General features: G+C 32.3%; 5 protein-coding genes and 1 pseudogene across 6 annotated transcripts in view; 5 read left to right on the top strand and 1 right to left on the bottom strand.

Annotated features, from left to right (window-relative positions):
* The window catches only part of LOC124826926 (disease resistance protein RPV1-like), a 4,692-nt gene extending 534 nt beyond the window's left edge, over positions 1–4,158 (top strand). For both annotated transcript variants that reach the window (XM_047299895.2, XM_088093245.1), the window contains exons 2-5: positions 356–928; positions 1,374–2,463; positions 2,568–2,870; positions 2,954–4,158. In XM_047299895.2, coding sequence (XP_047155851.1) covers positions 429–928; positions 1,374–2,463; positions 2,568–2,870; positions 2,954–3,979 — 2,919 coding nt within the window. In that variant the 5' untranslated portion in view covers positions 356–428 and the 3' untranslated portion in view covers positions 3,980–4,158. The remainder of the gene's footprint in view (positions 1–355; positions 929–1,373; positions 2,464–2,567; positions 2,871–2,953) is intronic.
* A 14,330-nt stretch (positions 4,159–18,488) lies between these two features.
* Positions 18,489–19,760, top strand: LOC148197156 (uncharacterized; annotated as a pseudogene).
* Positions 19,761–23,782: 4,022 nt separating this feature from the next.
* On the bottom strand, positions 23,783–24,335 carry LOC124836931 (uncharacterized). Its single transcript, XM_047312180.2, has one exon. It carries the CDS (start codon positions 24,316–24,318, stop codon positions 23,911–23,913), a length of 408 nt encoding a protein of 135 aa, XP_047168136.1. The 5' UTR covers positions 24,319–24,335; the 3' UTR covers positions 23,783–23,910.
* An 8,683-nt stretch (positions 24,336–33,018) lies between these two features.
* LOC124836929 (putative GPI-anchored protein At1g61900) lies at positions 33,019–40,887 on the top strand. Its single transcript, XM_047312176.2, has 8 exons — positions 33,019–33,348; positions 33,868–34,020; positions 35,244–35,843; positions 35,968–36,213; positions 36,335–36,346; positions 36,482–36,625; positions 39,938–39,982; positions 40,512–40,887. Exons 1-8 carry the CDS (start codon positions 33,282–33,284, stop codon positions 40,580–40,582), a joined length of 1,338 nt encoding a protein of 445 aa, XP_047168132.1. The 5' UTR covers positions 33,019–33,281; the 3' UTR covers positions 40,583–40,887.
* A 13,152-nt stretch (positions 40,888–54,039) lies between these two features.
* Positions 54,040–58,569, top strand: LOC124836928 (protein DETOXIFICATION 40-like). Its single transcript, XM_047312175.2, has 7 exons — positions 54,040–54,471; positions 54,561–55,192; positions 57,342–57,398; positions 57,522–57,760; positions 57,856–57,974; positions 58,060–58,146; positions 58,235–58,569. Exons 1-7 carry the CDS (start codon positions 54,118–54,120, stop codon positions 58,301–58,303), a joined length of 1,557 nt encoding a protein of 518 aa, XP_047168131.2. The 5' UTR covers positions 54,040–54,117; the 3' UTR covers positions 58,304–58,569.
* A 13,263-nt stretch (positions 58,570–71,832) lies between these two features.
* LOC148197155 (uncharacterized) overlaps positions 71,833–72,089 on the top strand; it is a 1,114-nt gene continuing 857 nt past the window's right edge. The window contains exon 1 of the mRNA XM_088092697.1: positions 71,833–72,089. This exon is cut by the window's right edge and continues 101 nt beyond it. Coding sequence (XP_087948823.1) covers positions 71,833–72,089 — 257 coding nt within the window.

Raw genomic sequence — 72,089 nt, 5'->3', positions numbered from 1 at the left:
TTGTTCGCTGAAATGCGTAAATATATTCGCCTATTTTCTTTGTATTATTGGTCAAGCTCATTTTGGATGTTGTTTTTCTTTGAATTAAGCTGACAATAGTCCTAAGGGCACAGCCAGAACAGATTGGTCTTCTACAATTGTCTTTTACTTTAAACCTAATTTCAGTTATCTGATTAGATTTTGAGTTGTAATTGATATGCTTGTCCATCTCTTAATTTAAGTGTTAAACATGTTTTAAATGGTTAGAAAGTAGAAAATAAGAATATGTCTTGGTGCCATCTGCATGACTGCGTATGCTGTGATGAACTTATTTTGAATATTCATGTTCTTCTCTATTTGATGTGAATTTTGTCAGGTTAACCACATGTTATGTTTGAAAGAATGGAGCATAAGTTTTCCCAAGTGATAAGCAATACTTGAAATTCATAATGGTTGAGCAGAAAGTTATCGGTGTTGTTGCTTCATCCTCTTACTCTCCTTCAGTGTTATCTTCTAAAAGATATGATGTGTTTCTAAGCTTTCGAGGTGAGGACACCCGCAAAAAATTCACAAGCCATCTTTATGATGCTTTGAAGCAAAAGAAGGTTGAAACCTTTATCGACAATCGTCTTGAAAAGGGAGAGGAGATCTCAACAACACTAATCCAAGTAATTGAAGATTCTCATATATCTATTGTCATCTTCTCAGAGAACTATGCTTCCTCAAAGTGGTGCTTGGGTGAACTCAGCAAGATTATGGAATGTAAGAAAGAAAGAGGACAGATTGTGATACCAGTGTTCTATGACATAGATCCATCCCATGTAAGGAAGCAGACAGGAAGCTATGAGAAATTATTTGTAACACATAAGGGAGAACCCATGTGCAACAAATGGAAAGCTGCTCTCACTGAAGCAGCCAATTTAACTGCATGGGACTCTCGGACATACAGGTAAACTAATTTGAGAGTGAGTGAAGTTGAGTTGTCCAAATTTGGTTTTAAATTATGCCAAATTTGATTTTAAATTAAGAATTCATACAATTGTCTATCACAGCTTGAGAAGCTTTCATACTAGTTCTAACCAAGCATAAACACCTTTCATACAATCTGTTTTCAGAATCCAAATTTGATCTTAAATTAAGCATGCATAAACACCTTTCATACTAGTTTGCTTGAGAAGCTTGCTGCATAGAAAAAACAAAGGCTTTTATTTGGGTTTAGTTCAAACTTTAATTTGGTCATATCACCATGATCTTCAACACATTTTGGTTACTCATCTGCACTACCATTGTTGGTCATGGATTATGTGTAGTACTTTCATAGTTGCTTGTTTTAGTTTTGAATTTGTTAGACTATCTACACATCATTTATTTATGTTTCTCTTTTCACATGCAAGGGTTGAATCTGAACTCCTTAAGGATATTGTTGAAGATGTTTTGCAAAAATTGGCTCCTATATACCCAAACTGGCACAAAGGATTGGTTGGAATTGAGGAAAACTATGAAAAGATTGAGTCATTGCTAAAAGTAGGGTCAAATGAAGTTAAAATCTTGGGAATATGGGGCATGGGTGGAATAGGTAAAACCACCCTTGCTTGTGCTCTATATGACAAACTATCTCACGAGTTTGAAGGTCACTGCTTCCTTGAAAATGTAAGGGAAGAATCAGACAAGCATGGAGTCAAAGCCTTACGTAATAAGCTTTTTTCTGAGTTGTTAGGGAATAAAAATCATTGTTTTGATGTAGCCTTTTCAGTAACCAAGTTTGTTTTGAGTAGGCTAGGACGCAAAAAAGTTTTCATAGTCTTGGATGATGTGGCTACCTCTGAGCAATTAGAAAATCTAATTGAATATTTTGATTTCATGGGACTCGGAAGTAGAGTCGTTGTTACAAGTAGAAACAAGCAAATATTTAGCCAAGTTGATAAAATATATGAAGTCAAGGAATTGAGCTTTCATCACTCCCTTCAACTTTTCAGTTTGACTGTTTTTAGAGAAAAACAACCTAAATATGGATACGAAGATCTATCAAGAAGTGCAACCTCCTATTGCAAAGGTGTTCCTTTGGCTTTGAAAGTTCTTGGTGCAAGTCTTCGTTCAAGAAGTAAGGGAGCATGGGAATGTGAATTGAGAAAACTCCAAAAGTTTCCAAATATGAAAATTCACACTGTCTTAAAATTAAGTTATGATGACTTAGATCACTCTCAGAAGGACATATTTCTAGACATTGCATGCTTCTTTAGAGGGAACCAGAGAGATCATGTGACAAACATGTTGGAAGCTTTTGATTTTTCTGCAATATCTGGGATAGAAGTGCTTCTGGATAGAGCTCTGATAACAATTTCAGGGGGCAATCGACTAGAAATGCATGACTTGATACAAGAAATGGGTTGGGAAATTGTTCATCAAGAATGTGTCAAAGACCCTGGAAGACGAAGTCGGTTGTGGAAACATGAGGAAGTGCATGAAGTCTTCAAATACAACAAGGTAAATTAAAAACATTTTTGCTTCTATATGTTAATTTAAGTATACTTTAAGAATTTAGCTAGTACCTGCTAATGACTATTCCATGTTTGTTTTGTTTGGTTTAGGGAACTGATATTGTTGAAGGCATAATTTTAGATTTGTCCAAATTAATTGAGGATATCTATTTGAGTTCTGATTTCCTTGCAAAGATGACTAACGTGAGATTTTTCAAAATCCATAGTTGGAGCAAGTTTAACATATTTAATGTGTATCTTCCTAATGGTCTTAATACTGTGTCTCATAAAATGAGGTACCTTCATTGGGATGGATTCTGTCTTGAGTCTTTGCCAGCTAACTTCTCTGCTGAAAAACTTGTGGAGCTTTGCATGCGTTGTAGCAAGCTTAAAAAGCTTTGGGATGGTGTTCAGGTATATGTACTACATTTATGATCTCAGTCAAATTTTTCTTATGCTTGAGGCTCATCATTTTGAATTTAACAACTTTTTAACAGAACCTTGTGAATTTGAAGACTATTGACCTGTGGGGATCCCGAGACTTGATTGAGATTCCAGACTTATCCTTGGCAGAAAAACTTGAAAATGTTTCTCTTTGCTATTGTGAAAGCTTGCATGAGGTCCATGTCCATTCAAAATCTCTTCGTGTACTGAACCTCTATGGTTGTTCATCACTAAGAAAATTTTCAGTGACATCAGAGGAATTGACAAGATTGAGCTTAGCTTTCACTTCTATATGTTCAATACCATCATCAATTTGGCACAAAAGGAAGCTCAAAGCTCTTTATCTAACGGGTTGTCGCAATCTCGGCGAGTTAACTGATGAACCAATAATTCATGGCTCTCACAAGCACTCCCTCACAGAATTGGCATCTAATGCTGAGAGATTTTCCATGAAGAACATCAAAAGCCTTTCAACATTGAGAATGCTTTGGTTAGATGATTGTAAGAAACTTGTGTCTTTGCCTAAGCTTCCACCATCCCTTGAGAAGTTGAGTGCTTGTAACTGCACTTCTCTAGACTCATACATGACTCAACGTCTAGTGTTGCAACACATGTTGCAGAGTCGCATACCCTACTTACGCAAGAACGATCTAAGATGTTATGAGGAAGAGTATTTATTTCCAGGAAACCATGTGATTGATGAATGTGTGTTTAACAGAACAGGGACTTCAATAACTATTCCTTATCTTTGGAAAACTGAATTGTATGGTTTCATTTATTTCATCATTCTCTCTAAGGGATCACTCTTGCAGTCTGGTGTTTCGTGTTCTGTTTATCAAGATGGCATAAGGGTTGGTTGGCTCCAGAGATTGTTGGAATACGAAAGTTTAACTTCGAATCACGTGCTATGTATGTATCATGACATTACTGAATTTGATGCAATAACTGAAGACGGGCATGGCCATTTCTTCAGCAACGTAACATTTATTTTTGAAAATAGTGAAGCAAGCATACAAGAGTTTGGCATCTTTCCCATATATGGCTCAGAATCAGGGTTGAAGCTGGTTGGGAGCAGATAAATTTGAGTCGAAATTCATTGATTCTGAAGTATATATTTACCAAAATTCTACTTTGAGTAATATGAAGAAGGAAAATGTTGAAAACTACTGTAGAAATAATGAAGAATGGATAGTTGTTCAATAAACCTCTTATATGTTGTTGTGTGCTATGAATGAATTTGCAATTTTCGTCACAAAAATTGTATGAAGGACTGTAAATTTTGACAATATTGTTTGTAATTTTGTCCGAAGAGTTGAAAAACAAGTTTGCAGTTATTATGAGAAAAACTATATGAGTTCGATCTCAAAGTTAAATTTATTGTCTACTTTTTTCCAGTAAAGAGGTTAAATGTAATGTATAATTTTATGTTTCCAGGAGCTTATTTTCCTATTGTCTAGTTCCAACAAAATTCAGTACTCAAATCTTTAAGGTTTAATACCTCTTTTGGTCCCTAGAAAGGGGGCCAATGTTCAATGTGGTCCCACCTTTTTTTAGAAGTTCAATGTGATCCCATCTTTTGTAAAAAGTGTGCAATCAAGTCCTTTTTGGAAACGGCGTTAAGTTTTTAACGGAGCAGCTGACAGGGTGGACTGAAGTTAGCTACGTGGCTTTGTGTGGGTAATACGTGGCTGTGAGTGGGTGTCAGTGCGTGTTCCATCATCTTCTGCATTTCCCGTATCCTCCACAAACCTAACCCATCTTTTCCATTTTTTTTTCAATTTCCCAAATCAGAAAAAACCTATCTCAGACTGTTTGTGGCATTGCAGTGATCAAAGATGTTGGAGCATCCTCCACCTCCTTTACGTCGACGATCTACTCGCCGCCGTCAAACGCGAATTCTCTGGCCTATACCAATCCCAAAAAACCGAATACCGAGATTTTGACGAGATCTTCCGCCAGCTGCAGATCGAGGCCGAGGCACGCGCCGAGAATTTGAAGAAAACGAATCCCCTCCCCGCGGTGGCTCCTCAAAGGAAACAGCCAAACGACACGTGGCAGGGGGAAGGGAAAAACGCTGGGACAGAAAAAAAGAGTGACGGGGATGGTGATGGGAAGAAAGGGCGTAGAATTGAGAATGGTGGTTTTGTTGTAGCTAAGAATAATTCTAATGCTAACTTGAAGAGTAGTGGTAATGGTAGTGTGAATATTGGGAAAGAGAATGAGAGTGCTAATATAGGGGCTTTTGATGTAAATAGGCTGCAAAAGCTTAAAGGAAAAGGGGACAATGGAAATGGGAACGGGAAGAAGAAAGAGGCCGTTGTTGCTGCCAAGGCTGAACCAAAAAAGGTGGTTAAGAAAAACAGGGTTTGGGATGATTCCCCTCCACAAACCAAACTGGACTTTACGGATCACCTTGATGGGGTGGGAGATGGGGATAAAAAGGTTGACTTTCTGGCTAAAGAACAAGGGGAGAGTATGATGGATAAAGAAGAAGTTCTTGGCAGTGATAGTGAGGTTGAAGATGATCAATCCCAAATTACCAATTTTTCTAAACCTCCTGAAACCCTAACTTCTGATTTCCTAACCTCAGTAACATTATCAAATTTACCCTCTCACAGCCACGTAGCACCCACTCACAGCCACGTATTACCCACACAAAGCCACGTAGCTAACTTCAGTCCACCCTGTCAGCTGCTCCGTTAAAAACTTAACGCCGTTTCCAAAAAGGACTTGATTGTACACTTTTTACAAAAGATGGGACTACATTAAACTTCTAAAAAAAGGTGAGACCACATTGAACATTGACCCCCTTTCGAGGGACCACAAGAGGTATTAAACCTACTTTCAAATACACTCTCAATTATCTATAAATCCACTCAAAAAAACAATTATAAAATTACCCTCAAATCCATTCATTTACGTCACATACTTCCAAGCAAGCGTAAGGTTCCCTCTTCTTCGGCTTCTTCACTTTCCAGATCCTTCTCTTCCCTCTCCCGCGCCGCCCATTACCTCCCTCATGATCACATCGGAGCTCTCTCTCCCCTAACCGATCGCTTCCACCGCAACACCGCTTTGACGCCTCTCGGTAACGACCTTCTCTCTCAGTTTCTTCTTTCCATTTCCTTATTCAATGCCTTTTATTTTCCTCCAACCTTCACATTCTCTTTTGTTTCCGCTCCTATCACCACGCACTTCCAATTAAGCAAACATATCTATGCTCTTATTAATAACGCCAAAAACAGAAAATAGGTCATCACTGCTTCATTTTCTCAATTCGCTTTTCCTTGATTTCGATGAATCTCGTGACTCCTGTTGCTCTGCCACCTTAATTTGTTTGTACTCGCTGGTGCCGAGTTTAATTTTCTGCTTCTGATTCTCTCGTTCCTTTGATGCTAATGTCGTTTCAGCGAAGGAAAACGCTTCTGGCGGAAACTTGACTGGTCTTCCCAATGTTCGTGCGAATAAGATTGGCTGTGATTCTAATGCGATCAATTCGTTGGTATGCATCTTTTCCGTCACTGTTAATGACATTTGAAATTCTAGCCATCCTTGATGGATTGATACATGTTTTGTGTACTTTTAATTTGATATTGCTTGTGTGAAATTACATTTGTATACCTCGTTTTTGCTCCCTCTAGGGTGATGGAAGAGGGAAGCTGTCGTTGTTGATGCAACTTTGATTTGACTAATCTGATTAAATCTAATAATTATGCCCCGTTTTTTCTTCGTTCTTAGTTGCTGAAACATTCTGATGTTGTTACAAGACTAGTTGGTTCTGGATAGTTAGAAGTAAAGCTAGTTATTAACTATCTAGTCCTGGTTTCCAATGAAACTGTTTGGGAGGTTTGGCAAATTTTGAAGTATGGTGTGAGAGTAAAGTTATAACTAGTTTTTTTATGTCTCAAAATTTCACTTATTTGAACTTGTTGTGTCTGAAATTTCACTGGATAATAACAAATATGAATTTCAAATTTGAAACTTTAAGAGAGAGAGACAGACAGAAAGGGAGACGGGTAATTTGGATTTAAATTGATGGTAGAAAGATACTTAATATCAGTTTATTTTGAGCTAGTCATTACAATAAAATTTGAACTTGTTCTTCAAAATTTCGTTGATAACCAAACCTTCAATTTCACAAGTATTTTATATCATGCCTATTTCTTGGGGGTTTTTGTTCCCTTGACATCTTTTTCTTATATTTTATACTCGACATCCTTATGCTTATCATATTACATGTTGTTCTGAGTAATGAATGCTGACAGTTAGTTGATGTCTGAGTAGTTTGTTCTCTGCAATTGTGGTACTATTGTGGTGTGCATTGGGTCACGGCAATGGCCTCTTCAATTTTAACTTTTTGGTTTTCTTTTTGTGGCCATGGCAGTTAGTATCATGGCTGAAATAATGAGTTTTCAACTTTTCATGGCATTAATAGTGGATGCAACTTGTAAACGGGATGAAAAACTCCTTTTGCCATAACTGTGTCATTCAGCGCCTCCCACTAACTGAATCAATCGGTCCAAAATGAAGCCCTAGTTTTCTTTGAATCTTATTAGCCCTCTGGCTGAGTGAACAATCCACTGGTACTGTTTTCTGGCTCTATCTCTGACATTCTCTGGTGACATTTTTCTGGCTTCCTGCCAACCCTGACTTCTGAAACAATGTGTTGTTCTTTGTGACAGTGCTCAGTGACACTTTATTCTATTTCTAAGATTTTGAATGTGGGATTTCACACGTCTTTCCTCAATATTTTTAGTTGTTATGTTCTCTTCTGCTTTCCAACTAATTTCTTATGTCTTAAATTTTATAGCATTTAAATTTCTTCAGCATTTTTATGATTCTTTATGTCTGTCTAGTATTGGTAATTTTGTTGTTGCAGTTTCCTGCTACCCATCTATATCCTGCTATATGGATTGATAACTATGATTGTTGCTGTCATTGACAAAATAAACTTTTTCTAAATCATGTACATTATACCTACTAGGTTGTGATTTCTTTTTTTTGACTTTGTGGGAAAATGTGTTTTTTGTTCTGTTAGTGATTGTATTCAGATTACATTGTTGCCATTAAATATCAAGCTGTATTTTTGAGGAAATTAAGAGCTAGAAAAGGAAGGAGAAATTTTTTCTCCTCAAGAGGGCTGGACATGCTAGACTATCTAAACTTAAGCATTCTACTTTGAATTTAAATGACTGAAACCGAGGTGACATTGATATACATGATATTTCCAAACCTTTTTTTCTATGTACGTATCAACTATGGGGTTCTTCTTATTTGGATTTGTTGGAAGTCCCACATCAACTAGAGATAATGCCAATTCATAGTTTATAAGTGAGTGCAAACCTCATCCTACAAGCCGGTTTTGTGGGGTTGAGTTAAGCTTAAAGGCCACTTCTATCATGGTATTAGACCATGGTTAGAGTCTATCCTAGCGATATTTGTTGTTTGTTAGACATATTGTTTCACCCGTTATCGGGCTGCTATCGGACAATCCATTAAAAATGTCTAATCCCATGCTCGAGATGTATATACCTCGGCGTGAGGGGGTGTGTTGGAAGTCCCACATCGATTAGAGATAATGTCAATTCATAGTTTATAAGTGGGTGCAAACCTCACCCTACAAGCCGATTTTGTGGGGTTGAGTTAGGCTTAAAGTCCACATCTAACAGGATTGATTACAATGATTTCCTATTGCTAGCATTGTAAAACTTGATGCTTTGACTAGGACAAATGGAGCCGGGAATTGTGTTGTCTTTAGGTTTAATGGTACTAGTACCTTTTCTTTTGAGGAACACAGAAGGTGTACTTGCCAATGTAAATGCAGAGTCTAATCTTGCCCTAAATATAATTTTCTGATTTTTCCCAATTGCAAAAAAGCTGAACTGTTGCATACCATTTATCCTGAGAATGCGATTTACAAATCATTAATTTAGCTCTGTTTAGTTTGTCATTGGTATTGAATTGTTCTTTTATGTCAGATGTACAAAGCTTCTGGGCCGGACACCACTGTGCTGTCTGGAGCTAGATATGGCACTAGAGTTTGTGCTGCACACAATCCAATGCTATCGGTGAGTTCCTATACCGTAAGTTATCTATCATTGAGTCGAACCTATTTGGCTGATGATATTTTCGTTCATAAGGGAATCAATACTGTGATGGCTAGAAGTTTTGAGAGAAGTATAGAAGCTGGCACGCTGGGAATGATTGGTCATAAACGTTGCATGAGTGACGTCCCAAGTAAGAGGAGCGAGACAAACACATCTGGTTTTCGTCCGTTATCTCCTCATCTCCCTCTTTATCAGCCACAACTTTCTTCAACTCTCTCCATTTTTAATAGAATAGCTGGAGCTTTCTTAGCCGGTGTCATTTTTGCTTTTTTATATGATATATATAAAAAGTGGGTTCGGTTAGCCTCACCTATGACTCTTTCTACCAATTCATATTTTATTCATCAAAACTAAACCTGCTTGTCATGGAGATTTCTGCCTTAGCCGTAACCTACCATCTCTATAGTGCAATTCGTCACTTACGCTTATGATTTGAGTCAAGAACTGACACCTGAACTGTACCTTTGAATCTGAGGTAATATGTTTTACCTTGATTCTTGTTCGGTTTTTATGGTTTGAATTATAAGACCGAAGCGGGTTCTCTCTTATCAGGGTTTGCTTGGGGTTGAGTCATTTAGATTTTCAAAAATATATATTTGGAGACTCCTTTGCTTTTTCTTACCATGAGTTAGTGTATAACATGTTGTATTTTTAGGTGGAACTTTGTTTATTCGACCTTGGAGGCATTTGTCAGTCATAAGGAACTCACAAAATCATGTGGCCACAACATTACTAGCTCGTGATCTGATTCGCATATAGGTAGCAAAATTGATCGCATTTTTTACTACCTTGGTTTTTCAACTTATTAGGAATCGAGATATCTAGTTAGGCAATGCTTTTAGGAATGGAAGTTATTTTACATAACTTTTTACTCTACCGTGTTATGGACACACTGGTGACTTGAAATTTGTGAGCAAATAAGGGGTTGTAGCCCCGAAGAATTATATCACCCTCTATTTGTGAAAGAGACCGCTAACATGCTCAATAGGAGAGCTCTTTTGCTAGTCAATTCCATTTAGGAGAGAATTATACAAAAAAAAAAAAAACAAAAAAAAACGTTTTTATTTTTTACAGAAACCACTAATAAAAAGTTAAACAAACTTGTTGAAAACACTGACGATTAGTTAAGCAACCAAACCACTGAATGAGAGGTTAAGTTATAGGTGGCAACACACATTTGATAATTTAGGCCAATTGTATGCTTAAAAATTAAATTCAATATTATTGGTCAAGCTGGAATATTTTTTTATCAATTATTTATTGATCTATTAACTACATTATATCAATGATCTTGTATTTTTCTCAAATGTAACATTTTTTATTGGTTGCCTATGTAATAGTTTTTGCACAACACATTAACACTAAACAATGTTTAGATTGTTGGTGGGCTTGGATCTATTGATTATTGAATGCCCTTCCCTTAATTCTGTTACTAACAACGCAAAAAAGGTTTAACTGAAATCATTGTTGCTAAACTTTACTGAGAGATGACACAGGTTGCAAGAATTGCTTAGCAGATAAATCAGCATAAAACCTAGAATGAATTTACAACTTGAGTTGGTCGGACATAAAAGTAGTAAGTTGTTTATTTCCTACCATATTTGGTTGCACATTTTGCAATATGCACTCATTCAATCGTAATATAGGCACACTGTTAGATGATCTGGGTTTTTGCACAACCATTGTATTTATGAAATAATTCTTTTATACTGTTGACGAACTGTTATTGTTGTATACTTAAAAATAATTAACTTTTTAATTTAAAAATATTAAAGTAAAATGTAATTAACTTGTCAGCACGAAAATCTTTATATTATTCATGTCTCAAAATAAATCCCATTAACTAGTTGCATTTTCTCATTTCCTAATATATTCTATGGAGAGTGTTTCTTCCTGCACTTCCATAGAACATAAAATGACAATTTTATCCCTTATTCTTCTCCTGTATTCAGCCCATGTTCAGCCCCTGCACCTCTTCCACTGGTAGGTGCTTCTTCTTCCCTATAACCAGCCGACGCACCTCTTCAAGTAGTAGCAGTCGTAGATGGAAAGGTCGAATCTTCCCTCTGATTAACTTCCCGATTTTGGAAGCTTATTATCAAATTTAATTTCTCTCTCTTCCCATAACCTAATCAAATTAATCCCTCTGCTCTCTTCCCGAATTTCCACCTCGCCAAGCTCAAACCAATGTATGTAACTATACCAAGCCAGCACCCTAAAAGCACACCTTTTCCGTAGCAAAATCATTGTGTTTCGATCGTCTACTTACTAACTTCCTCTATTCTTCGGATATCACTCACCATCGTCTTCATTGTATATCATCGTATTGGAAAATGATACTTGAACAACCATTTTTGACAACATTTAGACACGCGCACACGTGTCTAAATTTGAGTGGTCCAGTTGGAAAAATTAAATGAAAATGGACCACTCAAATTTAGACACGTGTGCGCGTGTCTAAATGTTGTCAAAAATGGTTGTTCAAGTGTCATTTTCCCATCGTATTCATTGCATATCGTATTATGGATCAGAAGTTGAAGCATTTGCATTAAGATAGATTATTAAATTTGTATTATAAATTGTATAATATTGTGAATTATATAATTTGGAATAAAGTTTGTATTGAGGATTGATTTTCAAATTTACATTATAGATTCTGTAATCCAAATATAAATTTATATACTATGGATTGTACATTTTAAAATACAAAATCTCTATTCTAAAATATATAATATAGAATTTGTAAAATTAATAATTAATATTTTTGAATTTCTGATTATATAATCTGAAATATCTTTTACAGAACTATAATTTTAATAGGAGTATAATTAGAATTTTAAAAAGTATGAGGTGCAGAAAGAAAACATGGGGTGCAGAAAGAAATTCTCTTCAATGGATCGCTACGGGCCTGTTTTCTTTCTCCAACTTCAAGTAAATTGTTATATATACCTCCCTTCTTCAAAATAGTTTTGTTTCCAAATACTTAATTATTAGCTGTCATACTGAATGAGTTACCCTGAGGCATAGCTCTTATAACCTGTTTTATTTATCTTTAAATTTCTCTTAAACCCTTCTATACATCAGTAAACTAGATGTAAAAGTTAAAGTCGGGTGTGCTGTAAATTAAAAATATAAAAATATAATAATAAAGATGGGCGAGGGTAATGTGCTGTGAAATTGTGTAATTTACTCATGGGAAGCTTTACAAATCGGAAATACTTGTCATAGTGGCCTAACTCATCAACACCACATGTACGAAATATACAAAATGTATAATATTACTTTCTAACATTATCAACGATTGATTTCTTAATTAATGGTATAATTTTAGACTTATCCAAATCAATTCATTATAAGAGATGAACGGCAATAAATTAGAGTCGAAAAGTCATGGTCAACAAAGAATTACGATAGCAGGATGGAGATAAATATATTAGTAAATTTTAATTTCTTTTTTATGTCCATATTTAGTCAAGAAAAAGTAGGTCTCCGACCTATCAATCCTGTTTAGTTATATTAAATTATGATTAAGACTAGTTCAATCTAGCTTTATCAAGGTCAAGTCAATTCAAATGAAGTTTAATATGTTCAGAGTCCAAGTTGAATTAAGTAAGCTTGGACAAGTTGAATTTGGTTGTTGGCTTGAGCCAAGATTGAAATGAATCGGTTAGAGCTTTAGTCAAGTCAAATCAAAACAAAGTCACATTTAGTTGAGTCGGAGTGGGTCACATTCATCTAAGTCGGGATCGACCCACTTTTAGTTAGAATTGGAATAGACTTATATCAATCCTTGATCGATCAAGACAAGGTTGGTCCTAGCTTAATCAAGACCATGTCAAGTTAGGTGTAGTTGAGTCTACTTAGACCTAAGTTGAGCCAAGTTGATCTAGACCTAGTTAAGTTGATTCGGCCCAAGCGAGTTGAGTCAAGTCAAGTTGAATTAGTGCGAGTCAATGTCCATGAGTTAAGGCCGACCTCCATTTAGCCAAATCATGTTAGGCTTAGGTGGGTCCTAGTATGATCAAGACTAAGTTAGGCTTACCTCTATCAAGATTATGTCAACCCGAGCCCATTAAGCCTAGGTCCAAGTTGAACAAAGTTGACCAAGACTCGATCGAGATGAGTAGGCCTGAGCCAATCAAGCCAAGCTTACCCGATTCCAAGTTAAGTCGAGTTAATGTGGGATCACGTTCAATGAAGTTGGGTTAGGCCTATGTCGAGTCAAGTTTGATTAGGTTCAAGTTGGATTGAGTCCATGTAGTGCTGAAAGAAATTAGGTCAAATTTTGGTCAAATTAATTTGAGTTGAGACATCGGATCAGATGCATGACAACACAAAGTTGGATCAACCTCATCAAATCGAGCATAATCTACTCAAGTTCAATCAAGTCAACCTGACTAAAAATACAAAAGTCGATGAATTTAAGAATGAAAAAGATAGTCAAATTCTTATTATTACGTGCAATTTAAGTAATTAGATTACTCTAATTAAATTTTAAAATTTCAATTTATTTCAAAAAATTTCTTACCTAAACATATTTCATTATAAAACATTTTAAATTATTCAAAAAATAAACTACCCTTTTCTTAAAAAAGAGACAACAAATACAAAAATTAAGATCAATCCCGAATTGATTCGGAAAACAAATTAGAATATCTTGTGATGGTGATGGACCTATAACTACCGCATGTAAAGCCTGGAAACAAATTTATTTAGAAGGGTATTTGTGGAAATATATAATAGAAGGTGGTAGATTATTTAAGATGGAAGGTATAAGTAAGAATTGGCAAGTTGATATGAGTAGGATGTGTAGCAAATCAACCAACATCTAAATAACTCTGTCCCAACATTCTCCATCCTCTCTTTCAGACCTATCATTTCTAACCATATATTTGGAAGATTTTTTTTATAATAATTTCTAGAAAAATGAAATTAATCTATGTATAAACTAAAATAAAAATTTAGATAATTGTATAGAAAAATATTAATTAATTTTAACTGATGAAAAAATAATTTTTAATTTTCCTTTATTATTTTTTAAATGTTATTATATAAAGAAACTCACTCAAAGAGAATCATAAATGCTATTAAGTATGGACATAACTGGAAACGGTAGTACCTTTTCCATTAAATGTAACGAAAGTCTGTTTCCAATTTCACAACCGAACCCAACAACTCACAGAAAACAGTTATTAGGTTACTTTAATGGTTCCTAAAGAAACAATGTCACATGGTGGAAAATGACATTCTTTTTTGTTTGTTCCTATTAGTAGTGTTAGTATGTTACCAACTAAGGTGTGATCTTTTCATTAGTAGATGAGTTTTTCAACACCAGCAGCTACCTATTAGAACCCATTTAAAATCTATATTCATTAATTGAAGTTGATATCTTTTTTTATGAACATTTCTCCTAAAAAAATTGGTTTTTGTCAACTTTTGCATTCCCCTAAAATTGATTTTTTTTATGAACGTAAAATAATCTTGAGTTTAAGAATTCTTTTATTATATATATATATATATATATATATATATATATATACAAGATGATTGTTACATAGAATGATATTAAAGATTCTTTAGTTCAATTGATAGGGTTTGTGATGAAATATATGGTAGAACTTCTTGCTAAGCCTGTGATGAAGCATATAGTTTAATGTACAATTTGTTATGGTAGAGCTTGTTGCTTAGTCAAAGTTTGAATCATGATAATTATTTGTGTTGTGAGTATATCTTCTCTAATTTATAATTTTGACGATGATATGTCAATGGAATATGATTTCTTGGCTTATATACCTTATTCGGAGGATGTCTTTTCCATTCTCAATAATTTACAAGATTACCAACAACTAGATTCATTTTATAGTAGTTTAAGGAAACTCATTCTACAGGAATTAAAAATAGTTTTTAAATGAACTAATAAATTCTAATACTAAAAATGTTGATTAGTCAATTCAAATTTCAAAAAACCTAGAGTTAGGACAAAAAAGTTAATACTAAATCCTACAAAATTAAAAAAAAAGTTGACTAATAATAAATTTTGTACTCTGGGAATTTGTTTTTTTTATAGTATATAAAGTTCAAATTATAAAAAGATTTTCATAAAAAAGTGCTTAGTTCCATAATATTTTTTTTTGTCTATTTTTACGATATAATTTTATCATAAATTTGACATGACTCCTATTTTCTTTAACAAAATTTTTATGTAATGAAAGATATATCTATAACCACTAGTGTAAAATTGGTCTTTGACGTCACCCCATAGACGTTGGTACACCAAGTAACCAATGTAAATTATTGACCGATGGCATTTTCGTAAATAAATGGACATATAGACGTCTATTAGGAGGGGCCCCGATGTCTATAATATTATAGACGTCGGGGCCCCTCCTAGCAGATGTCTATATGGCTGACATGGTAGGTGAGAAGTTATTTTTTTGCCATATAGACGTCTGTTAGGAGGGTCCCCAACGTCTATAATATTATAGACGTCGGGGCCCCTCCTAACAGACGTTTATATGGCTGACAGGGTAGGTGAAACGTTCACCTAGACGTAGGGGCCCCTCTAAACCGACGCCTATAAGCCCCGCGAATATGAATTTTTAAATCAGAAAGACGTCATATTAGTTAGGGCCCCGACGTCTATACTATTATAGACATCGAATCCCCTCAGCACCCGACGTCTACAGCCAGTTATAGTGCAAAACGCGAACCCGCGAGGAGTTACGCTCACTGTTCATCTTCTTCCTCGCGTTTTCTCTTTGAGACATTGCATTTCCAGGTGCGTTTCCTCTTTTTTGGACCGTTTGAATTTACTTTTACTCTGATTAAATTACTCTTTGATGAAATATCTTCCATTTGAACCGATTAAAATTCATTTTCGTTTCGTTTTGGTGCAGTTTCTGACGTGTGCTTGGGCGCCGTTTTTGACTCTTTTTGGCCTACGTTTTTGGGCATGCATTACTCCATTTCCCTGCATTGCTTTTTTAATCTGCTTAAAAGGTTAGCTTCTTTGTTGATAACTTTTTTGTATGCATGTTATTGACTTTTGTGTATGCATGTTATTGGCTCTTACGTATGCATGTTTTTGGCTTTTAGGTATGCATGTGTTATTGGCTTTTGAATATGCATGTGATAGTTGTGTTATTATAATTGGCATGTTAGATTATAAGTATCAAATCATTGAGTGAAACTTAGTTCCTGTTTGAAATTTAACACAAACGATTAATCTTTTAATCATTTGTATTAAATTTTGAATTGTCTGATTGGACAGTTTGGGAAAATTATTTTTCATAATTTGCTATAACATGTACGTTGGAGTTTATGGATAAGATTGATAAAATTTCGGTTCAGTATTTGTGTTGTTCTCTGGATGCATATTTGATTGTGGTCATCCTTGACTACTCTCATTTCGTGTATTTTGGAGACCAATGCAAAATGCTGCCGAAATCTTATCAAATTTATGATGTAGACTTCTTTGCATGTGTCTTAGCAATTTATGAAAAATAATTTTTTCTGAATGGGTAGGGCCTAACCTTGTGAAAGTTAAAAAATTGAATCTGATGAAGTATGTTACGAACATAGTATGGATCGAAGCTAGATGAATGAACGTCGCATCGGTGAAGAATATGAGAAGGGTGTTTCGGAGTTCTTGCAATATGTTGAACAAAATGCTAAGTCTGTTAACGAGACATATTTTTGTCCTTGTGTTCGTTGTCTTAATCAAATACGGCAAGACTTAGGCAATGTGCGTGACCATCTATTCATGTTCGACATAATGAGAACTTATACCGTTTGGACTTGGCATGGAGAATTACTAGACCAGCCTACCATGTCACGAGGAACGAATTATGTGGAAGAATGGATGAGTGATCATTTAGAGGACATGATACGTGATGTCGGTGAAGATAATTTTGCAAGAGCTAATTTATATGATTCTCTTATAAATTATTCAGAGCAACTGTTGTTCCCAGGATGCTCGAACTTTACACGTCTGTCTGCAACTTTGAAGTTGTTTAGTTTAAAAGAAAGGAATGGATGGACCGATAAAAGTTTCACAGAGTTGTTGGAGTTGTTGAAGGAGATGCTTCCAGAAAATAATACTCTACCTATTCGTAATTAGGACGCAATTTTTTTTTTATGTCTAATGGGTCTTGAATATCAAAAGATACATGCTTGTCCTAATGATTGTTTTTTGTACATAAAGGAGTTTGCTTCACTAAAGTATTGTCCAACATATGGTTTATCCCGTTTTAAAAAGAAATATGACAGAAACACTGCTGATGAAGGTAATGATGGTGCACCTGCTAAGGTGATGTGGTATTTGCCTATAATACCTAGGTTCAAACGTATGTTCTTTGTTAAAGAAGATGCAAAGAACCTTAAATGACACTTTGTCGGAAGAAAGTGCGATAATCTTCTTCGACACCCAGCTGATTCACCACAATGGAGGAAGATTGATGAAAAATTTCCAGAATTTAGTGCAGATCCAAGAAACTTAAGACTTGCACTTGCAACTGATGGTATGAATCCTTATGGGAACTTAAGTAGCAAACATAGTTCATGGCCAGTTATGTTGATGATATACAATCTTTCTCGTTCGTTGTGCATGAAGAGAAAATATGTAATGTTGTCCATGATGATATCGAGTCCTAGACAACTTGGAAATGTATTGATGTTTACTTAAAACCTTTAATTGATGATTTGAAATTGTTGTGGGAAGAAGGGGTGGAAGTGTTTGATTCACATGTTGAAGAACAGTTCCGTTTGCGTGCAATGTTGTTTTGCACTATAAATGATTTCCCAGCGTATGGAAACTTGAGCGGTTATAGTGTTAAAGGTCATTTTGCATGTCCCATATGTGAAGAAAACACTAGTTACCTTCAATTAAAGCATGGTCAGAAGACGGTATATACAAGACATCGAAAATTCCTTCCTCGTAATCACCCTTATCGTAGATTGAAAAAAGCATTTAATGGATGTGTTAAGGATGAGGTTGTGTCCAGACCCCGAAATGGTGAAGAGGTGTACAACAAAGTCAAAAACATCGACATTGTGTTTGGAAAACATCATAAAAGTACCTTTGCAAAAAACATTTGGAAGAAACGGTCAATATTTTTTAATCTTCCATACTGGTGTAAACTTGATGTTAGACATTGTATTAATGTGATGCACATTGAAAAAATTTTTGTGACAATGTCATTGGAACTTTATTAAACATGAAAGGGAACAACAAAGATGGAATAAAAGCACGACAAGATTTGATTGACATGGAAATCCGATCTGAGTTACATCTACAGATAATAGGAAGACGCACCTATCTGCCCCCAGCCTGTCACACTCTTTCTAAAAAAAAATACAAAGTTTTTGTAACTGTTTAAGAAGTGTGAAGGTTCCACAAGGTTATTCTTCAAATATTAGTAACCTTGTTTCTATGCAAGAGTTAAAGTTAGTTGGTTTAAAGTCTCACAATTGTCATGTATTGATGCAACAATTGTTACCAGTTGTTATTCGAGGCATATTACCTCCTTCTGTTAGGGGTATTCTGACACGTCTGAGTTTGTTCTTTAATGCCATTTGCAAGAAAGTTATTAACCCTCGAGGTTTAGATCAATTGGAAAATGAAGGAATAAGACTACTATGTGAATTGGAGATGTATTTTCCACCTTTTTTTGATATCATGGTTCATTTGATTGTTCATCTAGTCAGAGAAATTCGAATATGTGGGTCGGTCTTCTTAAGGTGGATGTACCCAGTTGAAAGATACATGAAGATCTTAAAGGGATATGTCAAGAATCAGTATCGACCATAAGCTTCAATCATAGAGCGATACGTTGCAGAAGAAGCCAATGAATTTTGTTCAAGTTATATGCCAACTTGTGAACCAGTGGGTTTTTCCAAGAGCAGACATGAAGGAAAATGTGAAGGTAAGGGTGTTCGAGGTGTGAGAATTCAAAGTGTTAGTAGAAAAGAAGTTGACCAAGCTCATTTGTACATCTTAAACAACACTGTTGATGTGATTCCTTACATTTCTGAACACATTAATGAAATAAAGGCATCACACCCAAGAATGAGTGAAAAATGACTTGTTAATGAACATGTCAAAACCTTCTTACAATGGTTTAAGAAAAAGGTTTATGCGACTCCACATGTTTCTGAAAGTTTATTGAGGTTATCCCGTGGGCCGAACACAGATGACATTACATATGGTGGGTACTATATAAACAATATTTCTTTTCAGACAAAGCTAGAAAATGACAAAAGTAGAGTTCAAAATAGTGGCGTTACACTACAAGCTGAGGCTGTGCACTTTGCTAGTTCTAAAGACAAAAATCCAATCACAACATCCATGAGTTATTTTGGAATAATACAAGAAATATGAGAAGCTGATTATGTCAGTTTTAGAGTCCCAGTTTTCAAGTGTAAATGGGTTGATATAAATTCTAGTGTCATGACAGATGACTTTGGTTTCACATTGGTAGACTTGAACAAGATGAATTACACTGATGAACCATTTATCATGGCTAGTCAAGCAAAACAAATATTCTACGTAAATGATCCAGCGAATAAAAAATGGTCAGTGGTTTTAGAAGGAAAAAACATGCAAGGATATGATGATGAAGATTCTCTTGATATACTTGAGACAACATATGTTGCTTCAAGACTCATTGAAGACTCAGTTGATGACGTTGCCGATGACATCCAGGCAATTCGTAGCGATCACAATGAAGGGATCTGGGAGAAAACAATATCTTAATAGGTTGTGATATTTTTTGTAATGACTTTATATGTAGTTTCATCATATTTGAATTATTACTAACCTTGTATATATTTTTCAGGTATGTCGGCCTCAAACTCAGGATCAAGACAGACCAGACGTGGTCGAGGCGTCACACGATTGCCAGATGTGACATCCGGACGCGTTGATGGGCAGAGGAGACATGTTGACATTGGCTTCAGATCAGGTCAGGCATCAGGGCCAAATGCTGATAGATTTAGGAGTTATCTGGGTAAGTTAGCAAAAAGTCGTGTCTCTATCCTTCATGCATCTTGGGATGACGTCCCAGAGGTCGAGAAGAACCTCTTATGGCAAGATATTGAGGTATGTTTACTTAAAAGAATTTTGATATACTTATTTCTTTTATCTTATTATGTCATTAACATGTTTTTTGTTTTAAACAGCAACATTATGATATTCCAAACACAATACAGATTAGAAAGAAAGTGTTTCGCATATAACGATAAGATTGAGGGATTTCAAGACAAGGCTGACACGACTATATGTCTTTGGAGACAGACAACATGAAAATCCATGTCAGCATTATACCTTCACAGAGGAGGAGTGGATACAGTTTCGTGCATCTAGAGAGTCTGAGGAATGGAAGGTATGTTTCTTAACATCTACAAAGTCTTCCATTGAGTTTTTATGATTTTACACTTATAAATATACATGGTTTCACAGGGTAAAATGTTAGCCGCCTAGAAAAGGCAAAGGCTAAACGATGCATCACACTTGTTATCACGAGGTGGTTATGCAAAACTGGAAAAGAAAATTAGAAAGTCTCAAGCGGATGCCTTGGGGCTTGAGTCCCCGGACCTAGCACCTGCACCTGTTAGGTAAGAGCTGTGGAGGCTGGTCGGACTAAATCTGATGGAAACATGATATCTTCCTCAGCTGCATTGATCTTACAAAGAATTGTAAGTTCAAATTCTAAACATTGTTTGATGAAGTGGTTGTTGTTGTTGATATTAATGAGCTCAACACCAAGAAAAATCCTACGATCTCTAATCTCCAAAAGGATGAACGAATTATAAAATATCTCAAAGAGAACGGAGAGAAAGTTTTAGAAAAAAAAAATTATAGAAAAAATATGTATTTTAAAATAATTAAACTTGTTTATAAAAATAATATTTGTATTTTAAACTTTTAATATTAAAATACTCTAGTCTCATTATTTAATAATTTTTCATCATTATTATTTTGTTTGGATGACTAGCAATTTTATATTGTATAAGTAATGAGCACAAATTTATTTTTTTAAAAGGTTTAACATGTTAATGCATATAATAGAATTAAATTTGAAAAACATTTCGATCAAACTAAAAGAAATTTCATCATTTTTTATACATTTTCTCATTCGGCTCCCATGAAAAATAAAATTGTTTTTAAAAATATATTTCACTAACTATAATCTATTTAGGATTTTTTCCAATCTTTATTTTTTTTATCAATAATTTTCTACATAATAACTTTTGAATTTATGACAAACTTTTTTGCAATTTTCAGTTTTCATGTAACATCACTTACATAAAATAAGTTTTAAAAAAAACAATATACTTTTTTTATTCTAAATTTTAAGAATAAATAATAGTTTCGTATCATAGTTCTCCATTTTACAATATCTTAATAAAACATTAATTGAAATATATATTATTTTATCTTTTGGAAATGGTATCGTTATGTTTAATTCGTCCTTTTCTATTGTTATACATTTTTTATCAATTTCTATATTTTCTTATATCACGAATTTTCACGAACTTCATTTGAGTGTTTTATTTATTCAATAGTCATTTCTAATAAATTATTTTTATCAATTTCAATTTACAAGCTTAAGAACTTCCTTTATTTCCAATACAATTTAAGAGTTATGTTTTGTAATTTTCTCATTTTGATATATTTTGAACATTTTGAAAACAACTTATCATAAAGGAATTTTCGTTTCCTCAAAATCTTATAATACTAGTGCAAAATTGGCTTTTAACGCCACCTCGTAGACGTCAGACCACAAAATAAGCAACGTAAATTATTGACTGGTGGTATTTTCGTAAATTCTCATGTCACCGTATTCGTTTTCATTGCCGGTTGGAATGAAACTATGCAAGGACCCAGATTCGGTTTTCGGTTGAAATGCGAGGTCCAAAAGACACAACCTTTTCTATGACGAAACTAGCAAAGGAAGAAGGGGCTACTATGCTACCCAAAGACACGAGTTGCAGTAGACGTCCGTTAATGTCATGTCTGACGTCTATTAGATGTCGGTTAATGCCATGTCTGACGTCTATAAAGACGTCGGACCTGTGGAGTTCGACGTCCCATTAACGTCACGGGTGTTGCTCCCTCCACCACCACACCTTTCTCCCTCCACCTCCCCTTTACTATTTTGTCCCTCAGTAAAATTTTATTTTTAGGGTTATTATTTTTTAATTTTACCCATTCACAACCTATTTCACTAATAACCTATTCTAGTCCCGATGAGTAAAATACTTTTCTTTCATTTTAACATTATATTTCTTCCTCTCTTTCTTTCGTCGTTGTGAGATACTACAAGTTGCAAAGGTTGGTGGTGGTGGAAAGAATTGTCAAGCAGTCTCCCTCTCGTGGTGCATTGTCGCTCTCGTGGTGCAGTGCGTGGAGTGGTGGAGTGCGTGTCGTGCTTCCTCGTATTCAAATAAACCTTGAAATAAAACCCTAAAATAAAAAATGTAACCTTTAAACGGAGGTGACATCCTTCAACGGATGTCAACATCCTTCAACGGATGTCAACATCCTTCAACGGATGTCAACATCCTTCAACGGATGTCAACATCCTTCAACGGATGTCAACATCCGTTGAAGATGTTACCTCAGGTTACGTTTTTTATTTTAGAGTTTGTTTTATTAGGGACATCCGTTAAAGGATGTCACCTCCGTTGATGTATACTTCCTCACGCTGGTTAATGCTCTGGACGCTCTCGGTGTTCCTCCACACCACGGCGACAATGGAAGCTTTCAAACCAAAAAAAAACTGGGAAGAAAAATGAATGGAAGTGCGGGAGGTGGGGAGGTGAAACGAAAATGGGGAAAGGAGAAGAGAGTTCCGTGGGTGGGTGCTGGGAAAGTAAAATTAGGGTTTCAAATTATTTAAAATAGGATAAAAGTAAAAATCTTTTTAACTTAAGGATATAATTGTATTTAAAATAATGTGGGGAGGTAGAGGAAGTATAGGGTGGTGGTGGAGGGAGCAACACCCTAACGTCACCCATAAAGACGTCGGATCAGAATCTGACGTTAAAAGCCCAAAATAACATATGTCTAAAACCCGCACTGGTGTAAAATAATTACAACCTTATTGCGAAAACACTGTGGGTTAGCATTTTTACAAATTTTAAAAAATAATCTAAGTTATTATTGAATATTGTAATAAAAAATTTATAAAAAAATAAATTCTTTAAACTTATATGTGAAAAAAATAATTATATTAAAAATAATTTAAAAAATTTTGTACCCTAATATATAACAAGGAGGAATCTTTGATATGTTAATTTTTTAATTATTCTCATTTAGTTTATCATCGCTCAATAAATATCAAGATATTAATACAACTTTTCTGTTAGTGAACCTAAGAGGAAGACCAAATTTTCCTTACTTTAAACACGAACCTATATATATATATATATATATACTATACATACATATATATATATATATATATATATATATATATATATATATATATATATATATATATATATATATTCTCATAGTTTTTGGAATTCAAAATTTTAATAAAAAAACTATTTTAATAGTTACTGTTAAGCACCTTTGGTTAATTATTATTAAATTATCAACTACTCAATTTTACTTGTAATGAATATGACCAGAATATCTTTAGCTATAGTCTTTAGGTTTTTAATTATATATTTTGGAACAAAAAATTATAATAGTTATAAATGAGTTTAAAAAAATCTTAAAAATAGAAAATGTTAGGATATAATATAGTTCATGTTACTATTGTCCCCATCCCAACAAAATTTCTCGTTTGGAAGAAGAAAGGCATCATAAACTGAATTTGTATTCTCTAAGTAAGATTGAAACTACGTACACATGATTGATGTTGAACACATCAAATATATATAAGAAAAAAGTGTCATTGTTTACATATTGTTGAGTTTGAATTGATGAAGCAATCCTCTGGAATAGTGTCTAAAGATGGCTTCCAAGAACTGATTCTGTCATGATCACAATCACCACCAACTTGTAAAATTCTTCTTCCTCTCAACTTCACAGCATGCAGAAATTCCTCCATTGAACTCTGCTGCCGAGCTTCATCAATGCACCTCAACATCCTCTTCAACTCTTGCTGACTCATCACCACGCTAATCCTCACACCCCCACTTTTACAACTGCCACCATTTTTCACCATCAACCTCATCACCTTCTTCTTCATCATCCTTTCTTCCATCTCTGCTGCTTCCAACTTGGACAATATTCGAACTACCTTTACCTTCTCATTATTCTGTGCTGATATGTTGCTTTTCCTCAAACAGTTTCCCATGTTAATGATGTAAGTTGCAGAAGAAGAAAATATGGCGAGATAGGGTATGAAAAGTGAGCTATAAATAGAGAGAAAGAACATGGGGTATCCGTTTGTTGCGCCGTATGATGGAGATATAAAAAAAGTGAGATTCTCTTGCTTCTTTTCATCATCACTATCAATTGTCTGTGCATGCTTTTTCATTTCTTTCATACCTTAGAAATCAATATTTTAATGGTGGAGACGCGTCTATCACCTTAATTAACCATAACTCTTGTTTCAAAAAAAAAAAAAAAGCTTTGGAATCATTTGAGTTACATATATAGTTTTACAAAAAATGTAATTTTTATTGATTGATTTTATCCATACCTATGTATAAAGAAGATTTTTTATTTTGGTGTTCACATTTGTTTTTCAAATTAACTTTTAAATAATTTCTTAAAAATTTATACCAATTTATTGAGGAGATTCCATTTTTTGTTGTGTCCACGTTCATTTTTCAATTTTACCCTTTAAATAAAGTTTTTTAAATTAAAATAACTATTTTATTAATTTTATATTTTAAGTAACTACTTTTTAAAATTTGACATTTTTTATTAGATCATTCTTTTAATTATAAAACTATTTATAAAATGAATAAAAACTATTTACAATAAAATTATAAATTTATTTATATTTAATTTTATAATTATAGTAATAATAATAATAATAATTTTACTACTTTTTGTTGTCATAGAAAAATAACACATTTCTTCACCAGTTCTTTATAAAAAAAAGTTATTGTCGAACAAGATTATTTTATATCTATAATATGCAACAAATAATAATCATAGTCTGTTAGAGGCAATAAAAGATTGCCACGTTTGGTAAAGTTGACAACAATTTACAATAATTATTTGGTTTAACATTGCATCTAACATAAATCCCGTTTGGATTTTCTAATTTAAAATATTACTTTAATCTCTATTTACAAAAAAAAATAGTTTTGACCCAAAATCGGTTTTATAAAATCGTAAATTTAATATTTAGAAATTAAAAGCATTAAGTTTAATTATTTTAAAAATCGTATTTAAAATAATTTTGTTTTACTCTAAGAAGAAAAACGAAAGCTAAACGCTCTACAGTGCTGCTATAACGATAATTGGATCATTCTATTAAGAAAAGAGTAGCGTTTGAACTTTTATTACGCCGTTTGCCCCAATAGAACGTAAGATTTGGTCAATTGCATTAATTAGTGTATAATTCTAAATTAGCGACGGTTATGCCCTCATATTACTGCTTAAAACGCGCTAATATTCAACTGCTACTTTATAGTCACTTAATTTCATCACTTTCATTTTTTATATACTACAAAGTTTTTTCTTTATCTATTATAGACTCCGCATTATACGAGGGGAATATGAAATTCAATTTTTGTTAAGAAATTCACAATGAAAAATGTTAGTGATTTTACCTCGATTAAATAAAATTAAGATAAGTTTAAAATCTATTTTTTAAAATAATATTTAAAAATTTTAAATTTTATCTTAACAAAATTTATTATTTATTAGATTTATCATAGTTATCAAACAATTATTAATGAATATTCTTATACTCAAAATATATATACTTCAACATAAAAAGTAAAACATATGTCTTTTCTTATGTTGGTTAAAAATAAAATAAATTTACATAAAGACACAATTCTCATCTTAAATATTGATTTTATAAAATTATTAATAAACAAAAATATGTAAAAATAGTTTGGAATCATTTTAATTCTAATAAACATAATTACATAGAGAAAGTGAATAAGGTTGTTTGTCGTAGAAATTGAATGCTAATGATTTTAGTAAAGCACAAAAAAACATGAAATATAAATATGATTGCTTGCACTTTAATTCTGTTGTCCCCACACTAAAGTTGATGCCAGTAACCATGTTTGCATTCCTCTCCATATTTCAATTCCACCCATCACAAAGTCAATTCGAGACCAAAAACTGATGAAGAAAATATATTGTTTTGAGTTACGGTCAAGTTTGATTATCTTCTAAGTTTGATTATCTTCTCGTCTAAGAGAAATGTGCATTGCGTGAATTTGGGTATCAACCTATAATTGCTGTAGTTTAGTCTCTAATATAATCTTAGTCATTATTTTCAAGAATCTAGAATATTGAGTAACCTTTTAAGAGAGTTTATACATTATGAGAATTACAACATCACATGAGAGGTGGATTGAAGGTTAAGTTCTACAATCTCCTATTTGACATGTTAAAAAATATATAAGAAAATTACTTTATATGTTTTTTATATTAATCAACTCATTAATTGGTATCTTACTTTGTCATCTTACTTATATTTGTTTATTTAAAAATATAAGATTTTGAAATTAATATATGTTGGAAATCTCGTATCAATTAAGAATAATTTATTATATATAAATGAGTATAAATCTTATATTACAAGCTAGTTTTGTAAGATTGAGTTAGACTTAAAATTCATTTTTTATTATGATATTGTTAAAACTTATCTTAGCGAAATTTCTTGGTTATAGAATCTATTATTTCACCCGTTATCGGAACATCCATTAATATCTATAGTTACGCTTAAAATGAATATACCTTGACATGAAAGAGATGGATTGAAAATCTTACCTCAATTAGAAATAAGACAAATTCAAAATATACAAGTAAGTGTAAATCTTACCTTATAAATTAATTTTGTAAAATTAGGTTAGACTTAAAATCTATTTCTTAATAATATAAAATAATAATGTGGTTAAGGTAAAATAACAAATAACTCTATTATTTTAATTAAAAACATGTTGAATAACGAAATTATCCTAAATATTTTTAAAAGATAGTTATCATTTTACATTAAAATATCACTTGTATTAATTACAAAAATTCATATTTATTACATAAAGATAAATAGAGATAAAACAAAGATAGCCACATAACAATATAAATATAAAACTTGTAAGTATTGAATAAACTAAAAAAATTAACAATTAAGATATGTGAATTTATTGAGGATTTAAAACTTAATTAAACAAATAAACTCCTACTAACAAAAGTTTGGCCCTAAGATAAAGAAATTTGAAGAGGGAGTTTATCTATGATAGTTATAACTAGCTACAATGAATGTGGGCATAATTTAAGAGTCAAAATAAATTTGTGATAAGGTAAAGAAATGTAACGTGAGCATGGTTATAGCAGAAGACATGGTTTTTATTCAGCCATGCATATATTTATTGTTGAATCATTGTATTTGGTCCCATTTAGTATTTGAGTTGTTGATCTTTTTAAGGGTCTTTTACGTGCATAAATAGTAACATATGCCTGCCATAATTGGGGCATCTCTTCACATGGGATAACTCAAACCTAATTTCATATATATCCCACAAATTAATGTTGGACCCTTGTGCCTTCATCTATAGTAATTGGCACAAAAAATACAATGTTTTCACACTTCAGATTATTGTTTATTTGCCAAGGTCTGAATTTATATTACTGCAATAATTTTAATAATAGATTTAACAATTGATGACAACTAATTTTGTGTTTATTATTTGTAAAATATTAGGTTTTTAATTGTTTATGTATTATTTTAATTAATATTATACTTTTGTTTTATTATTTTTATTAGTGTGTATGCCAAATTGTGGTTTATGGAATGAAGGGTCGAATTTATCTTGAAAGTGAGTTGTAGTCTTAGTCTCGCGCTCTTACTTGCTTTACTTTATTGAATGAATATATATGTGAGAGTATTTAAAATTGCATTGCAAATTCTTTCATGCTTTAATGATAATGTTTGCTTGTTGGTTAGCATTATAACTTTATTTTTATATAAAATGTCTATATCATTGTAAAATTCTTAATCTTAAAATTAGGAATTGGTTGAATACGCATCTTTATTATGAGACATATAGGGACACAATGAAGTGTCATTATTTGTTAGTTTGTATCTTTATGATATCTTACTTTTCATTACTCCTCGCGATGTTTATAGCAAGCACTAGTAAAAAATATACTTTTTAATTCGCCTAATAGACTTCGGTCTAAGAAAAACCGAAGCCTATCAGAAATCGGTGGCAATTTTTTAGTTTTGATGAATTTATATGTCTCGGTTCAGTGAGAACCGAAGCATATAGCACACATTCCAGCCTATTAACTCGGTGAAAGGTGGAACCGAGTTCTGTGTTTTGGGTATTGACTCGGTTAAAAAAGAACCGAGGCCTATTACCTCTCGCAGACCTACACTCGTATCTCCTTTTTCATTTTACACAAAACGCTTTTCTTTCCTCTCGCAGCAGAAGCAGAAACTCTCGCAGCAGAAAAGGGGAATCTCTCTTCTCCCACTTGGCAGCCACGGCGCGAGGAGGTTCTTTCCTCCACTGCAGCAGCTTGCGCTCCGGAGGGAGGCGCGATGGTGGCCGGCGTCGAAAGCAGAGGAGAGGCGCGATGGTGGCCGGCATTGAAAGCGGAGGGGAGGCGCGATGGTGGAGACGAGTACCACGGCGACTATGATGGGAGGCTCGCCGATCTAAGGGTTGAACGAATCGCGGTGGTTTCTGTGGAGGCGAGGTGGCGGCTAGGTCACGACGAGACGGTAGCGAGGTCGCGGCGAGGTCGCGGCAAGGGCGTCCTGCAGTGGTGGCGTTTCTGCGAGAAGGGGAGGCATCAACCTTCATCTTTTCTTCTCTCTATTCTGGTTTGTTAGGCTAGTGTAGTTGTTGTTGGAGTGCTTGCTTCTGATATTTGGTTCTATATTTTTGAGATTTGTTTTGTGAAAGGGAGGGAAAATTCAATAACCCTTTTGCTTGGACCGTGGACTGTTTTGTTTTGCTTGAACTGTGGACTGTTTTGCTTGAACTGTGCTTGAACTGTGGAATGTTTTGCTTGAACTTTGGACTATGGACTGTGCAAGGAAGAGGGAGAAGTGGACTGTGCATACCGAAAAAAAACACGCTATTACCTCGATTATCTAAGAACCGAGGCATAATCCGATATCGTTTTAACCCGGTTCAGAACCGAGGCATAAAACCACCCCCTTTTTACCTCGTTCGTATATGCCTCGGTTGCAAAACCGGTGCCTATAAGCAAAATTAACCGATGCAATTTCTCCTTCATGCACTAGTGAAGGTAGTTAGCAAATCGGGTATAACATAATATAGTTATTATTTTTTACACATGGGCAGGGCAAACACATCTAAGCGATGAAAGATTTGTAGAAATAGAAAATAGAATATGAAGGGATTCTTTTTATAACTCTTATTAGTCAGCTAGGAATCAACAAGATGTCATTACTTTAAAACTACTAGTTTAACGAATTTCCTTGCTTTCAATGCAAAGTCGTCTTTAATTTTCTACTACTTTCTTTAATACTAACTCTCGAATGATTGAGTCTAGTCAAAACTTTAGTGGTTCCAGTAATCTATAGGGTAAATAAATATGTCATGGTCTTTGAAGGCATAGTGTAAACTACTTTCACTGCATTTTCATATTTCTATATAATCAGTCCTCCTTATTTAACTTATGCGCATACAATTCTTTCACATGATGCTAGGATGCTTATATTCGTTGCTTGCATTCTTCCTTCCTCCCTATTTTATTGTACTTGCTTCCTTTGAAGTTTGAGCTTAGCCATCTCTTATTTATAATGTCATGTGCCCTTGTTTTTCACTCTAAGCAAAGGATGCACCAATTCAAGGACGTTCAAAGCAGCATGGTAGATCATTATATAATAAAGGAGCAACAAGAAAGTATTTATCCAAGAATGAAGGTTTACTTTCAAGAATATCTTCGTCCAAGACATCAATGGATAGAAATGAAATATCCAATTTCACTTAGTACCCCGAAGGTAGAGAGAAAGCTCTCCCTTAACGAAGAACTAAGTAGAGTGGTTAGGTCATTTACTATGGCTTAAGTGGGGAAGTCTCCTCAAAGGTCAAAAAATGAATAAAATGATACAAAAACAAGACTACAAAAAAAAAGGTATTACTAACAGTTTAAATACGTCGGAAACGTAAAAAATTTGTTGGTATCGACTTTTTGCTGGCGGATTGCTGGTGGAGTAAAATTTGTTGGTAAAAGTGTAGTCGGTAAAATTTACCGACAAAAATATATATCCTTCGATAATTATCAAAGAAAAATTCGTCAGTAACTGAAGGAAAAAATTCGTCAATAATTATTGAAGAAAAAATCTTTCGATAAACACCAATCTTCTCAAGCTCGCCCAAGTCAACATCTCGGCCAGTTCTCAAGGTTGGCCAATCAACAACTCAGCCACCATTGTCTCTAACTGTCTAGTCCTCCCAAGAATGCTCATCATACAATTATAATTTCCAGAATCATGAGCAAACCCAAGACTTTTCCTTGCCCAATAAAAGAACCAATGAGTCGGCTTCCTAGCATGCGTAAACCTTTGTAGCACCTCCATAAAAAAATCATGCAACAATTGAATCCTGCATTCATCAAGCCATTTTTTTGAGTAGAACCCTCGCCAACCAAGCCGATCATTGTTGAATACTTCGCCAATTGTAACACGTTCATTCTCTGGTTTGATTTGTGCGCTCATGTAACATAGAAAACTCTACATCCTAAGTTGCGACCATGCTTCCCATACCAGCTCAAGGTCCAACAACACCGGTATAGCCATCGTCGTGTAGCATTGTTGCCACCATGATCGCAATATGTTGTCCCTTTCCTTCCTCGTCTCTTTTTCGCTTTTACTTCTCCATGTTGGTTTGTGGTAAACAATTGGTTACATTGAAAAGGGGTAAGGCAATGGAGAATGTGTGGTGTCTCGAGCAACAAGGTAGCTCGGCCAATAAGACAACTCAGTGATCCTATGGTTTGGGCGTGAGGAGGAGATGAAGATGAAGAGGTTTGGCCTCTCATATATCCAGAGGTTCCGATGGTGGTAGGTTGTGCGGCGTGGGAGAAGATGAAAAAAAGGTTTTATGTTTAGACATTACTACAGAAGATTTGGGAGAAAAATTTCTCATTCTTTTTTACCGACATTTTTATTGACAAATTATTTTATTATTAATACATACTTTATTTATGAACGGAAAAATATGTGGTAAATGAAATATGTATTACTGACAAATTTTTTCGCCAATAACAAATCTATCGATAAAATATGTTGATAATTTAAATTTTAAAATTTGTCGGTAATTCAAATTTTTTGACAAATTTATTTTTGTTAGTAAAATTTCATCAATAATTCCAAGAATGTTTGTATCCCAATGATTTATGCCTTTGTTTCACTTGTATCCATGACAAGTCCCTTATTCACTTCTCACTCCCCAAGTAGGGAAATATAATGAGTGATATCCAATAAGGAGAGTGTAAACTGAATTGAAATCTACATTCTTCTTATGTGTAATGAGTATAACACCAACTCCTCTTAGTCCCCTCAAGGTTGTTATAGGTGTCCCATCCGAGAAGAAAACTCATTGGTATTCATAATCACACTTTTTTTCTTCCTCTAGTTTGCCAATAATGAATTGGTTGGTTTTGTAGGGAGGAAAATAAGAAGTGACTTTCATCTCCACATTTTTTTCATAGTGAGCTTTAGCCACTCGTCCTAACTACTATAATAAAAGTAGACCTTTTAGCATTCATCCTAATGGAGATGAAGTAACCTAGGTCAACACCAAAGACCTTCCATTGAGTGTTTTTCACTCTACTTTTATCTCTATCTCATTCTGAAGAAGCTCGGTAGATCACGACTAGAAAATAAGATCTCAATTTGATGAATGAAATGAAATAGAATTAATACATTAATCCATTACTTTTACTCTTGTATGATGCAAACAACCTAATAACACGAACCCGAATTAAAACCACTATGAATGACTTAATGAAGGTTGATCGGAAATATTTCGTTAAAAAGGGCAATATTCAATGTTTTTTTTTTCAATTTTTTCAAATAAAGCAATTTTTAAGTATTATCTAAGTCAATGATTCTCTATATAACTAATCAAATCCGCATCCATATTTTTATTTTTAAAATATTATACAGCTATTCATTTAAATAAGTTTTCTCTTACTATAAATTCAATATAAATTAATGCATTAAATATGACTCTTTTAAAAAACTATATAGCTATATAATTATTAAAATTAAAATTTCTTCATTTATTTTATTAGTTTACTTCAAATTAAAAGGTCTCTTATTTCCATGATCAAATAATACTTGCATTTTTTTTACATAATTGTTTATTTATAAATCAGTGCGATAAAAGTACGTGCATTTTACAATAACTATTTTAAATATCAAATTTCATATGATTTAACTTACACATTTGATCAAATCCTATATATTCAATCTTTTTTATTTATAAGGTTCGAATTTAAAATTTTGCATAAAATAATTTTTCTATTTTAATTAACATAATAATGATTCATTAATCAAGAATTTAAACACAAGTAAAGCATGGTTACTAAAATGTTATTTTAAAATCAAAATAGCCGAAATCGTAATATTGTAATGCAAAATAATGTTATCGATAATGTATTGATAATATAAAATATACTATTTAATTTGTTATTTATGATTACTTGCACTGAATAGAAAGACAAGTTAATTGGATAGGGTATGTTGCTTGAATCGAACGGTGCATGATTGGTCTTACCAGCATTGGACGGTTGGAATTGCTTGTTGATGGGTGCTGGGACAGCAGGTAACATGGGATTAACTAACCAAGCTACCTCTTCACATGGCATTCAATCCATCACGTGCTCCTCACGTGATCATCCCTGATACACATGCCTGGCATCTGCAAGTGGCAATGCCATCTCTTTCTCTCTCCTTTCTCAACTCCATTGTGTGAGTGACGGAATCAGTGAAAACAACGAAAAAGGGGTTTCTGTCTTGCATCATTCTCTTCACTTCTCTCTCTTTGCATTGAAGTTTTTTTGTTCACTTTTGGGAGCAACCTTCTTAATGTTCACTTTGGGATTGTTGTTTGCCTTGGTTGCTGACAAGCTGCAACTATGAAGGGCTTGCTCTCTCCCACTTTCTTTCTTCAAATTACTCTCTTTCTTCTTATTTTTCTTCTAGGTGGGTTTTATTTATTGCAGATACATGCACGATCCTTAATTGCGAATTTGAGTATTGAATGATTAAATTGTCTCTAAGCTTTTCAAGTTTGCATCTTGATAATTGGATCACTGAATTTTCTGTTAATATGATAATGAATTTGCAATAAGCTATGGAATTGTGCTTCATCTCAGGTAGAATAATGTGTATTGTTGATGTGGTGTACTTTGGGTGTAAACCATAATGAAAAAGGGTAAGGTTGATACAATTTTATGACACTGATCTTTGTGCATTGTAGAAGGCCAATGGGGTACCAGAAATGGTAGCCAAACTACTGAATATGTTGTCCAAGCTGACATGATGTGTAACGTTTCTGTATGTAGTTGATAAATAATGCAGTGTGTCTAATATCTTAATGATGAATGCGTGTTTACTAATTTTGTGGCCTTAGGCAATGCAGGAGTATTTCATTTTGTTCTAGAAATGTATTCTTGTAGAAAGAGAATTCCTTAAACTGAAAATTGCCGATAATGTTTGCAGTTGTGAACAAGTCTCAGGGCTCTCCAATATCTACTGAGGTTGATGAGTTGCCTCCTGCTTTCCCTCCAAGTACACAGCCACAACCCTTTATTCCTCTTATAGCTCCTTCCCCATTGAGACCTTTCACAAATAATTCTGTGCCCAAGTTATCAGGTCTGGTTTGTTTTTGCTTTTAAATTTGTCATCGAGACCTTACATTATGATTCTTTTGTTTGCTCAGTTCTCGTTTACACAAATTCTATTTACCCTTTGGCATATTGTAGTTGTTGGTTGTCGAAAGTAAGGGGTTTTAGCTATAAAGGGAGGAAGTGGGATAAAGGAGAATGAAACACTAAATTAATATTAACCGAGATGTGTTGCAGATTATAATGTATTGATGAAATGCTGATAAGACATATACCGATAGTTTCTATTGGTACTGACCATAATCTAAACTAATTAGGGAAATAGAACACGATAAGATAAGGAAATAGGGTAAGCCCAAGAGATATCAAAAATAGGGAAACTAATCCTGGAAATTAGTAAGATGTTTTCTTTTATTAATGTATATAACATTGGTGAATAGTGGGGAGCAGGGCCATGGCCAAGATTTTAATCGCAGGGAAGGGAGGCCAAGACCCAAAGTAGATTGAAATGGTGTCAAATATTCCAGTCAAAGAGAATAAATTACCTGATAAATTGCAAAATAGACATTAAGTATGCGGTGTGTAATTGTAGTGAAGCAGTGGTGAGAGTGTAACACGGATGAGTTCAGTGCTATGGTATGGTGCAACAATATGGGTTTGTACCTGAAGACTCGTGCTATTTTTTCTGGGTAGAAGATGCGGTACAAATGTAATGAAGGGAAGATTCTGTGGCATTGGTGCTATATATGGTTCTTGTAAGTAACATAGTGGTTAATTTGTCCTCTTCAGTGGTGTACAGGGCAGTGTTATGGTAATGTGTGAGTTCAATATGTTGTTTTCATGTGGGTAGATCAGGTTGTTGTTAAATTTTGAGTGCGGTGCAACTGTGACCACCAATTTGCATATCATAATTCATATCTTAGGATAAAAAATGTAAAATAATTCAGCAAAAGGGGCATTATTTAGAGTGGTTTCAATTGACAATGTTGATGGAAGACCTATTGGTTGCTTAGGAAACATGTCTGGGAAAATAAAGCAGCTAGTTTCCTATGACAAAGTTATGTGTCAGAAATGTTATCAAATCTTTCATTCTTTTGCTTGATTTGGTTGTGTATATTGAGGGGTAACTCTACAATTTTTCTTGAACATGCCTTTTTGCATGTGCATCCTTAATACTTATGCTTGTCTTAAACTCCTTTGAATTACAAACCTTTTGGTCCAAGATGACCAAGGATTCCTTTTTGCTTCCAGGCCTTTGTTCATTGAATTTCTCTGCTGCTCAAGATATAATGACCACAACTGCTACTGATTGCTGGACATCCTTTGCTCCATATTTGGCAAATGTTGTATGTTGTCCTCAATTTGATGCCATGTTGGTGACCCTCATAGGGCAGTCGAGCAAATACTCTGGGGTGCTAGCTTTGAACGCAACTCATGCTAGTCACTGCCTCTCTGATGTTCAGAAGGTCCTTGTCAGTCAAGGAGCAAGTGAGAACCTAAAAGAAATATGTTCAGTCCACCCAAGAAATCTCACTGAGGCCTCTTGTCCTGTTGTATCTGTGGATGAATTTGAGAGTGTTGTAGATACTTCGAGACTGCTGACTGCTTGTAGAAAAATTGATCCTGTAAATGAGTGTTGTGATCAAGTTTGCCAAAATGTCATACACTATGCTGCTAGAAAAATTGCCTTAAATGATTTGTCTACTTCAGATGGAAACCATAGCATGCCTGGGCCAAAAGCTAGGATCAATGATTGCAAGAATATTGTTGTACGTTGGTTGGCTAGTAAACTTGATCCATCCACTGCAAATAGTGTTTTTAGAGGACTTTCAAATTGCAACCTAAACAAAGGTGAGCATGGAGAGAAAAACAAAAACGGTCTCCTTATATTTGATTTTTACAGTTTTGGCTATTTTATTGGAATGTAAAAGCATACATCTTACAATGTTCAATGTTGTTATATTACATCACTCAGTATGCCCATTGGATTTTCCAAGTGTATCAAGTGTTGTGAAAGAATGTGGCCATCTCATACATAACCAAACAGCTTGCTGCAAAGCCATCAAAAGTTATGTGTCCTATTTGCAAGAACAGAGCTTTGTAACCAATCTGCAGGCCTTGAAATGTGCTGCATCACTTGGGAAGAAATTGCAGAGTGCAAACGTCTCCAAGGATGTTTATAGCCTTTGTCATATAAGCCTGAAGGACTTTTCTCTTCAAGGTTGGCATTGTTATATTTCAATTGCTTAGAAACTGTTATTTTACCCTTTCTGCAAGTTTGATACTGACGTTTGTTTTGTGATGCTGATAACAATTGACGGGTTTTCCCTTGGATCAATCAGTTGGATTGCAAGGTATGAATTTTTTATTGATAAATTGCTTTTCCAAAATTTTTATTTTTTTCTTGTTCCAGTCATTCATAAAAAATATGATATTTTTTATTAAATTTAAATTTCACTCCATCATCTTGGTTTTTTGTTTTCACGCAGAATCTGGCTGCCTTTTGCCGAGTTTGCCTTCAAATGCAGTATTTGATGGAACTTCAGGGATTGGATTCATTTGTGACCTTAATGACAACATTGTAGCTCCATGGCCCACATCTTCATATCTGCTTTCATCCTCATGCAATAGAAGTACGTATAAGTTCTATCAAGAATTTCTAGCTGATTGCTCTCATTCTCAATTACAATCCTTTATGACAAATTAATGTAATTCCTTATTTGTATGAGCTAAAAAAGGAATTCCAATAATATACATAATTATTAGGCAGATTCTATTAATCAAAGAAAAGTAAAAATAATAACAGATCCCTACTAACACCCCCTGGAGTTGATGAGACTAATTGAGTAGCATAAATTTCTAAAGTAGAAACCAATGACAGGGACGTGGAACAACTTTGGTAAAGATATTTAGATGCTGAAGTTCAGAGCTAACATAAGGAAAACATATAACATGATCATCTCAGGACTAGGGGAATCAAAAGAAAGACAAGTAGAAAATATTGATTATCAAAGAAAGTCACATTCCTAGTAATGTGCAACTTACATTGACATCATAACAGAAAACATATTTTAGTAAGAGCAAAACCCATAAAGGCACATTGTAAGATAATGCAGGGAAATCAAAGTGGAGAACCTGAGATGGAAGAAGTTGATCGAGTATACACTTGTGGACAAAGCTCTAACCTAGAACAGAGAAGGGAGAGGTTTGAACGTGACATGAAGTAATTGTAGATTCTTTTGTTCATCACCACCATCTTGTTATGGCATATAGGAACAAGAGTGTTTGGAAATGATACATCACCGCTGCAGTAATTCGTGAAACTCATGAGAAATATATTCTCCACCAAAATTTGTGCATTAACATTTAATACCCATGAAATTTTTTGTCAATTTGTGAAAAAAAATCTTGAACATGCAAAAAACATTCAATTTAGACCTGAAAATGTATATTCATTTGAAACAGCTATATTCATCTATAAATGTTACAATTATTTGTCAGTTCAAACAATCCACAAGAACAGTAGTTGAATTGTGCAGTAAAAAAATTTTACAGTTGTAAAACACTTTTCAAAGATGAAAAACAAGTTTAATAAAAAAAGTTTGGAATCTGAGATCAAAGAATAGAAGAAAAACACAAATTTTTGTATGGGTTTATCTTAACCATTGAGACTACGTTCAGTTCTTGGTATCACCACCAAGTTTCACTAAAACTCACGAAAATGCAAGTATTATAAAAAGACAACCACTTCTGGCCTTAAGTATTCTCTATACTTGCTTTTCAAGGCAAAAACCCAAAGTATTATTTATCCAGTAACATTTTCAACCGTTTACACTTCCCCAGATTGCAAGAAAGTCAAGATTGAAAACAACGTTTGTATATGAGGAATATGAATGTCTCAGTCTAGGTATTCTCACAAGGAAAGTATCTAAGAGTATTACAAATTGAATCATGGAGAATGATTGCTTAATTGTTTTCTTATGTCCATCAATAATGTGAGTAGTCCATGTCTTCAGGTATATTTTAGGGTGTTAAAAAAGATAATCAGATGTTGTATATACTTGTGAAGGACTTTGGATGGCTTTGTTTGAGGTTTGGTGAGTATGAAGAAAATCATTATCATGCATTAATTGTCATGGCATTTCACCAACTTGTTTCTTTGATAAGACAAACAATCTACTTAGCTCACCTAGTTAGTTAGATATTTTTGACTTATGCAGTAGAGTTTATTACCTAAAAAACAACACAGGACACTCAGAAGAATAATATTAAATATAGTTCACATCAATAAATTTTCAATCCCAAACTCATACTACACTAAGTCTGATGGGGAACCTTAGAAGATACTTCGTCTGAATACAGGCAATACTCTGCCTTGGTGAGTTTTAGACAATACTTCGTCTAATGCCTCTAAAAATTTATTTGTTTGTTATTAATCAAAACAAGGGTCTTGACAACCTTTGTTATAATAGCATTTATATTTTGGATTAGATGATACTTGTGATATATCCCACACACAACTATGAATTAGATCAAATCATTTGTCAATATGGTGTGCTAGAGATGGAAAAGGAATAGTTTTACTTTTGGCAAGTTTGTAAATAGAAGAATCAAAAGAGTCATTAGAAAGAGGCCAAATTTGAATGACCAAACTTTCAATGCCTATTCTCACACTTATTTGAACCACTATGACAAGCTAGAAAGACAAAAGACATTGCAAACCAAATTGGAAAGAAAATAATCTGTCTACTTATGTCCCTTTGCAATCACTTTCCATGATGTCCAATCCTGCATAGAACAAAAACGAACTTTACATTACAATTGTTGTCCACCATTTTGTCGAATCGAAATTAAATTTGAAGCAAGTGCAGGGAATACAAACTCATCCCAAAAAGTGGAAATAATATTTCCAAAAACAGAAAGAGGGAGAGCATAATGTTGAGTGCCATTACAAGTGAAGCAGTCATGTGATTTGAGATTCTTTAATCAACAAACCAAAGCTAGGCAACAACATTGGACATACCTGAATACTCAAGGTAGAAAGAGTGGATAGTACCATTTGTTGGATATAGTTTAAGCTCCAATATTCAAGGCCCTTCACTAGTTTCTAGGTGCATATAGTTGGGCACTCTTTAATGATATGACCATGTTGCTTACAATAGTTACAACATTTCCTGTTGCAATTGCAAGTAATATGACCTAGTTGTTTGCAAGAAAAACATTGTTTCAGTAAGGCAGGGTAATGGTTTCAAATTCTGGTACAAGCTTCATGAGTGCTTCAAGAGAGGTTCCAAATTCTGGTAGAAGCTTCATGAGTGCTTCATGAGAAGTTAATTGATTTTTTATAGTTATCAATCTGCTTTCTTTTTCAATTGTCAAAGAAAAGTGGGTCCAATTGAAGCATGTCCCGATATTATTGTTGTTTGAATAGATCTATAATACTGATACCAATTCTCTACACTAGTTTCAAACCATTAACATTGGAGAACCAATTGAATTCAGGCCACCATCAACTTAAAAGCTGTCGCCCCACATGCCAACTTCCAAAATGGCTTGTCTATGTTCATTTTCATCTATGTTTTTCAACAGTCAAATGATATAAATGTCCAGAATTTCTCGATGCGTGCCTTCTTTCATTGTATTCTCTTTCATAAATAATGCATGCTCAATTACGATCTAAATGGCTGGCAAATTAACGTAATTTCTTATTTATGTAAGCTAAAAAGGGAATTATAACAGTATGCAATTATTAGGTAGATTCTGTCAATGAAAGAAAAGGAAACAATAATAACAACGAATCCTTGACTAACAAGATCCTCACCTATATCCCATGTTCCTGTCTTCAACATTGGATTGTCTTTTGTAATATTTTTACCATGAGCAAAGACATATTTCCATTCTGTACCATGGCTAATTCATTTGTTCCTTCAATCATGCAATTGCAGCTACAAAACTTCCATCTCTTCCTACGGCAACATCCTCACAAAATGGTAAGTGCCATGCTCCTATACTGCTATGAACTGGTATTTCAGGTTTGATCTTTCAAAACAGTGGTAGTTATAGGTTCAGTTTGTTTTAAATTGATTTTCTCTCAAAAATCATTTCTATTCACCACAACATGGATTCTTACAACTTCAAAGTCTACCGAAGCAAACCAAGTACTGTCAAAACCTTTCATTTATGATCTCTTTAATCATTTAAGACCCAGATGTCCAATATAAAATCTGTGAAATCAGTTTGTATTTTAATGATGTTTTCCTGGTATTCGTGCAGAAAAATGAAACACAGAACTAAGACAGAATGAACAGAATTATTTATACATTTCCTTAAAACTAGTAATTGAGTCTTGTCAGGAAAATCATCTTGGGACTTCTGAAGGAGAGATTGAATATATGACAGTTTAATTTAGTACACTAGAAATTTTTTCAACTTGATAACTTGAGCTTATCTATGCTGGTTATTGGATGCATATCTATGCATTTCCATTGACGAGTATCTACTCATTTCCATTTGTTGCAGGTCTTTTCATTAATACCTTGGTTTTGCCTCTCCTTTTTACCTCAATACTACTTCCCAAGAGGCTTCTTTAACCTTGGAGTTCACTGTATTTAAGGTTTTTTGGCTACAAGGATTTTTCAGATAAGTTGGCTATTCTTTGAGGATCCAAGGAAGAACTGTGTTCTTAATCTTATCCGATCATCAAATATGTTTATATTTTCACCGGTGAATGAGTACAGAAACACTATTTTGAGATAGTCTTTCTGGTAGATTCATGATTGTATTCTACTATTACCATATATCATTATTTCAATATTCTTTGAAATTGTAATAAGTTTTGTTTCCGTATAAAGAATAGTATAAATATAAAATACACTATCTCAGTTCTTTCTGTGTACCATAGATTTCATTCTTCTATCTTTCCTTCTACCTCTTTTCCATGTGTGAATAATTTAATAAACGCTGTAGTTTTATAACAAAAGAATAATCAACTTCAAAATGAAGAACAACTTTACTTTCTCCAATTCTTTCCCACTTTTATAGAAATCGTGTTCATTCAGAAACCTGCCCTCGATCAAATTTCGGAAAGCGTGTAATTCGGTACTCTGTTCAATTGAATAATCCCAAAAAATTGTTCAACATCAGAAGTTTGAAGCACCGGCAGATCCAACGAGGAAAAAGGTTGCACCTGTTCCACGAAAAGATTGATTCAATAAACAAATAATTAAAGTCACAGTGTGTGCAACGTAGTTGAATTTCATATTATTTGCTAGAAAGTTCCGAGTTATACGGGTCGTGAAATTTGACTCAAGACATTGCATGCAACTCGTGCTATTCTTTGACTCCAAAACGAATAAAAAAATAAAATTAGAAGCCATCACTGTTACCATGGTTTCAAGCAAAACAAAATAGAAATCCGTTTTTCTTTTTTCTTTTTTAAGAAAAAAATTATAAACCCTCTTTAGTTGTTGTAATTTAATAATCTAACTAATTAATCAGAATTATAATTACATATCTCCCTAAGATAACAAACCTATCTTCATAATAATGAATATCAAGACTGTATAAGAACTCATAACAAAAACAAAAAGAATATATATATATATATAAGAATATTATTATTTATTTTAATATTGTATGATTAAATTATTAAAGGATATATTTATTTATTTATTGTATTAATTTCATTATCGTCAATATAAATAAGTTATCCGTATTTTTAAAATAACAGGGTTTTAGTTCAATATTTTTTATATTTATAACAGTTTAACATGAAAATTTTCTTTTGCATCAAAAGACCTTCTTAGTAAGGTAAACCATCGTTCTCATCTTTTTCTCTTTACGCTGAATATGATTGTGGATTCTCTCTTTTTCAATATGAATTCATCATATTGTCTTACTTTAATATTATTAGACAAAGACACTATTAAGAATTCAATATTTTTTAGAAGTGTAAAAGGTGTATATATATATAAGAATATTATTATTTATTTTAATAATGTATGATTAAATTATTAAAGGATATATTTATTTATTGTATTAATTTCATTATCGTCAATATAAATAAGCTATCCGTATTTTTAAAATAGCAGGGTTTTAGTTCAATATTTTTTATATTTATAACAGTTTAACATGAAAATTTTCTTTTTGCATCAAAAAAGGTAAACCATCGTTCTCATCTTTCTCTTTACGCTGAATATGATTGTGGATTCTCTCTTTTTCAATATGAATTCATCATATTGTCTTACTTTAATATTATTAGACAAAGACACTATTAAGAATTCAATATTTTTTAGAAGTGTAAAAGGTATATATATATATATATATATATATATATATATATATATATATATATATATATATATATATATATATATATATATATTGAGATTTATATATATTCATATTAGTTGAGATTAAGTACGTTTAAATATTCATTCCATCTGTGTTTTTTAAAAGGAAAATCACGAAGGAGTTTTAATTTTCAAAGTGAATAATATCTCATATTTACTATGTATGTCACTTAAAGGATTTGTGATTAGAATATTCACGTTTATCCATCGAGGTATTTTTTTAAAAATAAAACCGTGACGCTAATATATATATATATATATATATTATTTTTCTTTTTTGATTGTTTATAATTGGAAGGAGTATGTTTGTCTTTATTTGAGAGTGACATTTTATTATTTTTCTTGATTTTTTTTTAACTAATACAATATTGATACTTTTGATTGTTAAGTCTAATTTATATTTTTTAATCATGTGTATAGTGCTTTAAATTAAATTTTCAGAATTAAGAAGTTGTAAATATGTGACCATGTGCCAACTTTAACTTTTAGGTGCGACGATTTTTTTTTCTTTTCAATCGACATCCTCTGTAATATATTGTTTTGAAAACATTTATTTAGTCAGAAAAATATAAAAAAAGAAAATAATTGTGGAAACAATTAAAAATATAAGTATAAATTAAAAGTTCCAAATTAAAATAATAAAAAATTGAGTGACATATACAAGTAAAAGACAGAAACATCATCTACCAACAAAGATCACAGCAATAAAATAGTGATAAAATTGTAATCATCCATCATTAATGATTTTATGCTTCTAGTAACATTTGACCAAATCACTCTTTGCAATAATAAGTTTGTATATTTTGTATTAAGTGTGATAAATGAGGTAAGAAGTTTACCTAAACAAAAAGACGACAAAAAATTATATTTTTAACTGAGAAAAAAAATGTAATAATAGGACAAAAAAGATAACATCACTTAATTGAATAATTTACACACAACAACCTTTCGTAATAATATTTTACTCTGAACCCATCAAACGTGAGGACCAATTGGTTTCTCATTAATAATAATAATAAATTAGTAATTTTTTAATTATTTATTTATCGTGCATGGGTGTCACGTGAGGCATTAACTAAGTTCAAAATGATGGCGCTGCTCTTCTGACCATAAGATTCATATGTGGTTGTGTGGTTGGGCCCTTTACGCATCCAAAACAGGACACTTATATAATATAATATTTTTTTCATACAAATTTATATTTTAATTTATGAATGCCGCATTTTATAATATTTAATACCATGTTTGAGACGTGTAATTTCCGGTGTAAAAAAATGTGCAGTTTTATTTTCAGCCGTTAAATTTTTTCTTACATATTACATAAAATTTGTTTTTTTATGTTCTATTTCATCTTATGTTCAAAAGTAACTTTTGAACTTCAAAAGGTTGCATGAAACTTTTTAGTGAGCAGAAAAATACGGAACCTTTTTTTATATTTGTAGGGTCAACAGTTTTTTTTTTTTCTCTTTTTGTATATATAAGTTTTTTTTTCGAATCTATCACTTTCAGGATAAATTAGTTTCTATGTTGATTTATTACATTCATAATAATTTTGTGGTTGAATTCATCAACTTTATTATGAAAAATAAGTCCACTGTACATTCGTGGATCAATTTAACATGAAATTGATAGGTCGAATAACTGAATTGCTTAGATATAAACCTTTACTAAGAATTCAATTTAAGTTATAATTTTTTTAACAACGAAATTAAATATACATTACTTATGGTTAGAAAAATTCCTTACACCTTGCATTATTTAAATGAATGAAATTATGTTTACTCAAATTTGGTTCACGTAATATAATTAATTAAAAAAAAACTTTAATGTACGGTCGAAAATTTAGATGGATTGTGTGGTTTTGCTTGTCTGTCAGAAAAATTGTGGAGGTATAAGTTAATATAGTAATCTCCTCTTTTTTTAAATTTATTTGAATTATATTGATGAGATTATCTTTCGTAGGTAAAAATAAAAAGAAATATGAAATATTATAATATGATAGTGTTTTAAATTTGATTTTTTTTTCATATTTTAAAGCGATTAAGATGAAATATAATAATAAGTAAAATGAAAATATGGGTGTGTTGTAGAAGGGAAAGCCATGTTTGGGTTCTAGTGATGTTGTAAGAGAGAGAAAATGCGTCATTGATTCCGTCACAAGAGCAATTATAGGTAAGAGTTTGTCTCTTTCCATGAGTTGGATACATAACTACGACGCCATTAAAAATTATGGACAGATCTTCTTTCGTGCCGAAAATTAGTGGCACCCCATTTTCTTTAATTATTTTTTAATTTTATTCCTGCTAAATTATTTTAAGATATCTATATTTAATAATCATTAAATTTGACTCCAAGTAAAACTTATTAGTGTTGCTTTAAATAAAAAGAATAAGACGAATCACTGATTAAGAAAAGTATTTATTAATGTTTAATTGTACGATTAATTTTCTTATTTGAATTGTACTTATTTGTGTAATTAATTAAGACATGACTGATTCCAAACACTCATCTCCTTTATACTAACCAAGATGTTTTCAAATTTGGATTCTATACCAATTATTTTATATATGTTATTTATATTATAATGTATAGTGATTTTGGTTATTTTAAATATTTTAAAAACCTTTTTAGTATTATCATAATTAGTGTATCTTTTTGAAAGTAAATTTTAAATTTAATTTTATCTTATAAAATTTATTATCTTGTAAGGTGAAACTTCTACTGTTTTTATTTTATAAATTCATCTTAGTTAAAACGAGATATTTAATATTTTTTTAACGAGACATTCATGTTTCAAACGACCATGAGATTTTATATTATTAATAACAATTATATAATAGATATAACCAACAGTCAATTTTGCTTCTCATAATAGATTTTTAAAATGATTTTGCTGGTTATAATAAATTTTTAAAATTACTTTGATAATATTTTAAAAATTGAATTTTAAATCTAAGTCAATCTTATAAATTTTTTGTAAAATAAAATTTAGACTTATGTATTATAAATTTATTTTATCTTTAATTAATATATAATTTCAACAACTAAAAAAATTTAACAATGTATTTCATTTTTTTTTTCTTTTTATTTAACGTTAAGAAAAATGTGTTTTCAAATGGGAAGTTGTATACAAACAATTTTTATTCTTTATCGTTGTGTCATCTCACTTAGTCCTTTTATGTTCAAATTGATTTAAAATGACGAAAGAAACAAGCAACCACACTTTTAAACTCTCACTAAACATTATTATTAATTAGACACGTTGTATGAACATTGTCGTCAATTGAAACTGACGTGCTAAGTCAAATAGAAAGTACAAAGTGAAATTAAATTCAAGAGGAATTACATTTATTTAAAGCGAACGAAGAAAATTGAAACATTTATTAACATGGAGATAAAATTGAAAATAAAAATAAATAAATAGGAAATACAAAAAATAAAATAAAGTTTGAGAAAAATAAAATATAGGGTAGGTAAGCACGTTTTTCTCGTGTATGTTTTAGGTAGAATTTGAAGTATGCAAATTGTCGTGTGAGAACAAAAGAATCTGCGGCTAATGTGTGGGTAAGGAAAAGTAACGTCACTGATTCCGTCACATGATCAATTATATTTACTTCTTTGTCTCTGTCCATGAGTTGGAAACATGTACGAACACATCATTACACCAATACACCAATGCAGTGAAGAAAGATTCCAAAAATTACAAACACGTTCACTTAAGGCCAAAGTTAAACCCTAATTATTTTCTAATCACATTGATTATGCATGAAGACATGAAGAAACGAAATCTCAGTGAGCGTATTGGATTTGAGTTGTATGCATGATTAGAGTTGTTAGTGGATGTATAGAGATCTTAGTTGTCGCAATAGAAGTTAATGAATCTGGAACGATACCCATAAAGCCATGCATTAGGTGGCACAAAAAGTTAAGGTCATTTAATACAATAAGACAAAATAGTTGACTTACCCTAAATTTTAGTTGTTGGAATGGAACAACTCCTATTATTAAAATTAAATTATTTCATAAAATAAGAAAGTTTCACATATTTCATTCTTATTTGTCGTTCGATGCACATATTTTTCTGTTCTTGTCATTGGGTGTTATAGACTTCTGTCATTCGAAGCAGAAGTTGTTTGTCGATGTTCCATCACCAAATTCTCCATCCAGAAGATATCAACTCATGCTTCTCATGATGGCGGTGATGATAGTGAACATCTGTTTTGCAGGTTTGAGTGGAACAAATGATGGTGCAGTGGCTACTGGTGTGATTCTGGATAGAGGTTATTCACTGAGCGACTGAATTCTAATACATCAAATGCGAAAAACACCTTCTGCACCGAACGACAGAAGACTAATACACCGAATGGTAATACTGATGGAACAGAGAAATATGTGCACCGAATGGCTAAAGTCTAATACATTGAATGCGAAAAACAACTTATGAACCAAACAACATAAGACTAATAAACCGAATAGTAACAAAGAAATATGTGCACCGAACGGCAAAATGCCTTTAATGAACGACACTGACAACGATTCAATTTTTTGATGAATGAAATAAAATTTGTTTATGCCAATGATCCAATTTTCTCTCTCACACTTTTTTTTGGTATAACAAAAGGAAGAAGAAAAGATAGCACCGACAAAAAGAAGAAAAAGGTCTGCTGCATTGCAGAGGAGCATAAGAGGGAGAAAAAAAAAGTTAACGCCGTTGTGCGTATTTAACGGATGGACGATGTTGATAAAAAATTTACTAAATCAGAATCAAGTTGACATTTTTTTAAAACTAGTGACCAAATTGACAGAATCGTGCAAACCTGGGGTCAAAAGAGGCTATTAAGCCTTTACTTAATATTTTAAGTGTGTTTCATGATAATGTTTAGACTATTTATATGATTTTGACTGTATTTTTCCTTTAATATTAATTAGAAAATATATTTGAAAACGTTAAAAAGATATAATAAAATAAAATTAAAATAATTAAATTTATATATTTTAAAAATTGAAAAATTAAATTGGATTAAAATTTTAAACATAGATTGTTTTTAATTTTTATTGAAAATTAAGGAATAAAAATATATTTAAAAAAAAATAAAAGCGAAGAATTAACATGGGTTATGGAGTTTCTTACAGCTTTTCAATTTAAAAGGTCCATTTTTTTTTCATTAGTAATGTTATTTTTAAAATAGAAATCATGTTTGAAGATTTTATTGCCTATAAAAAGAATTAAATGGTGTAAAATATATTTATTTTAGAGTATTATTAATGGTGTGGATATTTAAAATATTATGAATGGTGAAAAATTGAAGGGACCAGTGTTTGGAGTTCGAATGGAGGTCCATATCTGACAACCAGTTCCTTCTCTACAGTTATTCTATCATGTCAAGTAGTGTATGGTCCTATTCTACCATGTGCATCCTATTTCACCTACTTATCGTTTTTTTTATATATATATTTTGCAAAATTTTTAAAGAAGAAAGTGAGTAAAAACATAAAAATAAATAAAAGTAAGTTATTTTAATTATTTATTATTTATATTATTATTATTAACATTTTCATTAAAAAAGAATTGAAAAAAAAGTTTATAAACTCCAATCTCGGTTATTATTAATTTATTGTTATATGTTTAGTTTCCACCTTTTACTCTTTGATTCCCCTACTTTCTCGAGGGAGAGATATAAAAGTTTCTGAAAGTCACTTTTTAAAAACAAGAAAATTCCCTTTTCAAACCCGTTGAATCATTATCTCATCACCGTAACAAATTATTATTTTTTCTTCTTTTTTTTCTCCATCACCTGCCGAAGTAGATAAAATATAATTTTATTTTTATTTTTAAAATTTGGTGTGGCGTAGAATATATTTTTAATTAAACACGTAGTATAGATTTATAATATTTTAATACTATTTATTTATTTATTTTAAGTCAGACATTACTAACATCAATCACCATATATATAAAATATTTAATTTATATTTGATATCAACTCTTGAATTATGTAAAATTATTAGGTATGTTAGACAAAAATTATATATTTTATTAAAGTTAATTATATATAATATTTAAAATATACAATTTTGTAAAACGTGAGGACCAGTATTCCGATGGCACTGTGTGGTACATACCTGAGAAATTAATTGACGTAGAACACAGTTTCATAAAGAAATAAAAGATAAAAAGAAAAATCCGCAATAGCAGCTTTCCAAATATTAGAAAGTAGCTGTTCTCAAAAAACATTTCAGCATCAGAGATTCAATTTCTGAACTTTCTTTTTGTCCAGTACAAGATCAGTGGGAATTCATTCTCTCAAAATTTAATTTCAAACTGTGCTTTTTATTATATCAATTTAATCTATTATTTCTAATAAATTGATATAAATAGAATTGTATTTCTAGATGAATAAAAAAGTAAATTTAAGCATAACCACTTATTGGTTAATAAAATATTATCTGTAAGTATATGAATTTAATTTTTTTATGAGATTATTGTTATATTTCATTTTTTTCAAGTAAAAATTATTTATGGTAAGATATGAAATTTAATGTAATAAATTTAGTGATCTAAATTAATTTTTTAAAAGATGCATTACCTAACGATAACAATAATAAGATACGAAAATGATAATGAAAATGGTAAAACAATAAAGAAAATAACATTAAAAAAATAGTAAGAAATTATAATGATCACCAAGTCATTTGATAAAAAAAAACCTCTTTTTTTTTTCTTTTCATATTATAATATGTTATGTAGGTAAAGAACCATATGCTTAGATAATTTACTAAGATAAAGTCAAAATTGCATCTATCTCGCCTTTCTGTGATTGTAAATTAGTACATTTATTTTTCTTTCTCAACATATATTAATGCATAAGCTTTAACTTAACATGTGATATAGGTCAAAAACCTAACTTTAATTTTGTGACCACTTTATGATCTTCATGATTTAATGTCACCACCTTCTAATCGATATCAAGATAGTGTTGTGGTTAATGTTGATTTAATGATAATTTTATGTGACACTAAGTAAAAGTGGTATATAAGTCATTTTTTTTATCACCAAAAACATTAGGGATGTATCAACCCATATACAAAAGTCATACATTTTGAATTAATTTTCTTATACACATCTCTAACTCAAACCCAATATTAATGAAAGACAAGGAAAAAGTCTATGTTATCCTTCAAATGACATTTTTCTTCACATATGTTGTTTGTAATATGGTGTAGTGCTTTTACTTGGTTAGCCAACCAATAGTTGGGATTGTATTTTAGATATCATAAATATTGTCATTGTTGGGTAGCACTCCAAAATAAATTTTTATGTAAACCACAAGAGATATGTATGGAAAAATGATTTAACCTTGTCCATTTAAGTCTAGTTTGACATTGCCCCGCCAAAAAAGGGTGAGACAGGTTGTCCTGTCAATTGAAAATGGGTTGAACTTTACAACCTAGTCCATTTCGTTGGCAGGTTGGTTCGTCCATTTTTTATTTGTCATAAAAAATTTAATATCACATGACAATGAGTTTAAGTTTTTTAATTTTTTACATGAAAATGAGTTGATGACGGACTACCGAGCTTATTTAGAAATAAAAGGGTTGTCGTCCGAGTTGTTTAAGATCTTTGTTAAGCTTTATCAGATCTCGGTCGAGTTGTATCAGGACAAATTGTCTGACTATGTTGATATGAAGTGTTACAATACAAGTTTTAATTTTTCTTAATGAAGTCGGGTTGGCGAGTTGGCTTGACTGACCAATAGGACTGACTTATCGGACTGTTGGGCTTGGCAGGCCAAGTTGGTTTGGATTTCCGGATTGAAATTTCGACTCGCATTTTTTGATCAGGATAATAGACTGACCCATCATACTTAACTTTTTTGTCATCCTTAACATAGTTTTAAAATAAGTATATTGGAGTACTATTCTCTTTCCTCTTGAAAATGCATTTATTTGTACTTTACAATATTGCTTGATTGATTTCCTTCTTCATCATCTTATGTTGCAATTTAGTTTATGATTTTAGGTATATCATTTTTGACATTCATTCCCACAATAACTTTTATGATCATTTACACTTTTGACAAGTCAGTCCCATAATAAATTCATTTTCATAATATATTCATTCCCATAATATATTTTAGGTACGAGAAACATTGATAATAATTGCACATATTCTCTAAAGTGAAAGTTTGTATGATGAAATTGTTGGATTATTAGAGAAACTTGACTTTTGTAATGTCATGATAGGGTAGAGATGTTTCTGGTTATAAAAATGTTAATATGGTATAGTGTGATGAAGCAATTCACATAAACATCTATATAATAAGATCTTTTGAACAATTTGGACTCTCTAAATCGTGTACTTGTTGCACATGAGATTCTTGCAAAGTTCTTTGTGCCAAAAAAATATTATTGCATTATCAATGATTCCTAACATGTGAATGTTATGTCTTATTGATAATTATAATGATTGTATCTTTCTTGATAGATGACATTTAGACTTTTATGCATATGAATGAATAAAATTAAGATATATTTTCATATATAAATTAATTCTTAATAAACAAAATTTAAATTACGTATGTAAAAAAATTAAATATTTTAAGCTAATTTACATCATAAAATCATTTTTAATGTTAATAATATTATTAGGGATAAATTAATGATAAAAAATATAAACATTTTGATTAGTAAAATTATTAAATTTCATTTTGTAAAGGTCTATCTAGTAAATTTTAATATTAGTTAGATTAAATTAATTGGTCAAATTAGCATTGATTTTTTTTTCAGAGTTTAATTTTTTAAATCATAATTGTTATTGATAACACAATCGTCTTCCGATAGTAAAAGGAAAACAGTAAACAAGAAAGAAAGGGAAGAATGATACTTTATTACACATTTTACTGGTAGATATTACCAATGACTATTTACTGAGAGACATTTATCTATAGATTTGAGGCCTTTGATACTTATCGATGGATGTCTGTAATCATTGGTATACTTTACATATGATCATTTTATTGATGGATTTCTATTTATTAATAAACATAATTTTTTAACAAATATGTCATTAATGACGATAATGACCATCGATAACACACAATTTTTTTGTGGTGGTAGTATTGATGTTAATGAATTTAATGAAATTAATTTTCAATCCATAATCTTATCATAGAAAAATAATAAGACTTATAAAAAAATATTGGTGAAATAAGTAAATTATTTTATAAGAGATTTAATTTATTTGAATATTAGTTGTTGCTTGTATTATTGATGTAATGTAAAGAAACCATTTTCAGGTTCATAATTTCATAGAAAAACTATTAATCAATCTGTCACAAATAGAAAAAAAAAGTTTTACCAAAAAGAGTTAATCATTTAAGTAAATTAACAATATTTTTTTATAAAGTGATGGAAACTTAATTTACTGGAACCATAGTTATTCGTTGTAGAATTTATGTTAAAGAACCGAACGATAAAAAAAATAAGATTATTCATAAGAATAGTTGTCAAAGTAGGTAACTTCAATTTTTCGAACACTTTATTAGGTTTGACCCTTTTTGAATGTTAGTTGTTTCTTGAAGTTGTGTGAAAGAATTTAACAACAGCATTTTCAGGTCCTTAATATGTTTGCATTAATGTGTAAACAACATATCAAATTTAGAAAGAATAAGATTTCTAGAAAAAGGTCGTCACCTAACTATAATTACAGTCTTTGTTCAAAACCATAGTTATTATCCGTAGAATATATGTCAAAGAAACTGTACCATTTCTCAAGTTCATAATAATTTTGCATGACCATGAAAACATCAAATCAAAATTAAAAAAAAAAGGTTCATCGGAAAAATTAGTCATTTAGGTAAGTTACTAGTTTTTTTTTTCTTTTCTAAATCATGGGAGACTTAATTAATTTTCCTAACCTTAATTATTTTTTGTATATTTATTCAAAGAATCTAAATGGTACCATTTTGTATATTTGCCACACAAATTATTTACAAAACATCATCACTGATGGATATATAATTCATCACTTATTATTCTCATTGTTTGAGGAAAATAGAGTAATTTTTTTTATAACTTACTTGATCATTTTAATTTCTTAGTTTATCTTTTTTATTTATGTTTTACAGTTTTAAAATCATTTGTCATTCTTGTTATTGTCATGACGATCGAAGACATTGGTGCTTTATGTAATGTGTGTTTAATATTTTTTTAAATTATTTATTTTTGTCATTTTAAATGTAACAGTTTACAGTAAATAATGTTACACAGAAATATATATGAAAACATAACAATAATTACCAATAATCATTTTACATATTAAAAAATATTTTATTAATCAATAAAGATAATACAATAATAAGTTTGTTATAATTGATAAAATTCCTACCAAATATAAAAAATATTCACAAAATTAATTTATTACCATAGTATTTATATTTTTTAAGGGTTAACATTAAATTTCTATTTAAAGTATTAACTAGCATAATAATGTAAATCATACTTAAATTTCAATTTCCATCCTCTGTATTTTCTAACAACTCATTAAGTTAATATATTAATTACATTTAATTAAATGTTTAACTCAATTACATTGAAAATTTTAACAATTTTTCCAAATAAGCTTCAAATTTTATAATGGAAAATTTTAAATTATAATTATTATAGAATTATTCAGGATAGCAATATTTATTACAGACTTTAGATGATGAAGTTAATAAATTAATTATAATTAATACACTTTTTATATTTATTTAATATTCCATATTAAAATGAACAAATTTTTTTCCAATTAATAGTAAATTTTGAAACTTCTGATGGAAACAATTTCAGAATTAATTTGTTTTTGTAGCGTTTTGAAATGGTAATACTTTGGTATTAGTCGAGGAAGGATGCTGGTGTGAGGAATTTGTGTTGTGAAATACTGTTTTCTGTGAAAATAACTCCTTTTTTTTAAAATATAAAATAATTTAAAATGAATCAACTAAATTTTTTAATTAAGTATTAGAAAATAATGAAAAAATTGGCATTGAAATTATTTAAAAATAATAATTGTGTAATGATACTAGCAACCCCCATGATGAAGTGTATGGTCCTCAACTACCATGTGCAATTTCTCAAGTCTAAATCTACCTGCCACAAATCTCATCACATTTAATACATCTAACCAATTAAAAAAATAAAACACATTTTTTATTATTTTTCTACAAAAACCAATAAAAAACACACACACACATACAAGGTCTCATCTCATCATGATCATCTATTATAAAATCTCATTAAAAAAAATATTGTTTGGTAAGAAGAAAGAAAGTAATCAATTATGTTAACCTAATTCGTTATTATATATGTAGACATTTACCTTCCTGTTCTTAAGTTAATTCCCTTTTTAACCCCCCATCAAACTAAAATCAATTTAAATAAATTTACTATTATTTATTTACTATTAATAATAAACTAAGGAAGTGGTTTGATATTGTTTACCATCACGATGAACACGACGAATTTAAAAAAGGAAAATATAGTGTGAGCGTGTTGTGAGAGATTATGAAAATGAAATATAAAATTTGAGAGGGGCAGAAAGGACTTTGTGCGTGTCGGATACGAAACTTAAGCTGATTTAAATCTGTATTGCATATGAGATTAATAATAAATTATTGAATTAAAGTGAATTTAGGATGTAAACGAAACAGGAAGTTTTAGTATATAACTCGGTTGAAGGTGATTTTGGAAACAGCGTTTTGAGGGTGAGAGAGAAAAGAAAGAAGGTAGTGGAAATGGATTCTCAATCGGCGAAGAAGGAGGTTAACGAGCCATTGGCAGTACCGGAAGAATCGTTACCACAACAACCTTCGTTTTCTCGATCTTTCAGCTCCAGACATGGCTCACAGAATGAACTCGAGAACCTACTCACAGACACCAGCGTCCCTTACTCCAAGCGTATTGGTCCAGCAACATGGCTCGAGTTCAAACTCCTCTTTCACCTTGCTGCTCCTGCGGTCATCGTCTACCTCCTCAACTATGTCATGTCTATGTCCACACAAATCTTCTCCGGCCACCTCGGTAACCTCGAACTTGCCGCCTCTTCCCTCGGAAACAATGGCATCCAAATCTTCGCTTATGGTCTCATGGTACTCTACAAACCCTAATTCTATTTCACCTCATTAGTAATTCATCCATTTCGAATGACTCACTCGTGTTTTTGAAATAATTGTAACAGTTGGGTATGGGAAGTGCCGTTGAGACGCTGTGCGGACAAGCGTACGGGGCGAAGAAATTCCACATGTTAGGTGTGTACCTGCAACGATCCACGGTGCTGCTGACACTCGCGGGCGTTCTGCTAACCGTAATCTACGTCTTAGCGGAACCAATCCTGCTGTTTCTCGGCGAGTCGCCGCAAATCGCATCGGCAGCTGCGCTTTTCGTGTACGGGCTCATCCCTCAGATCTTCGCGTACGCCGTGAACTTCCCCATCCAGAAGTTTCTCCAGGCGCAGAGCATCGTGGCTCCGAGCTCGTACATTTCATGCGCCACGCTCGTGTTCCACCTCGTGCTCAGTTGGTTGGCGGTGAATAAGCTGGGGATGGGCCTGTTTGGCGCCTCGCTGGTGCTCAGCATCTCTTGGTGGGTCATCGTGCTGGCGCAGTTCGTTTACATCGTGAAGAGCGAGCGGTGCAAGCAGACTTGGGGCGGCTTCACCTTCGAAGCGTTTTCGGGGTTGCCGGAGTTTTTCAAACTGTCGGCGGCTTCCGCCGTTATGCTCTGCCTAGAGACGTGGTACTTCCAGATTCTGGTGCTGCTCGCGGGGTTGCTTCCCGAGCCTGAATTGGCTCTCGATTCCCTTTCCATTTGGTTAGTTTCATTCTCTCTTCATTACTCTTTCAAATTAGGTTTTAACAATTTTTTTTTCCTCATTACGACAATTATTTTCAATGTTTTCCATTTTTTTTCTATATGATTAACAAAAAAAAAAGAACGCTAATAAACTTTAATGTTTCATTTTTTTTTCAAATTACTTTTCATTTCAAATTACTTTAATTTTCATCAACTTCTATTTTTTTTAATGTTCATATATAATGATTGTTTTAAAATTTATATTTAAGATCATTTTTTTTTTCGGAACGGTTTTATTCTGAGTTAGTACGAAAGCTGGGACAGAGTCTCGTCTGTAGGAAGGTTATTCTTTGGGCAATAGAATCTATTATCTAGATTGTGTTGTGGGAAGGTTCCAGCCAAACATTAGGCGGCTTTATAAAAGAATATAATTTCTTAATACAACTTTTTGAGAAAATTATTATAAAAATAAATAATTTGATTAGAAATATTACTTTATAGAAAGTATCATACAAGTTCAGTGTATATTCTATTGTGTTGGAGTAAAGATGATAACAGTAGAAGATAAATATGAAAGAAAAGGTAGAATTTGAGTAGAACTCTAATTTGAAAAGAATAAATCAAAGATCCGTGGCACACGGAACACCACTTGGCTGGTTAAAAACAAAAATGTTGATGTAAGAGTTTTTGACTGTGAATCAGTACTTTGTTCTGTAGCTGCTGACATGACTTGTAATCGGTCTAATGTACATAATATTGCAGAAAGAAAGATACGTGTTTGGTGTCACAGGACATACACTAATAACAGTGACACCACATGCTGTGTTATCTATTCTTTCAATTTTATTATTCTATTTATTACATCATAAAATCTTGCTTAATTATTAAATCGTGGCTTTTTTATGTTTAGTGACCTAAAACTATGAAATCATAAAACTTTAAACTTCCATTAATCGTTTGGTAATTTTAAACATGCATAATATTATCTTAAACATTCAATATTCTCTTAAACTTTTTATAGTATGTAAACTAAATACCATATATTTTATATTTTTAAACATGATTATTTCCATGTTCTTCTTCCTTCTCGGTACATTCATTTTTTCTTGTTAGTATTATTTATTTTATTCAGTACATAAACAGTTTTGGTTTTAAAAATATAACTCTAGTTTATCCTTAAGTCCAATATTTACAGAAATGAAAGAAAAATCAGGAAAAGGATAATCCAAGTGTACCTCTCAAAAAAGAGAAGGAACTACAATAAAGTTATTAATTGTTTATAAATTAAAATTGATTTTTTTTATCTTTATTTCTTTAAAACTTAAATAACACATTCGTGTGAAAATTAATTATATAAATAATTTTTAACTTAAAAGATTAGATGACTTCTCTTGCCTTCCTGCATGGTTTGTTTGTGCTTTACTTTTCCAATTTAAAAAATATATTATATATATATATATATTATTATTTTTTTTTCAAAATAAATATTTATCAAAAGTGGTCTCAAACAAAATTTAAAGATATTATATTGTTATTGAAAATTTATAAGATAATTGATGATGCTGATTTTTAATTTTCTTTCTGTAGAAAAGTACAGTGCCTTTTTTTTTCTTTTATCTTTTTGGATTGTTGTATTTTCTATAGAAGGCAAAGGAAAACGACGTTTGGCGTCGCCTCCTTTAATGTGAACGATGGGTATTTTAAAAAAAACAGTCTGACAGGTTGCGTTTCAAAACCCGTCTCGTACCATTTTTGAATCAACTAGTGGTTCTGTTTAGAGTTTTCCCTTTCCTTTTTGAGCTTCTGTGGTCCATAAAAAATAATGACTGTCTGGTTTTCTTGTCTTAACTGTCACACAATCAAAATAATTGGCTACGCATATTAATGATCTTTGTTTGTATATATTATTGCTGTCCTTTCTACTGCTTTTAGGGGAAAAATCTGTTTGAGAAATAATTACTGTCAGGATAACCATTGAAATTTCATGCGTCACCCACCACCCACCAACCACATAAATACCTTAATTTAGTTATATTTATAAAATTAAAAATAGATTTTGCAAATAGAAATCAATCGCACCCACATAATTTATTTATGAAAATATTTCAAACAACTAAAAAAAAAAGATTACTTTTCTGCAATTACTAACAGTCATTTCTTATTGCAGCACCACACTGTCCGGATGGGTTTTCATGATCTCAGTTGGATTTAACGCAGCTGCAAGGTTTGATTCTCCTTCATTTACAACTGAATTGTAACATTTGATTCTTTCGTTTTCGCTTTCACCTTTTCTGTTGAGAACAATTATGAGACAAGGGTGTGTTTTGATTATTAAATGTCACTGCAGTGTGAGAGTGAGCAACGAGCTAGGAGCAAGAAATCCAAAATCAGCTTCATTTTCTGTGGTGGTGGTGACAGTGATATCTTTCATAATATCAGTTATTATAGCAGTGGTGATTTTGTCGCTAAGAGATGTCCTTAGCTATGCCTTCACTGAAGGCGAAGAGGTGGCTGCTGCAGTCTCAGATCTTTGTCCCCTCCTTGCCCTTTCCATTGTTCTCAACGGCATTCAGCCTGTTTTGTCTGGTATCATCACTTGCAACTCTCACCTAAAAATACCTAAATTAAAAGTATAAGTTTTAAGAATTGTTTAAACTTATGCATGAATGGTTTATGAAAAGGGGTGGCTGTTGGATGTGGATGGCAAACTTTTGTTGCGTACGTAAACGTTGGTTGCTATTACGGAATTGGCATTCCATTGGGTTCTGTAATGGGTTTCTATTTCAAACTCAATGCAAAGGTATCTCTATTTCAAACTCAATGCTGTTATTTAATCTTTCTCACTAAAATCTTCCATTTTATAACTCAATGCCGTGAATGTGCAGGGAATATGGTTGGGAATGCTTGGTGGCACGGTTCTGCAAACAATTATTTTGATGTGGGTCACATTTAGAACTGATTGGAAGAAAGAGGTGAGAGGAAAGCTATAAAATTAGTAGACTTTGTATGTGGCAGTAATTAATCGGTTAATAATTTGTGATGGAAATTTTGGTGTATTAGGTTGAGGAAGCAGAAAAGAGGTTGAATGCGTGGGAGGACATAAAGGAGCCACTCATCGTCAAGAACTGAATAACAGGAATGGGGCTTTGGATTTAGAGAATTATTTTGAAATGAGGATAACTTATTGATTTCACTGTGAAGAGAGATTCCCATCATGTACTCTTGCAAAATTCAAATTGCATTCTCTCTACAAAGTGATATAGACAGTTCTTACCATTTGGCTTGCCAAATTTGTAAGAAATATAAAACCCTACTGATTAGAAACTCTAGAAAACATTCAAGAAATCAACCTCGTTATGGAAATTTAAAAAGAAAGTGAGATCCTTTAAAAATCATATTTTAAAATCTCATTTTAATCTAACGGTAGACCAAACGGGGATTAAAATTTTACTTAAATATATACTTTAGAACTAAAGAAATTCATTTATTTAATTATAGACCTTAGAACTAAAACTTTCTTAACTGCAATTGGACAATCGAAAGTTAGTTTGTCCTTTTGTTTTGATTTTTTTTATTAATTAATTAATTAATTAATTAATTTTATAAAAATATATTTTAAAGAAAAGTATTCCACTATATTTGTGTTCATGTTTCAAGTGTTACAAGGTAATTACTATCTAAGCTACTAAAAATTTTTGTTTACATATTTTCTACCCATAAAAATTATTACTACTAATAATTATACTAAGAGAAAATTATTAATATTTATTACATTGTTATGTGTCCTAAATATTACATTTTTGCATTTTTGAATTAACTCTGATTTTGTAAAATTCACTAAAAAATTACTTTTGACTCAAATCTTGTTATGGAAATTTCTATGAGATGGGATTATTATTATTAAGTTGTTTTTGAATGTAGATTGTTCAATTATAAGATATTATTCAAAGAGTCAAAATTGTGAATATTTGGTGGTGAAAAAGTTTAAATTGTGATAACTTTTATTAAAAACTTGGTATGGAGACACTTAAAAATGAAAATTGTTGTAAATTTTTAAAAATTCATCATTTAAGATACAATTTCTTTTAGCATTTTTGATCAAATTTTTAATATTTTACTGCTATATTTGAGGTACTTAAACAATAAATTGTTGTGATGTATTTTTTTGTTTATACATGGTTCTAGAAAAGAAATTTTTTGATGAATTATTCTTTTTAAAAATATCACAAATTAAAGTTTGTTATCAGTCTATTATAAATAAAATCATGATACGTTAACAACCTTTTAATAATAGATTATGTATCATTTATTCGTATAAAAAATTTGTGAAGAAAAAGTTGTTAAAGAAATTTTTACTTATAAATACGTTAATTAATTTGACATCTCGTCGATCATTTGACAAAAACTTTAAAAACTCAAAATGTTTCGTAAATAATAAGTTACAAACTACTTTAATTTAAATTTGTATCTTATTTAGTCTTCTTCTATTATTATATATGTTTTAATATATTTTCTTATTATCTTTAATTTATTTATCTAGTGTTATATATTTAAATTTTATAAAAATAATTAACTATATACTATATTTACTATTTGAGATTACTTCTAACTTTTTTTGTAGATTACTTTTGAAGTATTTTATTTATGATAGGTACCAATGATATAGAAACTCTTGTATATTTACGTGACAACTATATAAGTATGAAGGTTGATGGTTGGTTGCTAACATGGTTTTCTGAATAAGAGAAAAAAAAAATCATTTTACAGAAACGTGTAACAGGAGACCAACTGTAAAGACAATGACTGAAAATGGAGGTTCCGCGTGCACATGATTCATTGTCAGAATACTTTAAGAATTGCAGAGAACCCGGTTTTTTTCAAAACTCTGAAATATAAAATCTGAAGGCTAAATATCTAAGAATATGCACAAAACACATCTCACTCATTCTCTCCCTTCAATTTCATACCCATTGTAAAAATAATGTCAACTAACATTATTAATTTTATCTTTTCACTAGTAATTTTTATTTCGTTAGTTTAGTCTTTTAATTTTGAAAAATATTTAATTAATTCTTTAATTAATAATATTTTTTTTAAAAAAATTATACATTAAATTATTATATAAAATAAAATTAATTTTCATATTTAAACTTTTTAGATAGAGTGATTTAATATATAAAATCTAACCTAATCTAACAAAAAAATATCTAATTTAATTATTTTTAAAAATTAGAAGACTGAATTAAACTAAAATTAGAGATTTAATTGAACATTTTATAAGAATTATAAAACTAAAATTTCTGTTGTATAAATTAATACTCCCTTCGTTTTATTTTGAAAAATTGGGAGTACACCAAGTAATGCTGGATGAGAATACGTTGTCTCTGCAATATTTTCTTCCTGTCTTTCATGTAGAAATTTTTCGGACTATTGTTTGTAAACATAACTCTTAAAAATAATTAAAAGACAAACTGAATTACACAGCAAAGTATTTATTTGTATTTGAACTATTTAAAACATAACTCAAATCATCAATAAATTAGTTATTTATTAATGAATTAATTAGAATAATATAAAAATTTAAAGATGTACTTATTTTTCTTTTACATTTTTAATAAAATATTAATTGTAACAATTATTTAAGATACTCTTATTTATATTTTTCATTGTTTTCTATATTAATTCATATTTTATTATTATTTGACTTATTTGAGTGGAAGTATTAACGGACTTTCTTTTATTGCTTACACATATCTTACTACGACATTTGTTTTTCAACAAAAGCTAAATCTCAACTTATAAATTTTAAAAGTTTCAACTTATTAAATATTCGTTTAGAAACTTTCAAATTCTAGTATAAAAACATTTAGTTTAGTCAAGTTGTTGATTAAGAAAGTTTGGGGCTAAAATATTTCATATTTTCCAATTATCTTGTGAAAAATTATTATAATTTGATTTTGGTGTTTAATGTTGTGGTTTTCAATAGTAAAAAGAAGCAGTGATTTTTGGAAGATGATATTCAATTATTTTATTATTTAAAATATTATATTATAAATAAAATTTCTATTAACAAAATTTCATTTTATAAAAATCATTATCTTTTAAAAAAAATTCTAAAAACTTATTTTTGTCTTTTTTTATCTTTGACTTCATCCTCAGTTATTTGTAGATCAAAGATCACATGAGTAATCTTTGTAGAGAACTCTACATTTTCAATTGATCAGAATTTAAAATTGAATGAATTGTTCAAGTTCTATTAATCTATGTATTAACTATTTAACTGAGTGAATTGACTGAAGTATTAGATGAACTGAGATATGTATAATGAATTACAATTATATCTATTCACTTTTAAAGTTTGAATATATACAAATTTTAATTTTATGTCAAAATTAAAAGATTAAAAACATATTTAATCTTTAATTAATAATAAATTAACATTAAAATATAAGATTTAAATAAGATAAAAATTAAGTGGATTAATATTATTAGAATTTTTGTAATTGTTTTTACTTTTAGTTGTACTAGAGAGATGAAGAGAAGAAGAAGAAGAAAAAAACTAAAAACTAATATCTCTTGCTAGTGTAAATTGTTTGTTAAATACATTTCTCCCCTTCTAGTGACCATTGGAAGAGTGCATCTAACATCTTCAACCATGTACATTATGTTAATGCTTGATGATTTGACTATATTAGTAGTTAAAAAAGAAATTAGAGATGTGACTTCTTTAATATCAATGCCTAAATATTTAATTAAGGGTATTTCAACAAGAAAAGAAAAAGCATATTTTTCTTGATTAGATTTATACACAAACTTAAGACAAACTTTTATTTAAGTTTGTTATATATTTGATAGGATCTTAAAAGGACAAAACTCTCAAATAACATATTATTTTAGCCTTCAACTTGAGTTAAAAGACCGAACTCAAGCCCCACCAAAAGTAATTTTTGGAGTATTAATTTTGGTATTCTGTCACAAACTAACAATTAAAGTATTAAGAATCAGTTATTGGGTTCATAATGACCAACTGAACCGTAGTCCAGTTTAGGGCTTTGTTCAATGTATTCTGTTTTAACTCTTTATTGTTTTCTGTTTACCAGAGATCCATATATATAGATCTCTGCTTACTGTTTTACAATCAATGAAAGCAATATCATTTTGATACATTTGAAACTAATCAGAATAGAAAAAGGATACTTTTTACTTACCCGTCTCTCTGCCCTGAACTTTTTCTCCGCCTGCACCATTGCCGTCTGAAGTCTCTAAGGTTGCCGGAGCTCCGCTGGACCTTCATCCTCTGAGACGGAACTCTCTGGAAGCACTCTCTTCTCTCTCCTGATCAGTGCCAAAGTGCTGGACACGTTTGGAGAAGTCATCTATTCTGATGGCTTTAGTTTTCGCATGGGCCGCCCAGTATTGGGCCTTATCTCAGTGCACACCATCTTGGGCCTCAGCCTAATATGGTATCAGAGCAGGTAGACCTGCTCTGCTTCCGCTCCACCTGCTGATACTCTTGATACGTTCTTGGGCTGTTCTGTACCACTCTAGACCTCATGGAACAGGTTGAAGTCAACAACCCATCCAGCCCTTATTATCTACACCCAGGAGAGAATCCTGGACTCACCCTCATCACACAAACTCTGGGTGAAAATAACTACTCTTCTTGGAGCAGAAGCATGAGAAGAGCTTTGCTTTCCAAGAACAAAGTGAAATTCATTGATGGGTCCATAGAGAGACCCCAGAAAGATGATATCCTATATGATGCTTGGGAGAGATGCAACATGATGATATTATCTTGGATAACCAAGACTCTTTCCCCTCAAATTGCCGAGAGTGTTATATACGTGGAAGAAGCAAAAGAATTATGGGATGAATTAAAAGAAAGGTTTTCCAAAGGTGATCATTTCAAGATATCAGATCTCCTTCAAGATATACACTCCATTAGACAAGGGGAAAGAGGAGTTAGCCAATATTTTACAGATCTAAAAATTCTGTGGGAAGAATTAGAATTCTTGAGACCCATACCCATTTGCACATGCAAGATACCATGTAGTTGTGCCCTTTCAAAGGTTCTCTTGAAATATAGAGAAATGGAGCACGTAATATGTTTTCTAAAGGGCTTGAATGACTCTTACAACACTGTTAGGACACAAATTCTCCTTATGGATCCTCTTCCAAACATCAATCGGGTTTTCTCTCTTATCATGCAACAAGAAAGACAAGAAAAACATGGGTCTACTGATGCCAAAGTGATGGTAAATACTGCTGACAAAAACAGCCAGTGGAAAGGCCAAGGAAGGGGACCTGGATTGCGTGGCCAAGGAAGAGGAAGAGGTAGAAACCCCAACCATGGGAAACAATGCTCATTTTGCAACAAAATGAACCACACTGTTGATGAGTGCTATTCTAAACACGGGTACCCACCTTGGTACAAGAAAGCAGAAGGCAGTCAAGACAAAAGGGGTGAATGGAGTTCTGCTAATGCTTGTCAGAACACAGCTGAACCTAATGATAATCAGAAAATACAGACTGCCAATAACAACAATATCCTTAACTCCCTCACTGCAGAACAAATGCAGAAGCTACTTAGAATGATAGACAAAGATGATGAACCAACTCACAAGATTAATCAAGTTCGGAGAGCTGAAAGTGCAGATAAACCAGGTATTTCTCCCTGGATAATTGATACTGGTGCCACAGACCATGTGACACATGATAGAATGAATTTTACTACTTATTATAGAATTAAACCTATATCTGTAAGATTGCCAAATAATACTATCTTAACTGCTGATTATGCTGGGACAGTACAATTATCTAAGGACCTTATCATTTTCAATGTTCTATATATACCTGATTTCAGTTTCAATTTAATCTCTGTTCAAAGTCTTACCAAAGACCAAAATTGTATACTGACTTTCTCTTCCAAGACTTGTCAGATAAAGCAGAACCATACTTTGAGGATGATTGGATATGCTAGTTGTTGGAGAGGCCTATATTACCTACAAGACCTGCCTAAGACTGACCAAAGACATACTGCCAAGACCATTTTTTCCTTTAAAAAGACTAATGTAAATCTGTGGCATTATAGACTAGGCCACCCAGGAGACAGAGTTATGAAACAAATATGTGATGTTTTTCCTTATGTCAAACTAGGGACCAATATTGTTTGTGATACTTGCCATTTTGCCAAACAACGAAAATTGCCTTTTTTACAAAGTACTACTGCTACTACTGATTGTTTTGATATTATTCACTGTGATATATGGGGCCCTTTTAGCACTGTTTCTATTCATGGCCATAAATACTTTCTCACCATAGTTGATGACTATAGTAGACATACTTGGATTTTTCTAATGAATAATAAAGGGCAGACCAGAGACTTATTACAGAATTTTGTGATCAAAATTAAAAATCAGTTCAACAAAGGGATTAAAATCATTAGGTCTGACAATGGGCCTGAATTTAGCTGTGTGGATTTTTATAAGATACACGGCATTAATCATCAAAGGAGTTGTGTTGAAACTCCTGAACAAAATTCTGTTGTTGAAAGGAAGCATCAACACATTTTGAATGTTACCCGTGGTCTGCTTTTCCAAGCTAACATACCTAATATTTACTGGTCTTATGCTATTAGCCATGCAGTCTACCTCATCAATAGGCTGCCTACCCCCATTCTCAGTAACAAAACCCCTTATGATTTGCTTTATCACATGCCCCCCTCCTTCTTAAACCTCAAAGTTTTTGGATGCTTGTATTTTGCTTCTACTCTTGAATATAACAGGAATAAACTTGACCCAAGAGCTAGAAAAGGGGTTTTCCTAGGATACAAATCTGGTGTCAAAGGATACCTTGTGCTTGACATAAACACCAAAGAGCTACTTGTAAGCCGAAATGTTGTCTTTCATGAGGACACCTTTCCTTACAAGACATTGCAGGACAGCAATACAGATTACACTATTGGAGAGAACACCACTGCACCAATTGACGACCTATCAGGAGATAACTATCCCGATGATGATACAAAATGCTGCCCAGGAAAGGGCACAACAGCCCAATGTTAGTGAAGACAGCAGTGAAACTGCAGAAGACAACCAGGACACCCAACTACAAAGAAGATCAAACAGACCCAGGAAAACTCCTGACTATCTTAAAGATTATGTCCATCAGGTGAATCAATCCCTATCTCTGAAAAATAGCCTTAAAACCCCTTATCCGATAACCAATCAATTGTGTTGTGACAATCTTACAGGAAGGCATCTAAAATATACCATGGCAGTCACGGCAAGCAAGGAGCCCAAATCCTATAATGAAGCAAGGTACATGAATGAGTGGGTAGAGGCTATGCAGAGAGAGATTAAAGCCCTGCAAGATAATGATACATGGACTCTAACCCAGCTGCCTCCAGGGAAGAATGCTATAGGATGTAAATGGGTGTACAAGACAAAGTACAAAGCTGATGGCAGTATTGAGAGACTCAAGGCTCGCTTAGTAGCCAAAGGGTACACACAACAAGAGGGAATAGATTATCTTGATACCTTTTCTCCTGTTGCCAAACTAACTACAGTTAGGTTACTTATTGCTCTAGCAGCTTCCAATAATTGGTTTCTACCTCAACTAGATGTGGACAATGCTTTCTTACATGGGGACCTAAATGAAGAGGTATACATGGAGCCACCTCCAGGTTTGATGGACCACAATAAAAGACTTGTTTGCAGGTTGAGAAAATCCCTATATGGCTTGAAGCAGGCCAGTCGACAGTGGTTTGAGAAACTATCTTCTTTCTTGACATCTGTTAATTATGTCCAATCTAAGTCTGACCACTCTTTGTTCATTAGAACAACGCCCACCAGTTTCACTGCTCTACTTGTATATGTGGATGATATTGTTTTGACAGGGAACTCTATGATAGAGATCAACAGCATGAAAGAACTTCTTCACAAGAAGTTTCGAATAAAGAACCTGGGTGAGCTCAAGTATTTCCTCGGTTTAGAGGTAGCCAGGTCAAAGAAAGGCATTCATTTGTGCCAAAGGAAGTATGCTTTGGACATACTGGAGGAGACAGGGATGTTAGGCTGCAAGCCTTCATCTACTCCCTTTCTCAGTGATACCACTTCCTTATACAAAGAAGACAGTTATCTGGATGACCCTGGACCATACAGAAGACTAATAGGGAAGTTACTCTATCTTACAAATACTAGACCTGATTTATGTTTCACAGTTAATCTACTTAGTCAGTTCATGCAGGCACCCACTGACCATCACTACCGTGCTATTCAGCACATCCTCAGGTACATTAAAGCTAAACCCTCTGAAGGGTTGTTCTTCTCTGCTGAGTCCCCCATACAGCTAAAAGCCTTCAGTGACTCTGACTGGGCAACTTGCCCCAATACTAGAAGATCTACAACGGGATTCTGTGTCTTCCTCGGATCCTCTCTTATCTCCTGGAAGTCTAAGAAGCAGAAAACCGTATCTCGATCATCCACAGAAGCTGAGTACAGAGCACTAGCAGCCACTGTATGTGAAATACAGTGGCTCTGCTATCTATTACAGGACTTTCAAGTTAAGGAGGCAGGGACCCCTGCTTTATACTGTGACAACAAATCTGCAAGGCATATAGCCCACAATCAAAGCTTTCACGAACGCACCAAGCATATTGAGCTTGACTGTCATGTGGTTCGTGAAAAGCTCCAGGAACACCTACTCACTCTCCTTCCCATACGATCTGACGAGCAGCTCGCAGACATCTTCACTAAATTCCCTCACCGCGTCAAATACAAAACTATCGTTCCCAAACTTGGATTAGTGAATATACACCATCCAGTTTGAGGGGAGGCTATTAAGAATCAGTTATTGGGTTCATAATGACCAACTGAACCGTAGTCCAGTTTAGGGCTTTGTTCAATGTATTCTGTTTTAACTCTTTATTGTTTTCTGTTTACCAGAGATCCATATATATAGATCTCTGCTTACTGTTTTACAATCAATGAAAGCAATATCATTTTGATACATTTGAAACTAATCAGAATAGAAAAAGGATACTTTTTACTTACCCGTCTCTCTGCCCTGAACTTTTTCTCCGCCTGCACCATTGCCGTCTGAAGTCTCTAAGGTTGCCGGAGCTCCGCTGGACCTTCATCCTCTGAGACGGAACTCTCTGGAAGCACTCTCTTCTCTCTCCTGATCAGTGCCAAAGTGCTGGACACGTTTGGAGAAGTCATCTATTCTGATGGCTTTAGTTTTCGCATGGGCCGCCCAGTATTGGGCCTTATCTCAGTGCACACCATCTTGGGCCTCAGCCTAATATAAAGTGACATTAATTCTTGACGAAAATGACATAGAACTTTGGGAGTTAAAAGCTCAAAAGCATAATGATCAACTTCATCGGAGAGAGTGATGCAAGGAAAATTATCCTTATGTTTTCCCTTACTACTAGGACTCATTTTTAATTTATCTTTTTGTTTTGAGGAGTTCACTTTGATTTCATCTTCAACAACGATGGTATGAAATTCTTAAAGAATACAAAAACATAAAACAATGAAGAATTGAGAAATGAATGATTTTATATGAATAAAAAAGTTAAGAGTTTCAAAACAAAATGTTTAAAGGTCCCACTTTTTCAATTACTCTGTAACTGACGTGATATTTTAAAACTAATTTGAAACCTTGATTTATTTTTTATCATTGGATTAAATATCAACATAATCACTAATATAATTAATTAATATTGCTAGTTGTTTTTTTTTTTTAATTTTTTGTATATTTTTTCATTTCAAGAGAATACTTTGACATTTTAAAATCAGTGTGAAAGAGTTTTGAGTATTCTAACTTTACATCAAAATTTTATTCAAGAAAATAAATATTGAAAGATTTTTCTCTTTAGTTATAGGTTTGAATTGTAAAACATTCACTAGTGCAATACCCAGAAATGGCATCGGTTAGTTTCGTTTATACGCACCGGTTTTACAACCGGTGCATATAGAGGCGAGGTAAAAAGAATACGTTTAATGCCTCGGTTCTAAACCGGGTCAAAAAAGGATCTATTTTTGCCTCGGTTATCTTTTGAACCGAGTTAGTATCTTAAAAAATTTAATAAAAAAAAATTTGAGAAAACTGCAGAACCATTTTCTAGGTCTTTTCCTCAATCCTTTAACACAGGAGCATGTCTCAATGAAGAATTCGAACTCAAGCATTTTCAGTTATAATTCCAAAACACAAACCAACTCCAAAAATCAGAATAAGATACATCACAGAGCAGATAAAACCACAAATCAGAGTATAGGATACATCAATGAACAGATAAATCCAGCATAACAAATGGAAAAAAATGAAAGAAAATCGCTGCCATCCTCGGCCCCCATTTCCCAGCATCCTTCCTTCTCCCCCATTTCCAGTACAAAGAACTCTCCTTTTCAATCGGTAGAACCCAACCTTCATCCTCATTGACGCTGCCATCCTCGGCCTTCGAAGCGGAGCCGGACGGTCCCACAACAGCTTCATCCACGGTGGTTAAGGGCTCGGAAGGGGGCTGGACCGGGTGCTAGGCTAACGGCTCCACCACTGGCACGGGCCGTACCAGGCGGTCCACGAACAACACTAGATCTGAGATCGCGTCCGCTGGTGGAGTGAGATCGTGTCCGGTTGGTGGTGGGGTTGGGGTTGCGGGGTGGGAGGCGTGACGGGTTGGGGTTGCGGGGGGGGGGGGGGGGGAGGGGGAGGAGTGACGGGTTGGGGTTGCGGGGTGGGAGGCGTGACGGGTTGGGGTTGCGGAGTGGGAGGCGTGACGGGTTGGGGTTGCGGGGTGGGATGCAGCCATGGCAAAGCAACAGAGAGAAGAAGAAGAGGAACTGTGAGAAGGAGATTTGAGCGAGAAAGAAGAAGAGGAAAAGTGAGAAGGGTACCTTGAAAGGAGATCTGAGCGGCGGAGCGGCGGAGTGAAGGAGATCGCGTGAGCGAGAGAGAAGAAGAGGAAGAGTGAAGGAGAGGAAGAGTGAAGGAGATCGTGTGAGCGAGAGAGAAGAAGAGGAAGAGTGAAGGAGATCGCGTGAGAGAAGAGGAAGAGTCTGAGCGTGAGAGAAGAGGAAGAGTCTGAGCGTGAGAGAAGAGGAAGAGTCTGAGCGTGAGTGAGAGAGCAGAAGAGGAAGAGTTGTAATATGTATGAGTATATGCCTCGGTTAATATTTACCTGAGGTAAGAGAGGGATACTGACTCGGTTTTAAGATAACCGGTGCCTAAAGTTTTGAAAAATAATTAAAATTTAAAAAACATATACGGGTTATATGCCTCGGTTGGCGCGTAACAGATGTTGAAAATCTTTTTGGCTTCGGTTCTACTGATACCCGAGGCATATAAGTTGTCTAAAACTACGAAAATGCCACCGCGCTTTTATACGCTTCGGTTTCAGTAAAACCGAGGCATATACCGCGCGTTAAAAAGCTTCTTTTTTACTAGTGATTAATGTAATATCTTTCTTGTATCCTTATTTTGTAATTCCATTTTTTATGTTGTAATTCATATTTATATAAAAAGTTATTGTGATTGTGTGAAGCATCACTCAGTCTTATGTTTTTTTAGAAGACTGTATTGTTTAGATTTTAGTTTTAAAATTATGTAGATATATTTTTAATCTCAAATCTTTGATCTTTAATGAAATTTCTAACTTAAATTGTTAAGAAAATTGTTAAATTCATTGTAATTGAACTAATATAAAATTTGTGTGTTTTGTTTCTTTTTTTTTCATTTAAAACTCTTTTATTTCATTATTTGTGATTGAATTGAACATTAACAAATGCATCTCACACTAATTTTATTAAGTTCATAAAATTTGTTTTAAAAGGTTTTTGAAATTTTGAAAAGGTCCATTTTTTTTATTCTAATCTAATTTACTTCCTTATGGTTGAAAGATATTAGTGACAAGAATTCTTAACATAACTCACTTATCTTTTATCATAACTCCAATATATTATTCATTACCAATATCATCATATGACCTAATATGACTATATAGTTTTATCAAAAGCCTTCATCAATTTTTATAAAAATGTGTTTTTATCAGATATACTTGTATTTACATTCTTGTTTTTTTATTAAAGATAATTGAGATGCAGACTTCCTTTTGTATTCTCTTTATTTATTTTTATCAATAACATACTCATTATTTATCAATATCTATAATTCTACTTAGGCTTAATAGCTTACTTGGTTCCTATGTTAAATGATTTTTTTCTAATTTAGTATTCGGTTTTAAAAGTGTATACATTGATCCTAAAATTGTTAAAATTGAATGAATCAAGTCTCTTCCGTTAAATTGGTAGAAACAAAGTTAACTCCCAACTGACATGGCGAAGGAATCTGCACATTTTCTTCTCTCTCCTCTACTTTTCCTGCAATGCCCCAACTTTTTCTTTCTTTTTTATATCTTTGTTAAATACTTTTTTTTCTCTCTCTCCTTCCTCCACAACCTCTACCTCAAGAATTATTAGAAAGATAAAGAGGAGAAATTGAATGAATGGTGTGAGTGCCTGAACGGTGTGAGTGCCCGAACGGTGTGAGTGATCGAACAGTGTAAGTGACCGACTTGTGTGAGTGACCGAATGGTGTGAGTGATCGAATGGTGTAATCCAATGACCAAACGGTGTGAGTGAATATTAAAACTGTTTTGTGCATCAACGTAGAGTGCGCTTGTTTAATGCATAAAAAAGAGAAAAAAAGATGTGGCAATTGCAGGAAAAGCAGAGGAAAGAGAAGAAGATGTACAAATTTCTTCGCCACATCAATTGGGAGTTAACTCCATTAATTTAACGGAAGTGACTTGATTCACACAATTTTTGACAACTTTAAAACCCAATATATACACTTTTAAAATCGCATACTAAACTTAAAAAAATCACTTTTTATTAAGAATTCGACACAAAACATTCCATTTCTAATAAAAGCAACCATTTCTTTTTTAAAACAGTTTGATATAGTTCACGTTCAATTTAATCGGTTAAAAGAAAATAAAGTGTTCAATTCATCTTGTCTAGACTACTTTACAATTTAAAAGAGAGATTATTTTTACAGTTTAGTTTAATTATTGAAAATATAGAGTTTACTTTATTTCTTTTTAAACAGTACAAAAGAGATTATAAATCTTTATTTTATGTTTATAAAACTAAGTTATCTAATTTATTAAAATTAACAACGTAATTTATTTAAATAAGAATAATAGTTTTTTCCATATATATATATATATATATATATATTATAAAGCATTCTCGTCAATGATATTTAGTTTTGATTGTTTATCATAATAATTCTTGTCAATAAGAATGTTTTGATATAAACATAATCAATGAAATAAAAATAATAGACTTTGTTTTTATTATTGGATTTAATTTATTTTCCGTTCATATCTGTGCATTTATCTTCCTATATTTATATTCTATTTTTATATTTATATTCCGTTTATATATTGTTTCAAACAATTATATATATGTAAAATTGTACTCTCTTCTTATGGAATAAGAAATACAATTCCTATCCTTTCTTTTCTCATAACATGGTATCAGAAGAAAATTAATTTTTTATCACGTTCTTCCGCAACCAATTCTTTTCCTGTCCAGATCTTCATTTTCTACCTTTCGTTCTTGGCTTTTCTGCCTTTTTCTTCTCCTTTTATGGCCACTCCCTCTGTTACTCTCGCATCGTTACAAGATACAACACATGACTATTACATTCATCCTAATGAGAATCCTTCATTGGTGCTTGTTTCCCCGATTCTTGAAGGTCACAATTATCATGGATGGGCTCGCTCGATGTCTATGGCACTACAAATGAAGAATAAATTTGGCTTTGTTGATGGTTCCATTCCTTGTCCAGCTGGTACAGATCCAATGGTTCAAGCATGGAAGCGTTGCAATAATCTAGTTTTATC

This window comes from Vigna umbellata, chromosome 6 (genome assembly GCF_029865625.1).
Source record: "Vigna umbellata cultivar VRB3 chromosome 6, Vumbellata_1.0, whole genome shotgun sequence".
NCBI classification, from domain to species: Eukaryota; Viridiplantae; Streptophyta; class Magnoliopsida; order Fabales; family Fabaceae; genus Vigna; species Vigna umbellata.
Note: the sequence above shows the minus strand (reverse complement) of the source record. Positions and strands in the feature narration are given on the sequence as shown.

What these genes read in the sequence shown, in the direction of transcription:
- LOC124836929 (XM_047312176.2), top strand. Translation starts at nt 33,282, where the DNA reads ATGAAGGGCTTGCTCTCTCCCACTTTCTTTCTTCAAATTACTCTCTTT. An exon ending in TCTTCTTATTTTTCTTCTAG is followed by an intron (nt 33,349 to 33,867) that starts GTGGGTTTTATT and finishes TAATGTTTGCAG; the next exon opens with TTGTGAACAAGTCTCAGGGC. An exon ending in GGCAACATCCTCACAAAATG is followed by an intron (nt 39,983 to 40,511) that starts GTAAGTGCCATG and finishes CATTTGTTGCAG; the next exon opens with GTCTTTTCATTAATACCTTG.
- LOC124836928 (XM_047312175.2), top strand. Translation starts at nt 54,118, where the DNA reads ATGGATTCTCAATCGGCGAAGAAGGAGGTTAACGAGCCATTGGCAGTA. An exon ending in CTCGATTCCCTTTCCATTTG is followed by an intron (nt 55,193 to 57,341) that starts GTTAGTTTCATT and finishes TTCTTATTGCAG; the next exon opens with CACCACACTGTCCGGATGGG. An exon ending in ATTTCAAACTCAATGCAAAG is followed by an intron (nt 57,975 to 58,059) that starts GTATCTCTATTT and finishes GTGAATGTGCAG; the next exon opens with GGAATATGGTTGGGAATGCT.
- LOC124836931 (XM_047312180.2), bottom strand. Translation starts at nt 24,318, where the DNA reads ATGGGAAACTGTTTGAGGAAAAGCAACATATCAGCACAGAATAATGAG.